The sequence below is a fragment of the Arachis ipaensis genome, chromosome B1 (genome assembly GCF_059453495.1).
Source record: "Arachis ipaensis isolate K30076 ecotype BB chromosome B1, ASM5945349v1, whole genome shotgun sequence".
NCBI lineage: Eukaryota > Viridiplantae > Streptophyta > Magnoliopsida > Fabales > Fabaceae > Arachis > Arachis ipaensis.
The window spans coordinates 95,475,932-95,548,020 of record NC_142436.1 but is presented as its reverse complement, the minus strand read 5'-3'; the positions used below and the strand labels follow the sequence as shown (position 1 = coordinate 95,548,020).

At 38.8% G+C, this 72,089-nt stretch overlaps 3 non-coding genes across 3 annotated transcripts; 1 reads left to right on the top strand and 2 right to left on the bottom strand.

Moving 5' to 3' along the window:
* Positions 1-19,456: 19,456 nt before the first annotated feature.
* LOC148577545 (small nucleolar RNA R71) lies at positions 19,457-19,560 on the bottom strand. The gene has a single exon (XR_015903120.1). It is a non-coding gene; the product is annotated as a small nucleolar RNA R71 (small nucleolar RNA).
* Positions 19,561-38,233: 18,673 nt separating this feature from the next.
* On the top strand, positions 38,234-38,337 carry LOC148577544 (small nucleolar RNA R71). The gene has a single exon (XR_015902846.1). It is a non-coding gene; the product is annotated as a small nucleolar RNA R71 (small nucleolar RNA).
* A 4,139-nt stretch (positions 38,338-42,476) lies between these two features.
* LOC148577543 (small nucleolar RNA R71) lies at positions 42,477-42,580 on the bottom strand. Its single transcript, XR_015904646.1, has one exon. It is a non-coding gene; the product is annotated as a small nucleolar RNA R71 (small nucleolar RNA).
* Between the last annotated feature and the right edge of the window lie 29,509 nt (positions 42,581-72,089).

Sequence of the window (72,089 nt, the reverse complement as noted above, 5' to 3'; positions counted from 1 at the left end):
GTGCCTAAATTAGCCTATTTTATTTCATTTACCTTCCATTCGATACCTTGATGTTGTTTGAGAGTGATTTCAGATGTATAAGGTAGGAATGGCTTGGTGAAAATGGAAGAGGAACAAGCGAAGAGGAAAATTCATGAAGAAATGAAGGTTGGAGCTTTTCAGCAGTGTGCGCACGCACAAGTATGCGTGCGTATGCACAAGGAAGATTTGCTCTTCCACCCTTCTCTTCTCTTGGTTTTCCCTTGATTTTCTACTTGTTTTATTTAGTTTTCATTGCATCTTTTTTTTATTTTAGTAATTTTATATTTGTTTTGGTTTAGTTACTTGTTAATTGAATAAATTGCAAGTGTTTGATTGATTGATTGGGTTGCTTCTTACTTTCTTAAATTTTGATTTCATTTTTTGATGAATATGTGCGCTGAGCATCGAGTCTTTGTTTGATTGCCTAATTGAATTGTGAGTTTGATTCATATGTTGTCGCGACCATATGTGTTAAACTTTATCCTTGTTTGGCATCTTGAATTGTGCACTTTTACTTAAGTAGATTGAGTTGAAATTACTTGTTCATCTTGAATTTCATATCAAAATCATCACATGTCCGGTACTTGTTTGTTGTTAATGCTTTGCATTTGTTTGAGTGACTTAACTTGATTCTGATCAAGCTTGTCACTTTTTGCAACAAGTACCTTTACCATGTGACTTTTTCATTATGTTTTATGATGAATAAGTAGTTTTCTCTTCATCGTGGAATTGGTTATTGTTGATTGTGCTATTTTACATCAATTTTGCGTTTTCACTTGCACAATTTCAATATCCAATATCTCTTATACTCAATTCACTTTAGTTGTGGTTACCTAGGGGTGCTTGTGCTTCAAGTTTTGCTTATTCTTTACTTGCAACCTAGGCCACTTGATTGAGGAACATGCTATTTCTTTTAATTGTGTGGTTTCTGTTTTTAACTGACCAATGTGTTGTGTTCTAAATTGTGCGCACTTAGAATACATACATTGTCTTCTATCATACCACACTCATATGACCTCTTCCTCAATTTATGTTTGTTTGTTTTCTACAGTGACCCGAAGTCTCGGTAGCCACCAGCTGAAGGTGGAGCCTCACAGTCCTTCACCCCCGGATTGAGTGCATGCATGGACGATTGTGCAACGTTTAAGTGTGGGGGAGGATCCGTAAGTTTGGGGCGTAAAATTCTCTTTCTCTGAACACTTTGCACTATTTCCTAGTTTTTAGTAGTTATGCTTTCTTGTAAATATTTGTTAGTATTTTATTAGAATTATATTTTGCTTAATTTGCTTGTATATATCATAGCTTGTTATAGTTTTATAGTAGTTATATGTCCATGTTGCCTAGTATAGAAAATAAGTTTGGTAAAATAACAAAGAATTTTCAAGAATTCTCTTCTAGGGCGTTCCATTGATTGGATTTGAAACTTGTTTTGAACTTGCTTGAAATATTATTAAGGAATATAGAAAAGAGCTTGAACAAAATACTTAGTGAGATTTGAGCTTTAATTGTGTGGTTGTATATTATCAACCACAAATTTTGTTCTTGTGTTAAACTCCTTTTATGATTTTGATCATAGATTTGCTTTAATCTTTATATCCTATACTTGTTGTTTTGAATGCATTTAGTATGATTGATGCCATTTTTTTAATTTAAACTCACTTAACCCATATGGCCAACCCTTAAATCTACCTTTGAAAACCACTTTGAGCCTTTAATTCCCCTTTGTTCTAATTTTAAGCACATCATTTGCCCTAAGTGAAAAAACCATTAATGTCAATGTATTATATCTTTGATTAGCTTGGGTTTGAGTGTGTGTGTTAATCAAGTGTAGGGGGGAGATTTATGGGAAACATTGGTAGTTAGTGCTTTGGGTATTCATTAAGAAAATTTTTGAAAAATGGACAAACACTCATCCATCTATTACTTGAAATATATGCATATCTCTTTGTTGATAAAAGAAAAATTTTGTGTACATACTATGTTCCAAAAACAAAGAAGGAAATAAAAATGAAAATAAAGGATGCATATGCGATTGAATTGGAAAGAAGGATGCATGAGTGAATGTGAGAAAAAGAGGATAAATGGGTAGTAGGTTGTTTTGTCATGTATATGGGATGATATAGGATTAGGTGGGATACTTGAGCTAATCAAAGATCCAATCTAATAGCCCACTCAACCATATTAATCCTACCCTTACCTAAGCCCCATTACAACCCACAAAAGTCATCATGATATTTGCATTCATTCATCAAATATTAGTTGATTGTTAGATGACTTTCAAATCTTTGAAAACATGACTAAAGGAGGATTGAGTGATTAATCCCTAAACACCGAGCGACTAGAGTGTATACACATCCGGTGAGGGATTCAATCGCTCAATTCTATGATTCCATCCCTCATATTGTGTCTTCTTGCAAGTTGTTGAAAGTAATTTCTGAATATTTCAAATCAAATCTTTGGACATTGATTATATTGCTATATTTTCTTGTCTTGGCCCTAAGTTCCTACTTTGGATTGATTGAGATTCTTTTTGTTTGTTTTGTACCAAACTCCATAGGACATCCTATTGTACATATAGATAGATAACATTTTGCATAGTTGCATGCATATAGTTAGTACATTGAATAAATTGTTTAAGTTCGGTGTTGTGATGAGCGGATATTTTATACGCTTTTTGGGGTTAATTTCATATAGTTTTTAGCATGTTTTAGTTAGTTTTTAGTTTATTTTCATTAGTTTCTAGGAAAAATTCATATTTCTGGACTTTACTATGAGTTTTTTGTTTTTTTGTAATTTCAGGTATTTTCTGGCTGAAATTGAGGGAGCTGAGCAAAAATCTGATTCAGGCTGAAAAAGGACTGCTGATGCTGTTGAATCAAGGAAGGGCTTGAGATCTAGACTTGTTTTCTAGTCTCTTTGATTCCCTGAGATCTTTAATTTTATTTTGTGATTGAGCTGAGCATCTGAGCGTTCCTTAATTCACTGCACTTCAAAATCTCAATTCTGTTTTAATTCCAGCATCCAATTTCCTTTATTCTTCCGGTAATTTAAATTTCCAGTTGCTTGATCTATTGCTTTCTTTAATTTTCAGCACCCACACCCCTTTAATTTCATGCAATTTACATTTCTTGCAATTTAAGATTCTTGCAATTTACATTTCTTGCTATTTAAGTTACTTGCCAATTTACATTCTGCAACTTTAAATTCATTGTCCTTTACTTCCTGTTGGTTACAATATCACACAATTCACATCAATGTTAGCTTGACTAAACTAATCACCCACTAAAGTTGCTTGATCCATCAATCCCTGTGGGATCGACCTCACTCACGTGAGTTTTATTACTTGATGCGACCCGGTATACTTGCCGGTTAGATTTGGGTGTTTTGGAAATTTATTTTTCCACAAATTTTCCCATCAAGTTTTTGGCGTCCCTTTAAATATGGGTTCGGCCTCCCTCCCTTCCCATCCACAATTGCACCTAGCTCTCCTTCTCTCCCTCTCCTTTCTTTTCTTTTTGCTTGAGGACAAGCGAACCTCTAAGTTTGGTGTGCCTATCCGTGATCACTAAGATCATGGCTCCTAAAGGAAAACAACCCACTCCAAGAGGCAAGAAAGAGAGCGTTCCAAAACTACTTTGGAATCAAGGGAAGTTCTTAACTAAAGAATATTCAGACCATTATTACAAAATAATGGGTCTAAGATCAGTGATCCCGGAAGTTAGATTCGATCTGAAAGAAGACGAATATCTGGAGATCCAGGAGCAAATCCGAATCAGGAACTGGGAGATCCTAGCTAATCCTGAAACAAAAGTGGGAAGGAATATGGTCCAGGAGTTCTATGCTAATATGTGGCAAACAGACAGGCAAAGACTATCTGGATCTGCTATCTATGACTATCGGACCTTGGTCAGAGGAAAGATTGTTCATACCCACCCTGACAAGATCAAGGAGATCTTAAAGCTACCTCAGCTGAAAGATGATCCAGACTCCTTCAATAGGAGAATAATGAGAATAGACAAGGGCCTGGATAAGATTCTAGAGGATATATATATCCCTGGAGCCAGGTGGACCACTAGCACGAAGGGTGTCCCAAATCAACTCAAAAGAGAAGATCTCAAACCAGTCGCCAAAGGATGGCTGGACTTCATTGGGCATTCTCTGCTGCCCACTAGCAACCATTCTGGAGTCACTATTAGAAGAGTAGTGATGATCCATTGCATCTTGATGGGAAAAGAAGTGGAAGTTCATCAACTGATTTCAACTGAATTCTACAAAATTGCAAACAAAAATTCCAAAGATGCCAGGTTGGCTTATCCAAGCTTGATTTCTATGCCTTGCAAGGACGCTAGAGTAAGGATGGGAATAACTGAGTATATCTCAGTTGAACGGCCAATCACCAAAGCATCAATGGAAAAACAACAAGCACAGGATGACACCATCAAGAAGAAAACACAGGAATTTCTCCCAGAAATCCCTCAATCTGAATACTGGGAGTATCTTGAAACATCTATTACCAAGATGCAAGAAGCTATGAAATAAATAAAGAAAGAACAGAAGGAACAAAGTAGCATTCTTTGCTATTTGCTTAAAGAACAGGAGGAGCAAGGGCGTGATTTAAGGGAATTGAAGCGCCAGAAATTATCTCTTGAAGGACCAAGCACCCCCGCAGATTAGAGGAACTTCCACTTCCCATAACAAAGGTTGTTAAATTCTAATTTTTTCTTTAACTCTGTGATATTTGTCATTATAGGAGTTTACCTTAGAAAGTAGATATAAGTAGTAGTAATTAGCATACCTATTTTGATCTTAATTTCAATTAAGTTATAATTTATTTTTCTCATCATCAGCAAACATGAATAAAATAGTAGATCTTTAGAATAAGAGGCAATAAATTTCGAGTTTTTAACAAGAAAAATTCTAATTATTTACATGTGGTGGCAATGCTTTCTGTCTTCTGAATGAATGCTTGAACAGTGCATATGTCTTTTGAATTTGATGTTTAAGACTGTTAAATATGTTGGCTCTTGAAAGAATGATGAACATGAGACATGTTATTGATAATCTGAAAAATCATAAAAATGATTCTTGAAGCAAGAAAAAGCAGCAAAGAACAAAGCTTGCAGAAAAAAAAATAGAGAAAGAAAAAAAGAAAGCAAGCAGAAAAAGCCAAAGCTCTTAAAACCAAAAGGCAAGAGTAAAAAGCCAATAGCCCATAAAACCAAAAGGCAAGGGTAATGAAAAGGATCCAAGGCTTTGAGCATCAGTGGATAGGAGGGCCTAGAGGAATAAAATCATGGCCTAAGCAGCTAAACCAAGCTGTCCCTAACCATGTGCTTGTGGCGTGAAGGTGTCAAGTGAAAACCTGAGACTGAGCGGTTAAAGTCAAGGTCCAAAGCAAAAAGAAGAGTGTGCTTAAGAACTCTGGACACCTCTAATTGGGGACTTTAGCAAAGCTGAGTCACAATCTAAAAAGGTTCACCCAATTATGTGTCTGTGGCATTTATGTATCCGGTGGTAATACTGGAAAACAAAGTGCTTAGGGCCACGGCCAAGACTCATAAAGTAGCTGTGTTCAAGAATCATCATACTGAAATAGGAGAATCAATAACACTATCTGAATTCTAAGTTCCTATAGATGCCAATCACTCTGAGCTTCAATGGATAAAGTGAGGTGCCAAAACTGTTCGGAAGCAAAAAGCTACTAGTCCCGCTCATCTAATTAGAATCTGAGCTTCACTCAAAAACTCTGAGACATTATTGCTTCTTGACTTATTAATATTCTATTTTATTTATCTAGTTGCTTGGGGACAAGCAACAGTTTAAGTTTGGTGTTGTGATGAGCGGATATTTTATACGCTTTTTGGGGTTAATTTCATATAGTTTTTAGCATGTTTTAGTTAGTTTTTAGTTTATTTTCATTAGTTTCTAGGAAAAATTCATATTTCTGGACTTTACTATGAGTTTGTGTATTTTTCTGTAATTTCAGGTATTTTCTGGCTGAAATTGAGGGAGCTGAGCAAAAATCTGATTCAGGCTGAAAAAGGACTGCTGATGCTGTTGGATTCTGACCTCTCTACACTCGGAATGGAATTTCTGGAGCTACAAGAGTCCAAATGGTGCGCTTCTAATTGCGCTGGAAATTAGACATCCAGGGCTTTCCAGCAATATATAATAGTTGATACTTTGCTCAAGGATAGACAATGTAAACCGGCGTTCAACGCCAGTTTCATGTTGCAGTCTGGCGTCCAGCGCCAGAAACAAGTTGCAAGTTGGAGTTCAATGCCAGAAAAGGATCCAAAGCTGGCGTTGAACGCCCAAAACAGCCCTATGCACGTGATTAGCTTAAGTCTCAGCCCCAGCACACACCGAGTGGGCCCCAGAAGTGGATTTCTGCATTATCCATCTTAGTTTACTCATTTTCTGTAAACCTAGTTCACTAGTCTAGTATTTAAACAACTTTTAGAGACTTATTTTGCATCTCTCATGACATTTTAGATCTGAAATTTGTACCTTTTGACGGCATGAGTCTCTAAACTCCATTGTTGGGGGTGAGGAGCTCTGCTGTGTCTTGATGAATTAATGCAAGTATTTCTGTTTTCCATTCAAACATGCGTGTTCCTATCTAAGATATCCATTCGCACTTCAATATGAATGTGATGAATGTGACAATCATCATCATTCCCCCACGAACGCGTGCCTGAAAACCACTTCCGTTCCACCGTAGAATGAATGAATATATCTTGGATCTCTTAATCAGAATCCTCGTGGTATAAGCTAGATTGATGGCAGCATTCAAGAGAATCCGGAAAGTCTAAACCTTGTCTGTGGTATTCCGAGTAGGATTCAGGGATTGAATGACTGTGACGAGCTTCAAACTTGAGAGTGCTGGGCATAGTGACAGACGCAAAAAGATAGTAAATCCTATTCCGGTAGGATTGAGAACCTGCAGATGATTAGCCGTGCGGTGACAGCGCATTTGGACCCTTTTCACTGGAAGGATGGATGGTAGCCATTGACAACGGTGATCCACCAACACACAGCTTGCCATAGGAGGACGTGCGTGCGTGAATCAGAAAACAGAGGAAAGCAAAATTTCAGAAGACAAAGCATCTCCAAAACTCCAACATATTCTCCATCATTGCATACAAGTATAATTTGTGTTCTGCCCTTTTATTCCTTGCAATCAAATTTGATAAGTGAATTATTTTATTATTTTCCTGACTAAGAGTTACAAGGTAACCATAGATTGCTTCAAGCCAACAATCTCCGTGGGATCGACCCTTACTCACGTAAGGTATTACTTGGACGACCTAGTGCACTTGCTGGTTATTGGTACGAGTTGTAAAAAGTGTGATTTACAATTCATGCACCACCCTCTCCTTTGATTGTGATTAGCATGAGGACATCCTAGTGTTTAAGTGTGGGGGAAATGATGAATCCATATTTGACGATAATATTTGGCTTGATTTGAGTGGATTTCATCACATAAACTTGCAGTTATTCCCTTAAATAGCATGCTTTTGAGTTTTCCTCCGGAATTGTGCTTAACTATGAAAACATGCTCTTTTGTGCCTAAATTAGCCTATTTTATTCCATTTACCTTCCATTCGATACCTTGATGTTGTTTACGAGTGATTTCAGATATAAAGGTAAGAATGGCTTGGTGAAGATGGAAGAGGAGCATGTAAAGAGGAAAGTTCATGAAGAAATAAAGGTTGGAGCTTTTCAGCAGTGTGTGCACACACAAGTATTCGTGCGTACGCACAAGGAAGATTTGCGTGCGACGCGTACGCGTGACCCACACGTACGCATGACGAGCGTCACGTGACCTCATTAATGCAAATTGCTGGGGGCAATTTTTGGGCCTCCAGGACCCAAATCCAACTCATTTCTAAGGCTATATCATGCTGAATTGAACCTTGGAGAAGGGGGGCTATTAGGGTTAGCTTTAATCATGTTTTAGTGTAGTTCTCTAGAGAGAGAAGCTCCCCCTCTCTCTAGAATTAGGGTTCTTTAGTTTAATTTCTTGTAATTTCTACTTTTAATTCTTGTTTTCATTTACTTTTCCTTGTCATTTATTGTTATTACATCTTTATTCTTCTTCATTTCTCTTGTTATTTCCTTTATTTTGTCATTTTTATGTTATGAACACTCTATGTTAATTTTACTTTCAATTAAAGCAATTTATGTTTTATGTTCATTTAATGCTTTCTTTAGTTGTTGTTATGATTTTCTTGCTTTTCATAGTTAGATTTTATTTTTAATGCATTTTAATATTATTTTATTTTCATGCACACCAAGTGTTTGATAAAATGCTTGGCTTAGCCTTTACATAGTTTTTCTTTACTCTTGGCTTGAAATTGGTGACTTTGGTGATCCTTGAGTCATTGATGTCCATTCTTGTTTGATATATTAGAGTAGTTAGTTGATTTGGTCTCCCTTGACTCTATGTGACCCATTAGTGTTGACATAGGACTTATAGATTGAAATCAACTATGCCTATTTGACTTATATTCGATGTAAGGTTGACTAATTAGGATTAACTCTTCATAATCATCATGTGTTTGTGGTCAATGACTAGGATAGGTAACCTTAGCCCTCAATTACTTGCCAAGAGGTTTCTTGCATTTGAAGTTTTATTGCTTTGACTTTAATTGCTTTGACTTTAATTCCTTGCATGATCATTTAATTGTTTTGATGTTGAATTTCTTGCATGTTTAGTTTTCACACTCTTAGTTGAGAAATTGGGTGTTTCGGTGGAATTGATTTGTGGATGTCCATTCAGCATTGTGTGAGGATTGTTAATTGGTTTGGTTTCCCTTTACTCTAAGTGACCCACTAGTGTTGACTTAGGAATTAGGGATTAGAATCTATTATGTCCTTTTGACTAATTCTCAAGTAGGATTGACTAATTGGGATTAATTCCACACAATTTCTATGTTTGTGGTCCACAACTAGGATAGGAAACTTAGATTAACCACTTCTTGCCGAGAACGCTTTTTAGCATTCAATTTCCATTTGCATTGCTTTTAATTGCTTTCCTTTTAATTCCTCGCATACTTATTTAATTTCTTGCCATTTACATTACTTGCATATCTTGCCATCCCATGCTCTCTCATAGCCAATAATGGTACACTTAATTGTAACTCCTAGGGAAGACGATTCGGGAGTTCAAAACTCTCGGTTATAATAATTGTTTTGTAATGTGACTATTCTTTTGATCTAAATTTGATTGGGTATTAGTTGTTAATCTAGACTATACTTGCAACGAATGAATTCTATTTTGAGAAAAATCTAAATCGACGATAAATTCTTATCCTCAATACTCTTGCCACAGACCTCACATCTCAATGCAAGCGGAACGAACCACCGCCCTTACACCTCCGCCGCTACCTCGACAGGCGGGATCCAACCACTGTCCCTATCAGGCGCATAACGTCTCATAAAATCAATATAAAATAATAGTACAGTGATTTTTCAAAAAACAGTTTCAATACATTACTGATTCCTCATTACACATTCGAGTCCTCAACTCATCTCAATGGTGCACGAAATTGTGATTATCAATGGTGCCAACAACTTGGTACACGCAATTGTAATCTCAACTCTTTATCACAGCTCCGCACAACTAACCAGCAAGTGCACTGGGTCGTCCATGTAATAAACCTTATGTGAGTAAGGGTCGATTCCATGGAGATTGTCGGCTTGAAGCAAGCTATGGTCATCTTGTAAATCTCAGTCAGGCGGATTCAAATGGTTATGGAGAATTAATAATTAAAATATGAATAAAATATAAAATAAGATAGAGATACTTATGTAATTCATTGGTGAGAATTTCAGATAAGCGTTTTAAGATGCTTTGTTCCCCCTGAACTTCTGCTTTCCTATTGTCTTCATCCAATCATTCATATTGTAATGACCCAATTTTCAGTACGCCTAGGACATACCAGAAACTGAGTGCTACCAATTTGTCATCCTAAAATAAGGTTTCTTCGGCCTACAGGAATAACAACTCACTGTAGGTGAACTTGGGCCTACAGGACCTCTAGGGCCAATAGAAAAGTAGCAGATGAATATACAAATATCTCTGGAGTTGCCTTAACGCAACAAATGACCTTTCAATAGGCCCTCTGCTTGTTCTCTATTCTCTTTATCATATTACTCTTTTCACTTTGTCTTTTTACTCTGCTCTGATTACTCTGTTCTCTGTATCTCTTTACTTTTTTCTGATTACTCTTTCCTCTGTATCTATATTACTCTTTTTCTCTTTATCTCTTTACTTTACTCTGGTTGCCCTGTTCTCTGTGTTTCTCTACTCTGCTCTGATTTCTCTGTTTAACGTATGTATTTAAAGCTTATGTAAATTTCGGTATGAATAGTTGGTCTGTCCCAAGTATTGGTTCATTAAGTCTATACTGAAACAGTTTAACTTTTCATATAATACCTAACCCTAGTCGCAACTCAAGGACTGACTATGTTGCCCTAGTTCATTCACTAATTTCTATCTGTTTTTCTGTCATTAAAACCTTACAGACTTTTTCTTTGATTTTTATCTCTTCTTTAACTTCTTATCTGTCCTTTATCTTTGCCTCACTAATATGTTATTACCACTCCCTAAGTGTTTTATGAAGGTAATTATGAGATTCTGCACTTAAAGTTGTCTTTCTAAAGCTTTTACAGAAAATTGCCTTTTCCGCATTATTTTATTATTTTTATTAAAATATTATTTTTAATTAAATATTATTATTTAATATTTTATTATTATTTATTATTTTATTATTAAATTTTCGAAAATTACCTTGCCCTTACCTTTTAACCTTTAAAATGAACTTTTTACCCCAGTAACTTTTAATATTTTTACTTTAACCACCCTAACTTTCAGAAATTACAAAATAACCCCTCAAAAACCAAAATATTTACCTCCTTGCCCTTTCTAAGATCTAAAAGGTTTTCTTCAATGTTCTTCACCACACTCAAAGTGTTCTTCATGTTCTTCGTATATTCTTCAGATTCTTTCTCTGTTTTTACCCGTTTTTCAGTCTTTTCAGCAACCGATTTTTACCAAAATTCATAATAAATTAGCAGCCACTAAAACCCCATCTTTTCTACATAATTTCAACACAAATTGAACCTCAATTCAAACCTAGGGTTTCGTTTTTCCAGCTGCCCCAAGAACATGAACTTTAAAGCTTGAATTTCATCAAATTTCATCAAAATTTCACCAAATTTTCAACAAGAATCACTCATATAAACAATCAATTTCAAGCACAACCAAACCATATCATAATTACAAAATTCAAACACAATCAATCAAGATTAAATTCGCCAAACCCTACCTGGTTTTGCTGCTCCTAATTCAGTTAGACTTTCAGGTGTTCCTTTAGCACTTTTTCCTCCTAAATCACATCAAGAACAACTTTAAATCCACAAACTCTCAACTGACCAAATCTCCCTCAGCACATTAGGAAGAGATATCTCACCATAGACTTGCTGGAAAGTCACGTTTCTTGGCCCTCAAGTCAAGTTAAGCATGATTCCTAAGGAAGAACATCAAGAAAACACATGTTTAAGCATGTTTCCTTGAAAACCGAATTGAAAGGGGAAAGGAACAGCCATCTCACCTTATTTTCAGCCTTGATAAGTTACATGGTTATGTAGAGAAATAAGAAAGGATCATTTTGGTGAAATCGGAGTTTTGATTTGAGTTTTAGTTCAGAAGAAATCAAGCTTTGAATATTAAGTGTTCATGAAAGTTTCTCTCTTTTTTTTCTTGTTATTTTCGGCCAAAGGGAGTAAATGACCAGCCTTGGAGTGTCTTGGGGGTGTAAGGTGAGTTGTGATTGGTTGGCTTGGAGGTGGGTTAAAATAATATTAAAATATCTCAGGTGTATAACTACTAAAACTAGATGTATCGGAACACTTGTAAAAACATCTCTAAAATTTATTTTCTGAGCTACTAGTATAAATAAAACTAGTAACATATTTATTATGAGAATAAAACATGTATAATGAGGCCTTAGCATTGCTAAAGTCATCAGAGAGTGCTGGTACTATTAAGAAAACAGACCACGTAGCCTTATAATACCATTGAAGCATCTTCTAATACTAATATAATGATAATATTATACTATTATCTCTCTCCTCTTATGAGTCGAGTCTGGTTCGTCAAACTGAGACTATTTACGAAAACTACAATCAGAACTCCTAACCGATACGGTTCAAAAACAAGGTTCTTCGCGATTGCGTTATTGAGCTTGCCTCAGAAGAGGTTCTAGCTTAAGGATGACACAATGAATATGATGATTGAGATACTTTATGATATATAAGAGGTGTTCCCCTTACTGATTTTCCAGAGAAATCTGTGCCTTCAGAAAAGATCTCGCGTACTCGAAAAACGGGGTTGTTATACATACTCCTTTCCATGGCAAGCTTTATGTTGGGTTTCACCGTTGTCAATGGCTACCTCCCGTCCTCTCAGTGAAAATAGTCCAAATGCGCTGTCACCGCATGGCTAATCATCTGTCGGTTCTCGATCATGTTGGAATAGGATCCATCGATCCTTTTGCGTCTGTCACTACGCTCAACACTCGCGAGTTTGAAGCTTGTCACAGACATCCCTTCCCAGATCCTACTCGGAATACCACAGACAAGGTTTAGACTTTCCGGATCTCAGGAATGGCCGCCAATGGTTCTAACCTATACCACGAAGGTTTTAATCTTAGATTAAAAACCCAAGAGAGTATACTCCAGCTGTCGTCCAATGACTACGTTGAACATCATGTAGATCGCTCTATGGTTGTCAGGCACGCGACCTTGGCTAAACGAGTAACGAAGATTGGGTGATTGTCACGGGTCACCCCTTCATTCTGACTTAACTAAATTAAGTACGAGAGTATATCTTGGAGAAGAAGTAGGCGTGAATTGAATAGAAAACAGTAGTAATTGCATTAATTCATGAAGAACAGCAGAGCTCCACACCTTAATCTATGGTGTGTAGATTTCTAATGAATGATAATCAAATTTTAGTAAACAATTTCTACTTAGTCTATTTAGTACTTAGTCTATTTATAAAGTAGAACATTCTCGTGCGGGTCGGAACTTACCCGACAAGGAATTTTGCTACCTTAGGACCGTTATAGTTACGGCCGCCATTCACCGGGCCTTCGGTCGCCAGCTCCCCTGTCATCAGGTCACCAACTTCCTTGACCTTCCGGCACTGGGCAGGCGTCAGCCCACATATGTTGAAAATACATAAGAACAAAAGGTCTAGGCATGGCCACGAGGCCAGCCTCAAATGTGAACATATAAGTTCCAGAGATTATATGATGAAAATACAATAGCAAAAGGTCCTATTTATAGAAAACTAGTAGCCTAGGGTTTACAGAAATAGGTAATTAATGCAGAAATCTTCTTCTGGGCCCACTTAGTGTGTGCTTGGGCTGAGCATTGAAGCTTTCACATGTAGAGACTTTTCTTGGAGTTAAACGCCAGCTTTTGTGCCAATTTGGGCGTTTAACTCCAGCTTTTATGCCAGTTCTGGCGTTTTGACACCAGAATTTTTATGCTAAATTGGAACGCAGGTTTAGGCCATCAAATCTCGGGAAAAGTATGGACTATTATATATTGCTGGAAAGCCCAGGATGTCTACTTTTTAACGCAATTGAGAGCGCGCCAATTGGGCTTCTGTAGCTCCAGAAAATCCAGTTCGAGTACAGGGAGGTCAGAATCCAACAGCATCTGTAGTCCTTTTTCAGCCTCTGAATCAGATTTTTACTCAAGTCCCTCAATTTCAGCCAGAAATTACCTGAAATCATAGAAAAACACACAAACTCAAAGTAAAGTCCAGAAATGTGATTTTTATTTAAAAACTAATAAAAATATAAAAAAAAACTAACTAAAACATACTAAAAATATACTAAAAATAATGCCAAAAAGCGTATATATTATCCGCTCATCACAACACCAAACTTAAATTGTTGCTTGTCCCCAAGCAACTAAAAATAAAGTAGGATAAAAAGAAGAGAATATACAATAAATTCCAAAAACATCTATGAAGATCAGTCTTAATTAGATGAGCGGGGCTATTAGCTTTTTGCTTCTGAACAGTTTTGGCATCTCACTTTATCCTTTGAAGTTCAGAATGATTGGCATCTATAGGAACTCAGAATTCAGATAGTGTTATTGATTCTCCAAGTTCAGTATGTTGATTCTTTAACACAGTTACTTTATGGGTCTTGGCCGTGACCCTAAGCATTTTGTTTTCCAGTATTACCCCCGGATACATAAATGCCACAGACACATAATTGGGTGAACCTTCACGCCACAAGCACATGGTTAGGGACAGCTTGGTTTAGCCGCTTAGGCTAGGATTTTATTCTTGTGGGCCCTCCTATCCACTGATGCTCAAAGCCTTGGATCCTTTTTATTTTACCCTTGCCTTTTGATTTAAAGGGTTACTGGCTTTTTCCGCTTGCTTTTTCTTTTTCTTTCTCTTTTTTTCTCTTTTCTCTCTCTCTCTCTCTCTCTCTCTCTTTTTGCCATATTTATTTTTTTCTGCAAGCTTTTCACTGCTTTTTCTTGCTTCAAGAATCAATTTTTATGATTTTTTAGATTATCAACAACATTTCTCCTTTTCCATCATTCTTTCAAGAGCTAATAATTTTATCATTCATAAACAACAAATTCAAAAAATATGCACTGTTCAAGCATTCATTCAGAAAACAAAAAGTATTGCTACCACATCAAAATAATTAAACTATTTTAAAATTCAAAATTTATGTACTTCTTTTTCTTTTTCAGAAAACATTTTTCATTTAGGAAATGTGATGGATTCATAGGACATTCATATCTTTAAGGTATAGACGCTAAGACACTAGTGATCATGTAGTAAAGACACAAACATAGATAGAACATACAACATAGGGAATGAAAAACAGAAAATAAAGAACAAGGAAATTAAAGAATGGGTCCACCTTAGGGATGGCGGCTTGTTCTTCCTCTTGAAGATCTTATGGAGTGTTTGAGCTTCTCAATGTCTCTTCCTTGCCTTTGTTGCTCTTCCTTCATGACTCTTTGGTCTTCTCTAATTTCATGGAGGAGGATGGAATGCTCTTGGTGCTCCACCCTTAGTTGTCCCATATTGGAACTTAATTCTCCTAGGGAGGTGTTGATTTGCTCCCAATAATTTTGTGGAGGAAAATGCATCCTTTGAGGCATCTCAGGGACTTCATGATGAGGAATTTCCTCATGCTCTTGTCCATGAGTGGGATCTCTTGTTTGCTCCATCCTTTTCTTAGTGATGGGCTTGTCCTCATCAATGAGAATGTCTTCCTCTATGTCAATTCCAGCTGTGTTACAGAGGTGACAAATGAGATGAGGGAAGGGTAACCTTGCCAAAGTGGAGGACTTGTTAGCCACCTTGTAGAGTTCTAGGGATATAACCTCATGAACTTCTACTTCCTCTCCAATCATGATGCTATGGATCATGATAGCCCGGTCTATAGTAACTTCACACCGGTTACTAGTGGGAATGATTGAGCGTTGGATGAACTCCAACCATCTCCTAGCCACAGGCTTGAGGTCATGCCTTCTTAGTTGAACTGGCTTCCCTCTTGAATCTCTCTTCCATTGAGCAACCTCTTCACAAATGTCTATGAGGACTTGGTCCAACCTTTGATCAAAGTTGACCCTTCTAGTGTAGGAGGGTGCATCTCCTTGCATCATGGGCAAGTTGAATGCCAACCTTACATTTTCCAGACTGAAATCTAAGCATTTCCCCTGGACCATTGTAAGCCAATTCTTTGGGTCCAGGTTCACACTTTGATCATGGTTCTTGGTGATCCATGCATTGGCATAGAACTCTTGAACCATTAAGATCCCGACTTGTTGAATGGGGTTGGTAAGAATTTCCCAACCTCTTCTTCGAATCTCATGTCAGATATCCGGATATTCACCCTTTTTGATTTTGAAAGGGACCTCAGGGATCACCTTCTTCTTGGCCACTACTTCATAGAAGTGGTCTTGATGCTCCCTTGAGATGAATCTCTCCATCTCCCATGACTCGGAGGTGGAAGCTTTTGCCTTCCATTTCCTCTTTCTAGAGGTTTCTCCGGCCTTTGGTGCCATAAATGGTTATGGAAAAACAAAAAGCAATGCTTTTACCACACTGATGCCAAGGCATCTTAGGCTAGTTTCACTAGTATTTTTCTGTTAGTTTTAGTGGTTTTATGCATTTTCTTGAGCTTAAAGTAACCAAGAATGGTTAAATGAATAACAAAGCAATGAACCATCCAAACAGTATGATTTTGATGCAAATTCCATGAGTTTTTAGTTATATTACTTGAATGCTATGAATGGAAGATTTCTCATGAAATTTTGCAAGACTTTGATGCAATTGTTTGGATGGTTTCAGGGAAGAAGAGGCTAGGCAAGGAAGCAACAAAGTCAATAAAGGAAGCTTGAATATCACATGTGGAGTTTAAGTTCCAGTTTAAGTCTAAACTGGAGCTTAAACGCCAGAATCATGAAGGCTAAGAAATGCTGAAACTGAAGTTTAACCTCCAGTTTAACCTTAAACTGGAGGTTAAACGCCAGAATGAAAGTCTCACCAAAGAAGCATTTCCACGTTTAACCTCCAGTTTAACCTTAAACTGGAGGTTAAACGCCAGAATGAGAATGCCACTCAGGAAGCATTTCCACGTTTAACCTCCAGTTTAACCTTAAACTGGAGGTTAAACGCCAGAAATGGGAAGTGCACCAGGGAGCCATTTCCACGTTTAAGCTCCAGTTTAACCTTAAACTGGAGCTTAAACGTGTTCGACCAAGTTTTCTCCTCCAGGGTTGCTTTCTCCATTCCCACGTTTAAGCTCCAGTTTAACCTTAAACTGGAGCTTAAACGTGTTCGACACCTCCAGGGCTACCTTTCTCAGCTTCCACGTTTAAGCTCCAGTTTAACCTTAAACTGGAGCTTAAACGTGTTCGACCTCCCAGATGGCTTTCTCTATTTCCACGTTTAAGCTCCAGTTTAACCTTAAACTGGAGCTTAAACGCGTTCGACCTCCAGGGCTGCCTTTCCTATCTCCACGTTTAAGCTTCAGTTTAACCTTAAACTGAAGCTTAAACGTGTTCGACTAAGTCACCCTCCAGGGCTGCCTTCTTCCATTTCCACGTTTAAGCTTCAGTTTAACCTTAAACTGAAGCTTAAACGTGCTTCCACAAATGGCATCACTGGAAGTGTCTGGCGTTTAAGCTACAGTTTAAGCTTAAACTGCAACTTAAACGCCACTCTTGGAAAAGGTTTCTGGGCCAAAAATATTGCGGTTTAAGTTAGTATTTGAGCACAAACATTAACTTAAACTTACTCTGGTATGAAACCCAATTGAATATCATGGTTTATGGGATTGGGCCTGAAGGATTGATGAGTCTGAAATATCAAATTATTGAGTCATGTGTCATTATTTGATTATCACTAAGTTGGCTCAATGAATGTTACAGAATTTGGATCAACAGCCTCATCAAGATTATGGATCATAAACCCAAGGCAAAAGGAAAGCAGGGAGAGGCCTCAAAGCCCAAGAAACACAAAAGAAGCTCAATATAGAAAGTGTATAAATAGTATAGAATTTAAGTTAGGAAGGACTTTTACCTTTTCATTTGGCTAGTTTTCATATCTTTGTAATTGAATTCAGAGCTATGACTCACTAAACCCCCTTTCATTGGGTTAGGGAGCTCTATTGTAATTCAATGAATCAATAATAGTTTATCTTCTTCTTCAATCTTTTCTCTTGAATTTTGTTAGAAAGCTTCTCGATCTAATTCCATTGGGTAGTTGTCTTGGGAAAGAAACTACCCATAATTGGAATCCTTCGGAACCTTGGGAAAGGAATGGAGGATTCATGCTAGAGAAGCTTTCTCACAGTGAATTGGATTGGGGTTTGGATGGATATTGTGACATGTAATCCTACCAAATTGTGGTTCATGAAACTGTGTGGTATAATCAGTGATCGAGCATCATCTCTTCTTATGAACATTTAAACCAAGGGATTGGGAATTTGTTTGTTTTTAGAGAGAATTGGTGAGCCAAGGGATTGGGATCCAATCATATAAGATTGCCAAGCAAAATTCAATGAACGCATTGCTTGAGGAAGAGATAAACATGTTTTGATTCGGAGATCTCAATATCTCCTATAACCCAATGAATTCCCCATTTCTGATTTCCACTTTCTCTTTACATTCTGCAATTACATTCATGCAATCACCCCCATTCCCTTTTAATTTCAGCAATCTAGCTTCTGCTCTTTAATTCATGCAATTTAAGATTCCGCCATTAAAATTTCTTGTCATTTACATTTCCCGCCAATTTTACATTCCGCAATTCTCATCTAAATCTTGATTCCGCTCAACTAGAACAAACTTCTAATCCGAATTGCTCACTCAACCAATCCTTGTGGGATTCGACCTCACTCTAGTGTGAGTTTTTACTTGACGATAACCGGTGCACTTGCCGGAAGGAATTTTGCCGATCGTGCAATTTCCTAAATCGTAGCATAACAAGTTTATGCGCATCAAGTTTATGGCGCCGTTGCCGGGGATTGGTTTTCGATTGACAATTCTCAAATTGGAAGTTAACTAGATTGAGCATTTTTTTTTGTTTTGATTAATTCAGTACAAGTTACTTGTTGAATTTTAATTTCTGTGCTCTGTTACATGCTTTCTTTCTTTATGCCTTTAAATTCAAGCAACTAACTCACTGACTCACTAACTGTTTGAATTAATTCCTCAACTGCTCTAACCATACTCTTCCATTAACCAAGAGTATTTCACTTGTTTGTTGCCTATGCTGTGTTCTTGTATGACAGGTAGGAGAGGAGAGACATCAACTCCTCCATATACCGAACCAGAGAGGACCCTTCATAGACTGAGAAGGGAAGCAAGAGGGAAGAGAGTACTGGGAGAAGAGGAATCTGAAGGAGAATCTGAGGACAATTTTGAGGAAGCTTTAGATCTCAACATGGATAGAGAAGTTCACAACCATGAGAGAGCTGATGGAAACAATGCCATTCCTGAGAGGAGGGTTCTTAGTTCATACATAAACCCAACCTCTGGGAATTGTGGTAGCAGCATCCAGAAACCACCCATTCAGGCCAACAATTTTGAGCTCAAACCACAGCTAATATCACTTGTGGAGAATCATTGTTCATTTGGTGGAAGTGCTAATGAAGACCCAAACCAACATCTCACAAAATTCCTGAGAATTTGCGACACTGTGAAGTCCAATAGAGTCCAGGAAGATGCCTATAAACTGCTTTTGTTCCCATTTTCACTTAGGGACAAGGCAGCTAAGTGGCTGGAATCATTCCCAAGGGGGAGCCTAACAACCTGGGACGAGGTGGAAAGCAAGTTTCTGGCACGTTTCTACCCCCCACAAAAGGTCAATAGGCTTCGATCTGAGGTTCAGACTTTTAGACAACAAGATGGTGAAACTCTCTACGAGGCATGGGAGAGATTCAAGGATTTGACAAGGAAATGCCCACCAGACATGTTCCATGACTGGGTGCAATTGCATATTTTCTATGATGGACTGTCTTATGAATCAAGGAAGGCTGTAGACCATTCATCAGGAGGTTCATTGAACAGGAAAAAGACTGTGGAAGAAGCCATTGAAGTGATTGAGACAGTGGCTGAGAATGAGTACTACTATGCATCAGAGAGACACAACACTAAGGGAGTCATGGAGCTGAACCATGTTGATACAATTCTAGCCCAAAACAAGGTGTTTGCCAAGCAACTAGCAGAGCTCACCAGGAAATTAGAAACAAAACAAGTGGCTGCAATACACACACAAGATCAAGAGGAAGAAAGTACTGAAGGAGGTGATTGGGAAGAGGCTAATTATGTAGGAAATCAACAAAGGCAACCATATGATCCACATTCCAACACTTACAACCCAGGCTGGAAAAATCACCCAAACTTTGGGTGGGGAAACCAGCAAAACCAACATAACAAGTCCACATACCAAAACTCCAACCAAAGATCATACCAAGCCACACAAAACACTTACTCTCAACCACCATATCATAGCCAAAATAATCAACCTGCTCAACCTAATCCGAACCAACAATTTCAAGATCAATTAAACAGGATAGAAGGAATGCTTGCAACCATGAGTCAAGACATAACCGAATTGAAAGCTTTTAAGGAAGAAGTAAATTCTAACCTGCAAAACCAAGGAGCTGCCATCCAGAAGCTAGAAAATCAAATTGCGTATTTGTCTAAGCAAACCCCTGGGACAAGCGTTTCTCATGCTGCCAAGGCTATTGCAAGGGAAGAATGTAAGGCCATAACCCTCAGAAGCGGAAAGAATCTAAAGGAGATCTCAAAGGAAACCACAGAGGATGAAGCAAAGGAAAATGTGAGAGATAAGGAACAAGGACAATCTTTTACATCGTCTGCAACAAAAGAAAAAGAAAAAGAGGTCCTGAAGCCTTATACACCTAAAGCACCATATCCTCAACGTTTGATGAAAAGTGAAAAGGATGGCCAATTCTCCAGGTTCTTGGAGATTTTCAAGAAGCTTTAAATCAACATTCCGTTTGCTGAGGCAATAGAGCAAATGCCACTCTATGCAAAATTCTTAAAGGAATTAATGACCAAGAAAAGAAGCTGGAGAAACGAGGAAACTGTGTTGTTAACTGAAGAATGCAGTGCCATCATCCAGCACAAATTGCCTCAGAAATTGAAGGATCCAGGCAGTTTCCAAATCCCCTGCATCATAGGAGAAGTCATGGTGGAGAAGGCCTTGTGTGACTTAGGGGCCAGTATCAATTTGATGTCTCTAACAATGATGAGAAGAATGAAAATTGAGGAAGCCAAACCAACAAGAATGGCCCTCCAATTGGCAGATCGAACTTTTAAATTCCCTCATGGGATAGTTGAGGATTTGTTGGTGAAGGTGGGAGATTTTATATTTCCTGCTGATTTTGTGGTGTTAGATATGGAGGAAGAAGCCAAAGCTTCAATAATCCTGGGAAGACCCTTCCTGGCTACTGCTGGAGCCATCATAGATGTATAAAAGGGTGAACTCACTCTTAGACTACATGATGAGAAATTGGTGTTTAACGTATTCAAAGTAATGAGCTATCCATCAGAATCACTAAGGGAATGCATGAGGGTGGATGTAGTGGACATTGCAGTACAAGAAACCTTTGAGGAAACAACAAAGGAAGTGGCAGAGGAGGAGTTCACCAAGGACATAGAAGTTAGTGACATCAAGGCTGCTGAAACAACCATGCCAAACATGCCAGAGATAGTGAAAGAAGAGAAGGAAGCACCAAAACCTGAGCTCAAAGCATTGCCCCCTAATCTCAAGTATGCATACTTGGGTAGTGATGAGAGTCATCCTGTTATCATTAGCTCTGCCCTGAGTCAAGAACAGGAAGAAGAATTGATCAAGGTGCTACAAACTCATCAAGATGCCATTGGATGGACCTTAGCTGATTTGAAGGGGATAAGTTCATCCATATGCATGCATAAAATCTTGTTAGAAGAGGATGCTAGACCCTCCATCCAAGCTCAGAGAAGATTGAATCCCGTCATGAAAGAAGTGGTACAAAAGGAGGTCATGAAGTTATGGCAGGCAGGGGTAATCTACCCCATTTCTGATAGCCCATGGGTTAGTCCCATCCATGTAGTTCCCAAGAAAGGTGGCATAACTGTGGTGCCAAATGAGAGGAACGAACTCATACCCACAAGAACTGTCACTGGGTGGAGGATGTGCATAGACTACAGGAAGCTCAATGAAGCCACCAGAAAAGATCATTTCCCACTCCCATTCATGGATCAGATGCTTGAAAGGCTTGCAAGACATGCTTACTATTGCTTTTTGGATGGATACTCAGGCTATAATCAGATAGTAGTTGATCCTAGAGATCAAGAGAAAACATCATTTGTTTGTCCATATGGAGTTTTTGCTTATAGACGCATGCCCTTTGGATTGTGCAATGCACCTGCCACTTTCCAAAGATGCATGCTGTCCATCTTTTCGGACATGATTGAAAAATTTATTGAGGTCTTCATGGATGATTTTTCTGTGTTTGGAGATTCTTTTCCCAGCTGCCTACACCACCTTGCCTTGGTGCTTAAGAGGTGCCAAGAGACTAACCTAGTATTAAACTGGGAAAAATGTCATTTCATGGTCACAGAAGGAATAGTCCTTGGCCACAAAATCTCTAATAGAGGCATGGAGGTGGATAGAGCTAAGGTGGAAATCATTGAAAAACTACCTCCACCAAGTAATGTCAAGGCAGTTAGGAGTTTTTTGGGACACGCTGGTTTTTACAGAAGGTTTATTAGAGACTTTTCTAAAATAGCCAAACCTTTGAGTAACTTGCTTGTCTCTGATACACCCTTTGTATTTGATAAAAATTGCATGCTAGCCTATGAACTTTTGAAGCAAAAACTTTCCTCTGCACCTATCATTGCCCCACCTGATTGGAACTTACCTTTTGAACTGATGTGTGATGCATCAGACCTTGCTATTGGGGCAGTGTTAGGACAAAGGAAAGACAATTTGGTACATGTGATTTATTATGCCAGTAAAGTCTTGAATGCTAACCAAAGGAATTACACAACCACTGAAAAAGAACTCTTGGCAATAGTCTTTGCATTTGACAAATTTAGATCCTATCTCATTGGATCTAAAGTCATTGTCTTCACTGATCATTCAGCTTTAAAATACTTACTTGCTAAATAAGAATCCAAACCAAGACTTATTAGATGGGTTCTTTTGTTGCAGGAATTTGACATTGAAATCAAAGACAAGAAGGGTGTAGAGAACAAGGTGGCAGACCATTTATCAAGGATACCATGTGAAGAAGGAAGCGCACAAAGCACACATATAAATGAGTGCTTTCCTGATGAACAACTCATGGTAATTCACAAAGCACCCTGGTTTGCAGACATAGCAAACTTCAAGGCCACTGGGAGTTTGCCGTTGGAATTTAACAAGCATCAAAGGAAGAAATTGGTAAATGATGCCAAATACTTCATCTGGGACGAACCATACTTGTTCAAAAAATGTTCCGATGGCATACTCAGAAGATGCATATCAGAGGAAGAAGGAAGGGAAGTCTTATGGGACTGCCATGGCTCCACTTATGGAGGACATTTTGCAGGAGAAAGAACAGCAGCTAAGGTGTTGCAGTGTGGTTTTTATTGGCCCACTATCTTCAAAGATGCAAAGGAACTAGTGAAGCACTGCCATGAATGCCAGAAAGCGGGGAACCTGCCAAGAAGAAATGAAATGCCACAACAATTCATTCTGGAACTTGAATTGTTTGATGTATGGGGGATAGATTTCATGGGACCCTTTCCCTCCTCATACTCAAATAATTACATTCTTGTGGCAGTAGACTATGTCTCCAAATGGGTTGAAGCAATAGCAACTCCAACCAATGATAATAAGGTAGTCATGAACTTCCTCAGAAAATACATTTTTTGCCGTTTTGGGGTTCCAAGAGCAATCATCAGTGATGGAGGAAGCCACTTCTGCAACAAACCATTAGAGGCATTGCTTCTAAAATATGGAGTCAAACACAAGGTAGCCACACCATACCATCCACAAACAAGTGGGCAAGCCGAAATATCTAACAGAGAACTCAAAAGGATCCTGGAAAAGACTGTGGGAACTTCAAGGAAGGACTGGTCGATTAAGCTAGATGATGCTCTTTGGCCATATAGGACAGCTTTCAAAACACCAATTGGAATGTCTCCTTACCAACTAGTATACGGAAAAGCTTGCCATTTGCCACTGGAGTTGGAGCACAAGGCATACTGGGCCTTGAAACTTTTGAACTTGGACAGCAAAGCTGCTGGAGAAAGAAGGATGTTGCAAATTCAAGAGTTGGAAGAGTTCAGAGCTGAAGCTTATGAGAATGCCAAAATTTACAAAGAAAGAGCAAAGAAGAAGCATGACAGCAACATAGCCCCAAGGAAATTTGAAGAAGGACAAAAAGTATTGCTCTACAATTCTAGGCTGAAGCTATTTCCAGGGAAGCTAAAATCAAGGTGGTCTGGACCATTCCTTGTCACCAAGGTCTCCAAATATGGACAAGTAGAAATCATGGAAGAAAAGTCACAATGAACCTTCATTGTGAACGGTCAAAGACTCAAACATTACTTGGGAGATGTGGAGGAGAAGGACAAGGTTAAATATCACCTCAACTGAGGAAGCTGACCGTCAAGCTAATGACATTAAAGAAGCGCTTGTTGGGAGGCAACCCAACCTGAGGTAATACCCTTTTGCTGTTTCTTTTATTTGTTTCAATAAAAAGGGTGAAGTAGTTTCTGTGCATTGCAAAGAATTAAGTTTGGTGTGTCACACCAAACAATGAATTCGTGAATCAATAATTCAAAGGGAAATGTGTGACTCTAAGTTTGGTGTTCCACCATAAAGATCAACTGAACACAACAACCTTTGAATTATATGAAAGGAACAACCATTCTAAGCAGTCACAGAAATGCTTAAAACCCTTAGCAGCAACTTCATTCCAAAGAGAACTCAAGGATTCAAAGAATAGAGAAGTAAGTAGGGAGACTAAGTTTGGTGTTCACACACCAACTTAAGACTCAGATACTTACCCACACATAGTTGAGCTAACCACTCAAGTGCTTGAGAAGCAAGCAACTTCATCACTCTTTGCAGGAAAGGAAACAAGGATCTTAAAACATGAAGCAACAATTAGGAGAAGAAGAAGAAATCAAAGTGTTTCCTGGCAACAAAGAGAAAACAAGGAATTTCACAAGGTGGTATTGTTCCTTGATAATTCTTTAAAAAGGGCAAACAAAAGCATGCTTGTTCTGGTTTAAACTGTAAATGTTGAATCTTTCTGGAATGTGAAGTTTTTAGTATATTTGTCTGTTTATTGCTTTGAATAAAGTGAATGCCTAGATGTTTGGATATAACTTCACTTTCTTAAACAAGTGCTTGCCATGCTTGTTCTGTTTCCAAAAATAAAAGAAAGGTTTGAACAAAAGTAACTTGGCTCAATTAGTGACAAATCAAGTAGAATTAAGTGGTGGTATGCATGCTTGATTGTTTAGTCAGATCACTGGAATTAGAGTGTAGAATTATCATTTTTTGTGTAGAAATTGAAAACTGTCTATGGATCTTGATGAATAAATGTCTTTGGCCATGAAAAAGAAAGAAAAAGAAGAAGAAAAAGCCACTGAAAAAGGGCAACCAAAAAGCAAGAAAATTGAGAAAATAAGCTAGGCACCAATGGTTTGAACTTCTGAGACAAATGCCTGTGGTGTTTATGTATTAAGGATATGCTTGGATGAATAGGTTCTGAGGAGTGTTTCAACACTTGGTAACTTAGGTTAACTAACCCGGGATTATCAACCAAAAGTCCATTATCAAGAGCAACCTAAATACAAAACATTTAGTCACACAAAGAGGTGCTGGGCACCAATGTCTCAAGAAGAAATGTGAACTAAAATGCCTGAAGTGGATATGTGTAGTGCACTAATAAGAAAAAGAAAATGCCAAAGGCTTGTGCAACACATGACACCAAGCAAACAAGGAGCAAAGGAGCTCTAAGAAAAAGAAAAGAAAAACAAAGAAGAGAAAAGTGCCAAGGACATAAGAATAACAAGAGGCCATAGCAGTGTTTGATGGATGCAATGAAAAAGTGATAATCTTACCTGATAAGAATGAAAAAGTGATGCTGCAACTTTCTGCATAAAACCCTTCTGATGAACTTCAAATGCTTACTAATATAGCCATTGGGATTGCTTTCTGTTCATGCTTTTTTCTCAAATAACTCAGGACTTGCTTAGGGACAAGCAAGTATTAAGTTTGGTGTTGTGATGCCAAGGCATCTTAGGCTAGTTTCACTAGTATTTTTCTGTTAGTTTTAGTGGTTTTATGCATTTTCTTGAGCTTAAAGTAACCAAGAATGGTTAAATGAATAACAAAGCAATGAACCATCCAAACAGTATGATTTTGATGCAAATTCCATGAGTTTTTAGTTATATTACTTGAATGCTATGAATGGAAGATTTCTCATGAAATTTTGCAAGACTTTGATGCAATTGTTTGGATGGTTTCAGGGAAGAAGAGTCTAGGCAAGGAAGCAACAAAGTCAATAAAGGAAGCTTGAATATCACATGTGGAGTTTAAGTTCCAGTTTAAGTCTAAACTGGAGCTTAAACGCCAGAATCATGAAGGCTAAGAAATGCTGAAACTGAAGTTTAACCTCCAGTTTAACCTTAAACTGGAGGTTAAACGCCAGAATGAAAGTCTCACCAAAGAAGCATTTCCACGTTTAACCTCCAGTTTAACCTTAAACTGGAGGTTAAATGCCAGAATGAGAATGCCACTCAGGAAGCATTTCCACGTTTAACCTCCAGTTTAACCTTAAACTGGAGGTTAAACGCCAGAAATGGGAAGTGCACCAGGGAGCCATTTCCACGTTTAAGCTCCAGTTTAACCTTAAACTGGAGCTTAAACGTGTTCGACCAAGTTTTCTCCTCCAGGGTTGCTTTCTCCATTCCCACGTTTAAGCTCCAGTTTAACCTTAAACTGGAGCTTAAACGTGTTCGACACCTCCAGGGCTACCTTTCTCAGCTTCCACGTTTAAGCTCCAGTTTAACCTTAAACTGGAGCTTAAACGTGTTCGACCTCCCAGATGGCTTTCTCTATTTCCACGTTTAAGCTCCAGTTTAACCTTAAACTAGAGCTTAAACGTGTTCGACCTCCAGGGCTGCCTTTCCTATCTCCACGTTTAAGCTTCAGTTTAACCTTAAACTGAAGCTTAAACGTGTTCGACTAAGTCACCCTCCAGGGCTGCCTTCTTCCATTTCCACGTTTAAGCTTCAGTTTAACCTTAAACTGAAGCTTAAACGTGCTTCCACAAATGGCATCACTGGAAGTGTCTGGCGTTTAAGCTACAGTTTAAGCTTAAACTGCAACTTAAACGCCACTCTTGGAAAAGGTTTCTGGGCCAAAAATATTGCGGTTTAAGTTAGTATTTGAGCACAAACATTAACTTAAACTTACTCTGGTATGAAACCCAATTGAATATCATGGTTTATAGGATTGGGCCTGAAGGATTGATGAGTCTGAAATTTCAAATTATTGAGTCATGTGTCATTATTTGATTATCACTAAGTTGGCTCAATGAATGTTACAGAATTTGGATCAACAGCCTCATCAAGATTATGGATCATAAACCCAAGGCAAAAGGAAAGCAGGGAGAGGCCTCAAAGCCCAAGAAACACAACAGAAGCTCAATATAGAAAGTGTATAAATAGGATAGAATTTAAGTTAGGAAGGACTTTTACCTTTTCATTTGGCTAGTTTTCATATCTTTATAATTGAATTCAGAGCTATGACTCACTAAACCCCCTTTCATTGGGTTAGGGAGCTCTATTGTAATTCAATGAATCAATAATAGTTTATCTTCTTCTTCAATCTTTTCTCTTGAATTTTGTTAGAAAGCTTCTCGATCTAATTCCATTGGGTAGTTGTCTTGGGAAAGAAACTACCCATAATTGGAATCCTTCGGAACCTTGGGAAAGGAATGGAGGATTCATGCTAGAGAAGCTTTCTCACAGTGAATTGGATTGGGGTTTGGATGGATATTGTGACATGTAATCCTACCAAATTGTGGTTCATGAAACTGTGTGGTATAATCAGTGATCGAGCATCATCTCTTCTTATGAACATTTAAACCAAGGGATTGGGAATTTGTTTGTTTTTAGAGAGAATTGGTGAGCCAAGGGATTGGGATCCAATCATATAAGATTGCCAAGCAAAATTCAATGAACGCATTGCTTGAGGAAGAGATAAACATGTTTTGATTCGGAGATCTCAATATCTCCTATAACCCAATGAATTGCCCATTTCTGATTTCCACTTTCTCTTTACATTCTGCAATTACATTCATGCAATCACCCCCATTCCCTTTTAATTTCAGCAATCTAGCTTCTGCTCTTTAATTCATGCAATTTAAGATTCCGCCATTTAAATTTCTTGTCATTTACGTTTCCCGCCAATTTTACATTCCGCAATTCTCATCTAAATCTTGATTCCGCTCAACTAGAACAAACTTCTAATCCGAATTGCTCACTCAACCAATCCTTGTGGGATTCGACCTCACTCTAGTGTGAGTTTTTACTTGACGATAACCGGTGCACTTGCCGGAAGGAATTTTGCCGATCGTGCAATTTCCTAAATCGTAGCATAACAAGTTTATGCGCGTCACACACCAAACTTAGAAGGTTTGCTCGTCTTCCAGCAAGAGAAGAAAGAAGAGAGTAGAAGAAGAAGAAATAGAAGAGATGGAGGGGGTTTAATGGTTCAGCGAAGGGGGAGAAGTAGTGTTTATAATGGGTGAAAATGAAGGAGTGAAGATGGGTTTATATAGGAGTGGATAGAGGGGTAGGGTTCGGCCATGTATGGGTGGGTTTGGGAGGGAAAGTGGTTTGAATTTGAATGGTGAGGTAGGTGGGGTTTTACGATGGATAGATGTGGATTAGTGAAGAGATTATGGAGAAGAAGGTAGGATTTAATAGGTGAGGGGATTTTGGGGAAAAGGTATTGAGGTGATTGGTGAAGGTTATTTTGAAAAGGGTGTTATGGAAAGGTATGAAGAAGAGAGAGAGATATGAGGTAGGTAGGGATCCTGTGGGGTCCACAGATCCTGAGGTGTCAAGGATTTCTCATCCCTGCACCATGTTGGCGTGTAAACGCCCCCTTGATTGCCAATCCTAGTGTTAAACGCCAGGTTACTGCCCATTTCTGGCGTTTAACGCCAGCTTTTCTCCCCTTTCTGGCGTTTAAACGCCAGCTCTGTGCCCTTTTCTGGCGTTAAATGCCAGTTCTGTGCCCTTTTCTGGCGTTATACACTAGCTCTGTGCCCCTTTCTGCCGTTAAACGCCCAGAATGGTGCCAGACTGGGTGTTTAATGCCCATTCTGCTACCCTTATTGGCGTTTAAATGCCAGTGAGCTTCTCCTCTAGGGTGTGCTGTTTTTAATACTATTTTTCATTCTGTTTTTGCTTTTTCAGTTGTTTTTGTGACTTCACATGATCATCAACCTACAGAAAACATAAAATAACAATAGAAAATAAATAGATATGATTAAATAAAATTGGGTTGCTTCCCAACAAGCACTTCTTTAATGTCAATAGCTTGACAGTGGGCTCTCGTAGAGCCTCACAGATACTCAGAGTATGATGATGGCCTCCCTACACCAAACTTAGAGTTTGAATGTGGGGGATCTTTTTGACTCTGCATTGAGAGAAGCTTTTCATGCTTCTTCTCCATGGTTATAGAGGGAGATCCTTGAGCTTTAAACACAAGGGAGTCCTCATTCATTTGAAGGACCAATTCTCCTCTGTCAACATCAATCACAGCTTTTGCTGTGGCTAGGAAGGGTCTGCCAAGGATGATGGATTCATCCATACACTTTTCAGTGTCTAGGATTATGAAATCAGCAGGGATGTAGTGGCCTTTAACTTTTACCAAGATATCCTCTACAAGTCCATAAGCCTATTTCCTTGAATTGTTGATGCACGGAAAACTTGTCTCATAACAAATTTCCTTCGGCAAGTGTACCGAATTAGTCGTCAAGTAAAAACCCACAATATTGTGAGGTCGAATCCCAGAAGGATTGATTGATCAAGCAACTTTAATTAGAGGAATGTTCTAGTTAAGCGAATCAGAAATTGAGTTGAGAATTGCAGAAAGTTAAATGCGGAAAAGTAAATGACAGAAAGTAAATTGCTGAATCTTAAATGGGAATGGGGGAATTGCTGAATCTTAAATGGGAATGGGGGAATTGCTCATAAATGTAAATGACAGAAATTAAAGTGAATGGGTAAGATCAGAAATGGGGAGTTCATTGGGCTTAGGAGATGTTGCATTCTCCGGATCAATCTCATTTACATCTCTTCCTCAATCAATGCACTCATTGATCTCCTTGGCAATCTTAAGTGATTGAATTACAATTTCTTGTAATTCAATCTCTCAAATCTTGATCAATAGCCAATTCCTTGGTCAATTGCTCATGAGAAGAGATGAAGTATGGTCACTGATTATACCATATGCATTTCCCAAATCAAGTATTGAGAGGATTATAGTCACATATCCATCCAAACCCAATTTGGTCCAGCATGAGAAAGCATTTCTAGCTTGATCTCTTCATTCCTCTTCCAAGGTTCAGAAGAGATCCAAGTATGAATAGTTTCTTTTCCAAGATAATTACCCAATTGGATGAAGATCGAAAGCTTTCAAGTAAAATCAAGAGAAAAGATAGAAGAAGAATAATGAAAATTAGTATTGATCCATCAAATTACAACAGAGCTCCCTAACCCAATGAAAGGGGTTTAGTTGTTCATAGCTCTGGAAAATGAAAACAAAGATGGAGAATACATGATGAAAACTAGAAGAGCAGAGAAAGTAAAATACAGGAAGTAGTTCTATGCTATTTTTCCAACTCCCAGCAACTCCCCAAAATAATTCAAAGCTACTCCTATATATACAACTCTTCTCATCTTCTAGTTGGCTCTTCAAGTCTTGGGCCTTTGGATCTTGAGTTTGAAGCAGTTCTCTTCTTCATTTGGGCTTGGCTTTACTTGCAGAGAGAAAGTGTGAAGTAGGCAGAGATTTTAGCTCAGGACATTAGGGTTGTTAACGTTTAGTGAAAATATGAGTTCGAGAACGTTAGTGACAATCAACTTTCTCACTAACGTTCCTAAGTAAAAGCCACGTTAACCTCAACGTTAGTGGCACAAACGTTGCCACCAACGTTGCCTCTAGGTCCTTCTCACACGTTATTGGGACTTAACTTTCCTAATAACGTTGAAAAGCCCCCATTGCTCCTACGTTAGAGCCCACGTTAACTTAGTTAACGTGGCTCTTTAATGTAGGCTTGCCATCCTTCGAGAACGTTAGTGACATTCAACATTGTCACTAACGTTCCAATGTGCCCCCATGTCTCACGTTAGAATCCACGTTAACTAGGTTAACGTGGCTTATAACGTGGCCATGCTTAGTCATCCCCAACGTTAGTGACAATGTTGAGTGTCACTAACGTTGGCTCATCATTCCTCATCCACGTTAGCTTCCACGTTAACTAAGTTAACGTGGGAGTTAACGTGGCTCATAGTGGCTTGTGTGGCTCCTTCCAACGTTAGTGACAATGTTGAGTGTCACTAACGTTGGCCATCACCTTCTTCTCTCACGTTAGCCTCCACGTTAGCTAAGTTAACGTGGAAGTTAACGTGGCTCCTTGGGGTTGTGTGGTTGCTTCCAACGTTAGTGACAATGTTGGGTGTCACTAACGTTGTCGACCACTCTTGCCTCTTCACGTTAGCTTCCACGTTAACCAAGTTGACGTGGGAGTTAACGTGGCATTGTGCACTTAGGCCAACGTTAGTGACAATGTTGAATGTCACTAACGTTTGCTTCCTTTCCCCCTTTTAACGTTAGAGGCCACGTTAACTAACGTGGACTCTAACGTGGCCACTTGTGAGCATTGGCCAACGTTAGTGATAATGTTAAGTGTCACTAACGTTGGCTCAATTTCCCTTCTTCACATTAGAGTTCACGTCAACTTAGTTAACGTGACTCTTAACGTGGGTAATGATGGCTTCGAGAGCGTCATTGGCAGTCACTTTTCTCATTAACTTTGCAAGTTACCTCCCATTCCTTGCTTCCTTTGGTCCTGAAATCAGGCAATAGAGTGCATCAAAGTTCTAGTCCAAGTCATGGGTAATGCAGAATACAATTTGTCACTAAACTCATGCAAAATCCTCATGAAATCATGTAAAATGCACAATGTATGCTTGAATCAAGGTGTAAGTGAATATCTACCCAAAACTAGCTTATTTCCTAAGAAAATGCATGAAACTATCCTAAAAACAGTAAAGAAAAGGTCAGTGAAACTAGCCAAAATGCCCTGGCATCACAACACCAAACTTAAAGCTTGCTTATCCCTAAGCAAGTACTGGAACAAGAGAATGATGAATGGGATACCAAGAGAAATGAGTTATTCTTGTGGAAGTCATGTCCCTGGTTTTATGGTGGTTTCATGCATAGCAACTTAGGTTCATTCCTGGCTTTCAGACCTTTATCATATCCTAGAATACTCACTATGATTGCATCCCATGAAACTTTTATTTATTGATCCTTTTGTTGTTATTTCAGGGCTTATTCGTGTTCTTAGGCTAAGTGTTCTGTAAGGGGGCAACTCTTTAAGATAAGCTTTCAGCCAACACTCCCGAACCAGTTGGTTCAAGGTGCTAGATGTTGAGACACCCCTAAGGACTTACTCCCTCAAGTCTCTCCCCCATACATACACACCACAGGCATATAGTTTATTCATTTTCTTTTCTTGAGGCCTTGGTGTCCAGCACCTCTTTGGGTTACTAAATGTTTTGTGGTGATGGTTACTCTTGATAGTGGACTTTCAGCTGATAATCCCGAGTTAGTTAACCCAAGTTACCAAGTGATAAGGCACCCCTAAGAGCTTATTCATCCAAGTAGATCCCTCACACAGGAACACCACAGACACATGCCTCAAGATTTAAAACCATTGGTGCCTAGCCTTATTGCTTAGTCTTTTTCTTTTATTCCTCAACTTTGATTGTTCTTTCCCTTTTTCTTATTAGGATCTTCTTATTTAGCTAGTCTCATGGGGTGTGTCTCAAGCATGGTATTCATGACAGATAGTTGTCTTCCCACCTTGTGGTTGAACCAACTTAGCTAACTTATGATCATACCACAAACTCATGAACTTACTCCATAGTATGAACTCCTCTCTGGTTTTTAAAAACAACTTATTCTCTTTTCATTTGATTTAAAGGGACAAACATACAATTAAGTAAGGAGATAGTGTAGTAACATAAAGACTAGCACACAGAGACCTTCTTCAACACCAAAAACTTAAAAGACAAAATTGAAAAAGGTTCCAACTATGAGTATCTATTAATCAAAAGTGCATTCGGACTTCTAATTTTCAACAATTCTTAGTATAATGGAATTAAGTGACAATACAACCTTCGGGTGATGATTTCTAGTTGCTCTCTTTCTTTGTCATCATCCTAGTCCTTGCTACATCACTTCCTTGGGTGAAGATGCACTATTTCCTCATAAGATTCCTATAAAGTTATTGGAAGTTGCTTGTTCCCAAAACACTTGAGATATAATTAGCTTGTATGCGTGCTTGTGGCTATTGAACTTACTTTGGTGTGCGAACACCAAACTTAGTTCCTTGTCCAGTACAAAACATTGCATATATGCAGAGAACCTCATATCTTGTTGTTAATATGACAATTATTACTAAAGTCTAACTACATCTAAGTGGATTCCCTTGATTGGTTGGAGCTAGCAATGTGTTTTGGGAGTGGGGTGTAATTCTAATGTCTTTGGTGGAACACCAAACTTAGAATCACACTTTCACTCTTGACTTGTTTAGGTGTGGAACACCAAACTTAGCTCCTCGCAATACAAGGGGAAACAACTTGTGATCCTTATTGAAATATAGATGAAAAGGAAACTACCTGAGGTTGGGTTGCCTCCCAACAGAGCGCTCTTTTATCGTCGCTAGCTCAACGGTTCCTCCTTTACTTGAGGTGGTAATTTACTCTGGGGTTTTCCCCCATGTTGCCCAGATAATGCTTGAGTCTTTGTCCATTCACTGTAAAAGTCCTTTCAGAGCCTTCATCCATGATTTCGATATGTCCATAAGGTGAAACTTTTTTGACAAGAAAGGGTCTGGACTACCTTGATTTGAGTTTTCCTGGGAATAGTCTCAATTTGGAATTGTAGAGGAGTACTCGTTGCCCCTTTTCGAAACTCCTAGGTGCAACATGCATGTCATGTCTTCTCTTTGCCTTCTCTTTATACATCTTGGTATTTTCATAGGCTTGTGACCTGAATTCCTCCATTTCTTGCAGCTGCAAGATCCTCTTTGCACCAGCAGCAATGCTGTCAAAATTTAGTATCTTGATAGCCCAGAGAGCCCTGTGTTCCAGCTCCAGTGGTAAGTGACAAGCTTTCCCATAAACCAGTTGATAAGGGGACATCCCAAGTGGTGTTTTGAATGATGTTCTGTATGCCCAAAGAGCATCATCCAGCTTCTTCGACCAATCCTTTCTTGATGCACCCACAGTCTTTTCCAGAATCCTCTTTAGCTCTCTGTTGGATATCTCAGTTTGTCCACTTGTTTGGGAATGATATGGTGTAGCTACCTTATGTTTTACCCTATATCGTAGGAGAAGAGCTTCTAGTGGTTTGTTACAAAAATGGCTCCCTCCATCACTGATGAGTGCTCGTGGGACTCCAAACCGGCTAAAGATATTCTTCCTGAGGAAGTTCATGACAACCTTGTTATCATTTGTTGGGGTTGCAATAGCCTCTACCCACTTGGAGACGTAATCTACTGCCACCAAAATGTAATTGTTTGCATATGACGTTGGGAATGGTCCCATGAAATCAATTCCCCACACATCAAACAGTTCCAGTTCCAAGATGAAATTCTGTGGCATCTCATTTCGTTTGGGTAAGTTTCCAGATCTTTGGAATTCATTGCAGCTCCTTACTAGTTCTTTTGCATCTTTGAAAAGGGTGGGCCAAAAGAATCCGCTTTGTAACACTTTTGCTGCAGTTCTGTCTCCTTCAAAGTGTCCTCCATAACATGAGCCATGGCAGTTCCACAGGACCTCTCGTCCTTCTTCTTCTGAAACACATCTTCTAAGGATCCCATCTAAACACTTCTTGAAGAGATATGGCTCATCCCAGACAAAGTATTTTGCATCATTCATGAGCTTCTTTTTTTGATGTTTATTTATCTCTGGAGATAATGCTCCAGATGCCTTGAAGTTGGCAATGTCTGCGAACCATGGTGCTTTGTGAATTGTCATCAACTGCTCATCCGGGAAGAGCTCGTTCACCCTTGTATCATGTGCTCCACCTTTATCATGAGGGATCTTGGATAGGTGATCTGCTACCTTATTTTCCACTCCCTTCTTGTCTCTAATTTCAACATTGAATTCATGCAACAATAAGATCCATCTTATTAGTCTTGGTTTTAATTCTTGCTTGGCAAACAAATATTTAAGTGCTGTGTGATCTGTAAAAACAATCACTTTAGCACTAATGAGGTATGATCTAAACTTGTCAAATGCAAAAACTATTGCTAGTAACTCCTTTTCAGTAGTGGTATAATTTCTTAGAGTATCATTAAGAACTTTGCTAGCATAGTATATCACATAGACTAAGTTGTCTTTCCTCTGTCCTAACACTGCCCCAACTGCAAAATCAGATGCATCACACATCAATTCAAATGGTAAATTCCAATCAGGTGGGGAAATAATAGGAGCACAGGACAACCTCATTTTCAAATTTTCAAAGGCTAACATGCATGTTTCATCAAAGATGAATGGTGTATCAGATATAAGGAGATTGCTTAAGAGCTTGGCTATCTTTGAAAAATCTTTAATAAATCTTATGTAAAAACCAGCATGCCCCAAAAAACTCCTAATTGCCCTGACATCACTGGGTGGAGGCAGTTTTTCAATGAGTTCTATTTTAGCTCTGTCAACCTCAATGCCTTGGTTAGAAATCTTGTGACCCAGGACTATTCCTCCTGTCACCATAAAGTGGCATTTCTCCCAGTTCAAGACCAAATTGGTCTCTTGGCATCTTTTCAATACCAAGGCGAGGTGATGTAGACAAATAGGGAAGGAATCTCCGAATATCGAGAAATTATCGATAAAAACTTCAATAAATTTTTCTATCATATCTGAAAAGATAGAAAGCATGCAGCGTTGGAAAGTTGCAGGTGCATTACATAACCCAAATGGCATGTGCCTGTAGGCAAACACTCCATATGGGCAAGTGAATGAGGTTTTCTCTTGATCTCTGGGATCAACCACTATTTGGTTGTATCCTGAATAACCGTCGAGAAAACAATAATATGCGTGCCCTGCAAGTCTTTCCAACATCTGATCCATGAATGGAAGGGGGAAATGATCTTTTCGTGTAGCCTCATTGAGCTTCCTGTAGTCTATGCACATCCGCCATCCTGTGACTGTCCTTGTAGGAATTAATTCGTTCTTCTCATTGGGAACCACGGTGATTCCTCCTTTTTTTGGGACAACATGCACGGGGCTAACCCACGGGCTATCTGAGATTGGGTAGATCACCCCTCCCTGCCATAACTTCATAACTTCTTTCTGTACTACTTCCTTCATGATAGGGTTCAACCTCCTTTGGGATTGAATGGATGGTTTGGCATCATCTTCCAGCAGTATCTTTGAGAGTGGGTGGTAGTGCTTTAAGTTCAACCTCCTTTCGTGTTCTCCTAAGTATGCATATTTGAGAGTGGGTGGTAGTGCTTTAAGTTCAAGTTTGGGTGCTTCTGACTTTTTGTTTTCTTCCTTTGGTGCACCTTGTATATGAATCTCTGCTGTTGCAACCTCTTCACTTGATTCAGATTCCTCATCTACCAATCTCTCAGGTTCTTCAAGTTCTTCTTCTTCAAAATTCTCTTGCACTTCCTCCTCAAGTATATCTAACCTCATGCATTCCCCCAATTGTTCTGGTGGGTAACTCATGGCCTTGAACACATTGAATGTCATCTCTTCATTGTGTAGTCTTAAGGTAAGATCACCTTTTTGGACATCAATGACAGCTCCAGCAGTTGCCAAGAACGGTCTTCCCAGGATGATGGAAGTCTTGGCTTCCTCCTGCATGTCCAGCACTACAAAGTCTGCTGGGAAGATAAAATCTCCCACTTTCACTAGCAAATCTTCTACGACGCCATGCGGGAACCTGAACGACCTGTCTGCCAGCTGTAGGGCCATTTTTGTTGGTTTAGCCTCCTCTATCTTCATCTTCCTCATCATAGCTACTGACATCAAATTGATGCTGGCTCCTAAGTCACAAAGGGCTTTCTCCACTGTGATTTCCCCTATAATGCAAGGGATCTGACAACTCCCAGGATCCTTCAATTTCTGGGGCAGTTTATGCTGAATGATAGCACTACACTCTTCTATTAGTATCATAGTCTCGTTGTTCTTCCAACTTCTTTTCTTAGTCATGAGCTCCTTTAAGAACTTGGCGTAGAGTGGCATTTATTCTATTGCTTCAGCAAAGGGTATGTTGATTTGCAGCTTCTTGAAGATTTCCAAAAATCTCGAAAACTGATTGTCGTCTCCCTTCTTCTTTAGTTGCAGAGGGTATGGGACTCTTGGGATGTCTGGTTTCAGCACTCCTTCCCCTTTTTATGAACTCAAAGTTGGAACTTGAGCTTTGTCCTGCTCTTCTTGTGGATTCTGGGGGGTTTCCTTCAGTTCCTTCCAACTCCGAAGGGTGATAGCCTGACACTCCTCCCTTTTGGTTGAGTTAGTTTTACTGCGAAGGTTGTGGCTGGGAATTTGTTTGAATAAATAGCCAATTTGTGTCTCAAGCTTCTTGATGACAGCATCCTGATTTTGCATATTTGACTGCACTTCCTCTCTGAATGCTTTACTGTCCTGGATATCCTTGCATATGCCTTCAAGTAGACTTTCAATCCTTGAGATTCTTTCATCAAATGATGATAGGTCAGGTTGAGGAGGGTTGTTCTGGCCTTGATATGAATGTGGAGAGGTGTTGTTATTGGGATGCTGATATGGTCTAGAGGTGAAGTGTTGGTGGGCTGCATTGTTTGGATTTGGGCGCCTTTGATCAAGGCTTTGGTCTTGTTGATTTCCCCACCCAAAGTTTGGGTGATTCCTCCATCTAGGGTTGTAGTTCTTGGAGTATGGATTATGGTTTTGCCTTGGTGAATTCCCAATGAAGTTGGCTTGCTCCTGGCTACCCTCTGCTTCTTCATTCACTCCTTCTTGGGTTGTTGATGAAGTGGAGATTGCTGCCACTTGGTTCCTTTCCATCTTCTTGGTGAGGTCAGCCAGCTGTTGGGTAATGAGCTTGTTTTGGGCCAACAGAGCATCTACATTGTTTAGCTCCATTATTCCTCTTGTGTTCCCTCTTTTGGAAGCATAGAAGTAGTCGTTCTTTGCTACTGTTTCAATGACATCTATAGCCTCCTCAATGGTTTTCTTATTGTTCAAAGATCCTCCGGATGAATGGCCTACGACCTTCTTTGACTCATAAGAGAGCCCTTCATAGAAAATGTGCAGCTACACCGATTCGTTGAACATGTTAGGTGGACACCTCCTTGTTAGGTCTTTAAACCTCTCCCATGCTTCATATAGAGTCTCACCATCTTGTTGCCTGAAAGTTTAGACCTCAGCTCTCAGCCTATTGATTCGTTGAGGAGGGTAAAATCTTGCTAAGAATTTGTTCACCACGTCTTCCCAGGTTGTCAAGCTTTCCCTTGGGAAAGATTCCAGCCACTTGGCTGCCTTATCCCTGAGTGAGAATGGAAATAAAAGCAGTCTATAGGTGTCAGGATGAACACCATTAGACTTCACTGTGTCACATATTCTCAGGAAGGTGGTTAAATGTTGATTTGGGTCCTCTTGGACACTTCCTCCGAATGAACATTTGTTCTACAAAAGGGTGATGAGCTGTGGCTTCAGTTCAAAATTGTTGGCATGGATGGTTGGCTTTTGAATGCTACTTCCACAGTTTCCCGGGTTTGGATTGATATAAGAGCCTAAAACTCTTCTATCCTCCCCAGTATGATTTGCTCGACCTCTTCCGCCATGGTTGTGAGCCTCTTCTTCATGATGGTTTTCCATGTTTTCTTCCATGTTTGGTTCAAAGTATTCCTCAAAGTGTTCCTCCTCTTCTTCAGCACCAACTACACGTTTGTCTCTTGCCTCCCTCCTTAGTCTAAGGAAGGTTCTCTCAGGTTCAGAATCAAAGGAAGTTGAAGCCCCGCTTCTTCTCCTTGTCATACAACCAACAAGTACAAGCAAAGAGAATAGGTGCAGAAAGTATATCTGTCAGAATTACTGTTAGTGTGAGTGATGCAATATATCAAACAGTTAGTGGGTTAGTGAGATGAAATTTAAATAACAGAAAAAAAAGTAGGGGGAAGGGAAGAAATTAACTAAAACAGGAAGTAAATAACTCAAACAGAAATTTAAATCAAACAAAAATAAAATGCTCAATCTAGTTATCCTCCAATCTAATCATTGTTGATGCACAATCAATCCCCGGCAACGGCGCCATAAACTTGATGCACGAAAAACTTGTCTCATAACAAATTTCCTTCGGCAAGTGTACCGAATTTGTCGTCAAGTAAAAACTCACAATAGAGTGAGGTCGAATCCCACAACGATTGATTGATCAAGAAACTTTAATTAGAGGAATGTTCTAGTTGAGCGAATCAGAAACTGAGTTGAGAATTGCAGAAAGTTAAATGCGGGAAAGTAAATGACAGAAAGTAAATTACTGAATCTTAAATGGGAATGGGGGAATTGCTCATAAATGTAAATGACAGAAATTAAAGAGAATGGGTAAGATCAGAAATGGGGAGTTCATTGGGCTTAGGAGATGTTGCATTCTCCGGATCAATGATGCCAAGGCATCTTAGGCTAGTTTCACTAGCATTTTTCTGTTAGTTTTAGTTGTTTTATGCATTTTCTTGAGCTTAAAGTTACCAAGAATGGTTAAATGAATAACAAAGCAATGAACCATCCAAACAGTATGATTTTGATGCAAATTCCATGAGTTTTTAGTTATATTACTTGAATGCTATGAATGGAAGATTTCTCATGAAATTTTGCAAGACTTTGATGCAGTTGTTTGGATGATTTCAGGGAAGAAGAGGCTAGGCAAGGAAGCAACGAAATCAATAAAGGAAGCTTGAATATCACATGTGGAGTTTAAGTTCCAGTTTAAGCTTAAACTGGAACTCAAACTACCAAGCCATATAATGCTGGGAACTATCAGTGGCGTTTAAGCTCCAGTTTAAGCTTAAACTGGAGCTTAAACGCCAAAATCATGAAAGCTGAGGAAAAGCTGAAAGTGGCGTTTAACCTCCAGTTTAACCTTAAACTGGAAGTTAAACGCCATAAATGAGAAATGCACCAGGGAGCCATTTCCACGTTTAAGCTCCAGTTTAAGCTTAAACTGGAGCTTAAACGTGTTCGACCATTCTCCTCCAGGGTTGCTTTCTTCATTTCCACGTTTAAGCTTCAGTTTAACCTTAAACTGAAGCTTAAACGTGTTCGACAATCCACACTCCAGACTTGCCTTCTTCCATTTCCACGTTTAAGCTTCAGTTTAACCTTAAACTGAAGCTTAAACGTGCTTGAATTATACCACCTCCAGGAGTGTCCAACGTTTAAGTTGCAGTTTAAGCTTAAACTGCAACTTAAACGCCACTAATTGAAAAGGTTTCTGGGCCAAAGATATTGCAGTTTAAGTTAGCATTTGAGCACAAACATTAACTTAAACGTACTCTGGTATGAAACCCAATTGAATATCATGGTTTATGGGATTGGGCCTGAAGAATTGATGAGTCTGGAATTTCAAATTGTTGAGTCATGTGTCATTACTTGATTATCACTAAGTTGGCTCAATGAATGTTACAGAATTGGATCAGCAGCCTCATCAGGATTATGGATCATAAACCCAAAGCAAAAGGAAATTAGGGAAAGGCCTCAAAGCCCAAGAAACACAACAGAAGCTCAATTTAGAAAGTGTATAAATAGGATAGAATTTAAGTTGGTTGAGACTCGGGGGGAATTTTGGGGGATCACTTTTTCTAGTTTTCATACTTTTTGTAATTGAATTCAGAGCTATGACTCACTAAACCCCCTTTCATTGGGTTAGGGAGCTCTATTGTAATTCAATGAATCAATAATAGTTTTTATCTTCTTCTTCAATCTTTTCTCTTGAATTTTGTTAGAAAGCTTCTCGATCTAATTCCATTGGTTAGTTGTCTTGGGAAAGAAACTATCCATAATTGGAATCCTTCGGAACCTTGGGAAAGGAATGGAGGATTCATGCTAGAGAAGCTTTCTCACAGTGAATTGGATTGGGGTTTGGATGGATATTGTGACATGTAATCCTACCAAATTGTGGTTCATGAAACTGTGTGGTATAATCAGTGATCGAGCATCACCTCTTCTTATGAACATTTAAACCAAGGGATTGGGAATTTGTTTGTTTTTAGAGAGAATTGGTGAGCCAAGGGATTGGGATCCAATCATATAAGATTGCCAAGCAAAATTCAATGAATGCATTGGTTGAGGAAGGGATAAAAAAAAATGTTTGATTCGGAGATCTCAATATCTCCTGAAACCCAATGAATTCCCCATTTCTGATCTATCACTTCTCTTTACATTCTGCAATTAAATTCGTGCAATCACCCCGATCCCTTTTTAATTTCAGCAATTTAGCTTCTCGCTCTTTAATTCATGCAATTTTACATTCCGCAATTCTCATCTAAATCTTGATTCCGCTCAACTAGAACACACTTCTAATCCGAATTGCTCACTCAACCAATCCTTGTGGGATTCGACCTCACTCTATTGTGAGTTTTTACTTGACGATAACCGGTGCACTTGCCGGAAGGAATTTTTGCCGATCGTGCAATTTCTTAAAATCGTAGCATCAAGTTTATGGCACCGTTGCCGGGGATTGGTTTTCGATTGACAATTCTCAAATTGGAAGTTAACTAGATTGAGCATTTTTCTTGCTTTGTTAATTCAGTTCAAGTTACTTGTTGAATTTTAATTTCTGCACTCTGTTACATGCTTTCTTTCTTTATGCCTTTAAATTCAAGCAACTAACTCACTGACTCACTAACTATTTGAATTAATTCCTCAACTGCTCTAACCATACTCTTCCATTAACCAAGAGTATTTCACTTGTTTGTTGCCTGTGCTGTGTTTTTGTATGACAGGTAGGAGAGGAGAGACATCAACTCCTCATTATACCGAACCAGAGAGGACCCTTCATAAACTTAGAAGGGAAGCAAGAGGGAATAGAGTACTGGGAGAAGAAGAATCTGAAGGAGAATCTGAGGACAATTTTGAGGAAGCTCTAGATCTCAACATGGATAGAGAAGTTCACAACCATGAGAGAGCTGATGGAAACAATGTCATTCCCGAGAGGAGGGTTCTTGGTTCATACATAAACCCAACCTCTGGGAATTGTGGTAGCAGCATTCAGAAACCACCCATTCAGGCCAACAATTTTGAACTCAAACCACAGCTAATATCACTTGTGGAGGATCATTGTTCATTTGGTGGGAGTGCTAATGAAGATCCAAACCAACATCTCACAAAATTCCTGAGAATTTGCGACACTGTGAAGTCCAATGGAGTCCAGGAAGATACCTATAAACTGCTCTTGTTCCCATTTTCACTTAGGGACAAGGCAGCTAAGTGGCTGGAATCATTCCCAAGGGGGAGCCTAACAACCTGGGATGAGGTGGAAAGCAAGTTTCTGGCACGTTTCTACCCCCCCACAAAAGGTTAATAGGCTTCGATCTGAGGTTCAGACTTTTAGACAACAAGATGGTGAAACTCTCTACGAGGCATGGGAGAGGTTCAAGGATTTGACAAGAAAATGCCCACCAGACATGTTCCATGACTGGGTGCAATTGCATATTTTCTATGATGGACTTTCTTATGAATCAAGGAAGGCTGTAGACCATTCATCAGGAGGTTCATTGAACAGGAAAAAGACTGTGGAAGAAGCCATTGAAGTGATTGAGACAGTGGCTGAGAATGAGTACTACTATGCTTCAGAGAGACACAACACTAAGGGAGTCATGGAGCTGAACCATGTTGATACAATTTTAGCCCAAAACAAGGTGTTTGCCAAGCAACTAGCAGAGCTCACCAGGAAATTAGAAACAAAGCAAGTGGCTGCAATATACACACAAGATCAAGAGGAAGTAAGCACTGAAGGAGGTGATTGGGAAGAGGCCAATTATGTAGGAAATCAACAAAGGCAACCATATGATCCACATTCCAACACTTACAACCCAGGCTGGAAAAACCACCCAAACTTTGGGTGGGGAAACCAGCAAAACCAACATAACAAGTCCACATACCAAAACTCCAACCAAAGATCATACCAAGCCACACAAAACACTTACTCCCAACCATCATATCATGGCCAAAATAATCAACCTACCCAACCTAATCCGAACCAACAATTTCAAGATCAATTAAACAAGATAGAAGGAATGCTGGCAAACATGGGTCAGGACATAAGTGAGTTGAAAAGCTTTAGGGATGATGTGAGATCTACCTTAAGGAACCATGGTGAAAAACTCAAGAGGATGGAGTCTCAAGTAGGAGAGCTATCTCAACAGGCCCCCAAGTCAACTGCAGTGTTCCCTAGTGACACAGAAAAGAATCCTAAAGGGGAACAAAAGGGAGTGAGATGGGAAGAATGCAAGGCCATCACCATATTGAAGGAAGTCTCAGAAGAAGAAGGAATCAGACCCTCAGAACAGGAGCCAGAAATCTTGAAGGAAGGTGTGGAAGAAGCTAAGCAGGAAAGTGAAACTGAGCAAGCCAAGGAACTGCAAAAAGGCATGCTGAAAACATACCAACCAAAAGCACCATTTCCTCAGAGGTTAGGAGGAGGTGAAAAAGGGAAAACCTATTCAAGGTTTTTAGAGACATTTAAGTCTCTCCATATCAATATTCCCTTTCTTGAGATTCTCCAGCAGATGCCTACACATATCAAGTATTTAAAGGAATTGCTGAGCAAGAAAAGAGTTTTGAAGGGAGGACAAACTGTAATAATGAACAAAGAATGCAGTGCCCTCATCAAGAAGGACATAGTCTCTAAGAAAACAGACCCAGGAACTTTTCATATCCCCTGCATCATAGGGGAAACAAAAATTGACAGAGGATTCTGTGATCTAGGAGCTAGCATAAATGTGATGCCTTTGACTCTTATGAAGAGGCTACAACTGAATGAGGTGAGATCCACTGATGTAATCATACAACTGGCTGACAAAACTCAGAAGCAAGCTGAAGGGGTAGTTGAGAATGTGCTGGTGAAAGTGGGAAATTATTTCTTCCCCACAGACTTTGTCATTTTGGACATGGAGGAAAGCTACCTACACCCTATCATTCTGGGAAGGCCATTTCTAGCCACTGCTAGAGCGCTCATAGATGTAGAACAAGGAGAGCTAATTTTGCGAATACATGATGAACAGCTCATTTTCAATGTTTTCAAACCTGCATCTGAGCCTGAACCAGAACCTGAAAAGCCTAAGGATGATAGTAGCCATCTGTGTTTGGAGGAAAGCAATCCAGCAGCTGAAACTCTGAAACAGTCCTTGGAAGGCAAACAAGAATTGCAAGAGTTAAAGCCACAAGAATCAATAGAAACAGATCAGAAGGATCCTCCTGGCATAAGGGTCAATGAAGAAATCCTCAAGAGAAAGGGAAGAATTGTAAAGAAATTGCCAAGAGGGTGGAGAAACAAGAAAATTCCCACTGAAGGTTTCTCTCCGGGAGATAAAGTGATATCAAGTCATTATCTGCCAATCCCACCTGGCCTCAAAACCATTCCTTCCCAGCTCCCTCAAGTGTTCACAATCAGGAAAGTTCTTTCTATGGAACATTTGGAAATCATGAAGGAATCAAATGGGGACGTTTTCATAGTGAGAGGAGAGGAAATCAAACACTACAATCCACCCTAACAAGGGGCAACCGTCAAGCTAGTGACGTTAAAGAAGCGCTTCATGGGAGGCAACCCATGTTTTAGTATCCTTACTCTTTATTGTTTTGCTTTGCATCTAATAAAGCATGGTTTCTTATGCATGAACTTGAATCCTCAGGACAACTGTTGAAAGAGTGCACTAAACATTGCATGTAAAATACAATTGGTCTCTAAGTTTGGTGTGCCTGAAGGCACCCCAAATTTTATTCAAATTGTATTCAATCTTTCATTCAAAGTGCACAACCAAACATTAAGTTTGGTGTTCCTCTTTGAACACAGTTAATGAAAAGCAAGAAGTTCCTTTGGATTTAGAAATTCATGACAAGTATACCATTTGCATGTTTTAATACTTTGATTTCAATTACTTTAGGTAGTAAAATTGTTTAGGATCAAAGAGCCAAAGTGACTATGATTTATTAGAATTATGCACATTCATTAAGGACAACCAACATGGATTTCATGTCATCAGGAGACATTACCAAACACTAAGTTTGGTGTCCAGTAATAAGTGTGCATAAATACAAGAGTCACGGCTATAAGCTCAGGAAGTCAATCATTGATTTACAATTCAAAAAGAAGGAGAAATGAAAAAGGCAGTGATCCTTGAAGAAAGAGTGGAAGAAACAATGAAAAAAGCTGGATTCTGGACAAAGCTCGTAAGAAAAGACAAAGGAAGTACAAGTGGTCAAAGAGAGACAAGAAGCAAGAAGAAACAGGACCCCAAGAGTCAAGAAGAACCAAGCAACAAATGAGAGGTGGTCTTGTTCCTTAATAATCAAATAATAGTTTGTGAAGTGTCTTTATGAGCTTTCTTTCATTTTACGTCATTTAAGTTTTATGTGAAATTTCTAGTATGTTTGTCTGTTTACTGCTTTGAATAAAGTGAATGCCTAGATGTTTGGATATAACTTCACCTTCTTAAACAAATGCTTGCCATGCTTGTTCTGTTTCCAAAAATAAAAGAAAAGTTTGAACAAAATTAGCTTGGCTCAATTAGTGACAAATCAAGTAGAATTAAGTGGTGGTATGCATGCTTGATTGTTTAGTCAGATCACTGGAAATTGAGTGTAGAATTATCATTTTTGTGTAGAAGTTTGAATACTGTCTATGGATCTTGATGAATAAATGTCTTTGGCCATGAAAAAGAAAGAAAAAGAAGAAGAAAAAGCCACTGAAAAAGGGCAACCAAAAAAAAAAAAAATTTTGAGAAAATAAGCTAGGCACCAATGGTTTGAACTTCTGAGACAAATGCATGTGGTGTTTATGTATTAAGGATATGCTTGGATGAATAGGTTCTGAGGAGTGTTTCAACACTTGGTAACTTGGGTTAACTAACCCGGGATTATCAACCAAAAGTCCATTATCAAGAACAACCTAAATACAAAACATTTAGTCACACAAAGAGGTGCTGGGCACCAATGTCTCAAGAAGAAATGTGAACTAAAATGCCTGTAGTGGATATGTGTAGTGCACTGATAAGAAAAAGAAAATGCCAAAGGCTTGTGCAACACATGACACTAAGCAAACAAGGAGCAAAGGAGCTCTAAGAAAAAAGAAAAGAAAAACAAAGAAGAGAAAAGTGCCAAGGACATAAGAATAACAAGAGGCCATAGTAGTGTTTGATGGATGCAATGAAAAAGTGATAATCTTACCTGATAAGAATGAAAAAGTGATGCTGCAACTTTCTGCATAAAACCCTTTTGATGAACTTCAAATGCTTGCTAATATAGCCAATGTAATTGCTTTCTGTTTCATACTTTCCTCTCAAATAACTCAGGACTTGCTTAGGGACAAGCAAGCATTAAGTTTGGTGTTGTGATGCCAAGGCATCTTAGGCTAGTTTCACTAGCATTTTTCTGTTAGTTTTAGTTGTTTTATGCATTTTCTTGAGCTTAAAGTAACCAAGAATGGTTAAATGAATAACAAAGCAATGAACCATCCAAACAGTATGATTTTGATGCAAATTCCATGAGTTTTTAGTTATATTACTTGAATGCTATGAATGGAAGATTTCTCATGAAATTTTGCAAGACTTTGATGCAGTTGTTTGGATGATTTCAGGGAAGAAGAGGCTAGGCAAGGAAGCAACGAAATCAATAAAGGAAGCTTGAATATCACATGTGGAGTTTAAGTTCCAGTTTAAGCTTAAACTGGAACTCAAACTACCAAGCCATATAATGCTGGGAACTATCAGTGGCGTTTAAGCTCCAGTTTAAGCTTAAACTGGAGCTTAAACGCCAAAATCATGAAAGCTGAGGAAAAGCTGAAAGTGGCGTTTAACCTCCAGTTTAACCTTAAACTGGAAGTTAAACGCCAGAAATGAGAAATGCACCAGGGAGCCATTTCCACGTTTAAGCTCCAGTTTAAGCTTAAACTGGAGCTTAAACGTGTTCGACCATTCTCCTCCAGGGTTGCTTTCTTCATTTCCACGTTTAAGCTTCAGTTTAACCTTAAACTGAAGCTTAAACGTGTTCGACAATCCACACTCCAGACTTGCCTTCTTCCATTTCCACGTTTAAGCTTCAGTTTAACCTTAAACTGAAGCTTAAACGTGCTTGAATTATACCACCTCCAGGAGTGTCCAACGTTTAAGTTGCAGTTTAAGCTTAAACTGCAACTTAAACGCCACTAATTGAAAAGGTTTCTGGGCCAAAGATATTGCAGTTTAAGTTAGCATTTGAGCACAAACATTAACTTAAACGTACTCTGGTATGAAACCCAATTGAATATCATGGTTTATGGGATTGGGCCTGAAGAATTGATGAGTCTGGAATTTCAAATTGTTGAGTCATGTGTCATTATTTGATTATCACTAAGTTGGCTCAATGAATGTTACAGAATTTGGATCAACAGCCTCATCAAGATTATGGATCATAAACCCAAGGCAAAAGGAAAGCAGGGAGAGGCCTCAAAGCCCAAGAAACACAAAAGAAGCTCAATATAGAAAGTGTATAAATAGTATAGAATTTAAGTTAGGAAGGACTTTTACCTTTTCATTTGGCTAGTTTTCATATCTTTGTAATTGAATTCAGAGCTATGACTCACTAAACCCCCTTTCATTGGGTTAGGGAGCTCTATTGTAATTCAATGAATCAATAATAGTTTATCTTCTTCTTCAATCTTTTCTCTTGAATTTTGTTAGAAAGCTTCTCGATCTAATTCCATTGGGTAGTTGTCTTGGGAAAGAAACTACCCATAATTGGAATCCTTCGGAACCTTGGGAAAGGAATGGAGGATTCATGCTAGAGAAGCTTTCTCACAGTGAGTTGGATTGAGGTTTGGATGGATATTGTGACATGTAATCCTACCAAATTGTGGTTCATGAAACTGTGTGGTATAATCAGTGATCGAGCATCATCTCTTCTTATGAACATTTAAACCAAGGGATTGGGAATTTGTTTGTTTTTAGAGAGAATTGGTGAGCCAAGGGATTGGGATCCAATCATATAAGATTGCCAAGCAAAATTCAATGAACGCATTGCTTGAGGAAGAGATAAACATGTTTTGATTCGGAGATCTCAATATCTCCTATAACCCAATGAATTGCCCATTTCTGATTTCCACTTTCTCTTTACATTCTGCAATTACATTCATGCAATCACCCCCATTCCCTTTTAATTTCAGCAATCTAGCTTCTGCTCTTTAATTCATGCAATTTAAGATTCCGCCATTTAAATTTCTTGTCATTTACGTTTCCCGCCAATTTTACATTCCGCAATTCTCATCTAAATCTTGATTCCGCTCAACTAGAACAAACTTCTAATCCGAATTGCTCACTCAACCAATCCTTGTGGGATTCGACCTCACTCTAGTGTGAGTTTTTACTTGACGATAACCGGTGCACTTGCCGGAAGGAATTTTGCCGATCGTGCAATTTCCTAAATCGTAGCATAACAAGTTTATGCGCGTCACACACCAAACTTAGAAGGTTTGCTCGTCTTCGAGCAAGAGAAGAAAGAAGAGAGTAGAAGAAGAAGAAAAAGAAGAGATGGAGTGGGTTTAATGGTTCAGCGAAGGGGGAGAAGTAGTGTTTATAATGGGTGAAAATGAAGGAGTGAAGATGGGTTTATATAGGAGTGGATAGAGGGGCAGGGTTCGGCCATGTATGGGTGGGTTTGGGAGGGAAAGTGGTTTGAATTTGAATGGTGAGGTAGGTGGGGTTTTACGATGGATAGATGTGGATTAGTGAAGAGATTATGGAGAAGAAGGTAGGATTTAATAGGTGAGGGGATTTTGGGGAAAAGGTATTGAGGTGATTGGTGAAGGTTATTTTGAAAAGGGTGTTATGGAAAGGTGTGAAGAAGAGAGAGAGATATGAGGTAGGTAGGGATCCTGTGGGGTCCACAGATCCTGAGGTGTCAAGGATTTCTCATCCCTGCACCATGTTGGCGTGTAAACGCCCCCTTGATTGCCAATCCTAGTGTTAAACGCCAGGTTACTTCCCATTTCTGATCTATCACTTCTCTTTACATTCTGCAATTAAATTCGTGCAATCACCCCGATCCCTTTTTAATTTCAGCAATTTAGCTTCTCGCTCTTTAATTCATGCAATTTTACATTCCGCAATTCTCATCTAAATCTTGATTCCGCTCAACTAGAACACACTTCTAATCCGAATTGCTCACTCAACCAATCCTTGTGGGATTCGACCTCACTCTATTGTGAGTTTTTACTTGACGATAACCGGTGCACTTGCCGGAAAGAATTTTTGCCGATCGTGCAATTTCTTAAAATCGTAGCATCAATCAATCTCATTTACATCTCTTCCTCAATCAATGCACTCATTGATCTCCTTGGCAATCTTAAGTGATTGAATTACAATTTCTTTTAACTCAATCTCTCAAATCTTGATCAATAGCCAATTCCTTGGTCAATTGCTCATGAGAAGAGATGAAGTATGGTCACTGATTATACCACATGCATTTCCCAAATCAAGTATTGAAAGGATTATAGTCACATATCCATCCAAACCCAATTTGATCCAGCATGAGAAAGCATTTCTAGCTTGATCTCTTCATTCCTCTTCCAAGGTTCAGAAGAGATCCAAGTATGAATAGTTTCTTTTCCAAGATAACTACCCAATTGGATGAAGATCAAAAGCTTTCAAGTAAAATCAAGAGAAAAGATAGAAGAAGAATAATGAAAATTAGTATTGATCCATCAAATTACAACAGAGCTCCCTAACCCAATGAAAGGGGTTTAGTTGTTCATAGCTCTGGAAAATGAAAACAAAGATGGAGAATACATGATGAAAACTAGAAGAGCAGAGAAAGTAAAATACAGGAAGTAGTTCTATGCTATTTTTCCAACTCCCAGCAACTCCCCAAAATAATTCAAAGCTACTCCTATATATAATACTCTTCTCATCTTCTAGTTGGCTCTTTAAGTCTTGGGCCTTTGGATCTTGAGTTTGAAGCAGTTCTCTTCTTCATTTGGGCTTGGCTTTACTTGCAGAGAGAAAGTGTGAAGTAGGCAGAGATTTTAGCTCAGGACGTTAGGGTTGTTAACATTTAGTGAAAATATGAGTTTGAGAACGTTAGTGACAATCAACTTTCTCACTAACGTTCCTAAGTAAAATCCACGTTAACCTCATCGTTAGTGGCACAAACGTTGCCACTAACGTTGCCTCTAGGTCCTTTGCACACGTTATTGGGACTTAACTTTCCTAATAACGTTGAAAAGCCCCCATTGCTCCTACGTTAGAGCCCACGTTAACTTAGTTAACGTGGCTCTTTAACGTGGGCTTGCCATCCTTCGAGAACGTTAGTGACATTCAACATTGTCACTAACGTTCCAATGTGCCCCCATGTCTCACGTTAGAATCCACGATAATTAGGTTAACATGGCTTATAACGTGGCCATGCTTAGCCATCCCTAACGTTAGTGACAATGTTGAGTGTCACTAACGTTGGCTCATCATTCCTCATCCACGTTAGCTTCTACGTTAACTAAGTTAACGTGGGAGTTAACGTGGCTCATTGTGGCTTGTGTGGCTCCTTCCAACGTTAGTGACAATGTTGAGTGTCACTAACGTTGGCCATCACCTTCTTCTCTCATGTTAGCCTCCATGTTAGCTAAGTTAACGTGGAAGTTAACGTGGCTCCTTGGGGTTGTGTGGTTGCTTCCAACGTTAGTGACAATGTTGGGTGTCACTAACGTTGTCGACCACTCTTGCCTCTTGGGTGGCATTGTGCACTTAGGCCAACGTTAGTGACAATGTTGAATGTCACTAACGTTTGCTTCCTTTCCCCCTTTTAACGTTAGAGGCCACGTTAACTAAGTTAACGTGGACTCTAACGTGGCCACTTGTGAGCATTGGCCAACGTTAGTGATAATGTTAAGTGTCACTAACGTTGGCTCAATTTCCCTTCTTCACATTAGAGTTCACGTTAACTTAGTTTACGTGACTCTTAACGTGGGTAATGATGGCTTTGAGAGCGTCATTGGCAGTCACTTTTCTCATTAACTTTGCAAGTTACCTCCCATTCCTTGCTTCCTTTGGTCCTGAAATCAAGCAATAGAGTGCATCAAAGTTCTAGTCCAAGTCATGGGTAATGCAGAATACAATTTGTCACTAAACTCATGCAAAATCCTCATGAAATCATATAAAATGCACAATGTATGCTTGAATCAAGGTGTAAGTGAATATCTACCCAAAAATAGCTTATTTCCTAAGAAAATGCATGAAACTATCCTAAAAACAGTAAAGAAAACGTCAGTAAAACTGGCCAAAATGCCCTGGCATCAATTGTCTGCCATCTCTAGTGAAATTCTTGCAGCTTGTTCCTCAAGGATCCCTAGCTTCTCCATTACAGAGAGTGGCATAAGGTTTATACTTGACCCTAGGTCACACAGAGCCTTCTCAAAGGTCATGGTGCCTATGGTACAAGGTATTGAGAACTTTTCAGGATCCTGTCTCTTCTGAGGTAATCTCTGCCTAGTCAAGTCATCCGGTTCTTTGGTGAGCAAGGGGGTTCTTCCTCCCAAGTCTCATTACCAAATAACTTGGCATTTAGCTTCATAATTGCTCCAAGGTACTTAGCAACTTGCTCTTCAGTAACATCTTCATCCTCTTCAGAGGAAGAATACTCATCAGAGCTCATGAATGGCAGAAGTAGATTCAATGGAATCTCTATGGTCTCTGTATGAGCCTCAGATTCCCATGGTTCCTCATTAGGGAACTTATTGGAGGCCACTGAACGTCCATTGAGGTCTTCCTCAGTGGAAATCACTGCCTCTTCCTTTAATTGATGGCCTTACACTCTCTTTTTGGATTCTCTTCTGTATTACTTGGGAGAGTACTAGGAGGGAGTTCAATAACTTTCTTACTCAGCTGACCCACTTGTGCCTCTAAATTTCTAATGGAGGACCTTGTTTCAGTCATGAAACTTTGAGTGGTTTTTATTAGATCAGATACTACAGTTGCTAAGTCAAAGTGGCTCTACTTAGAATTCTCTGTTTGTTGCTGAGAAGATGATGGAAAAGGTTTGCTATTGCTAAACCTATTTCTTCCACCATTACTATTGTTGAAGCCTTGTTGAGGCCTCTGTTGGTCCTTCCATGAGAGATTTGGATGATTTCTCCATGAAGGATTATAAGTGTTTCTATAGGATTCTCCCATGTAATTCACCTCTTCCATTGCTAGATTCTCAGGATCATAAGCTTCTTCTTCAGATGAAGCTTCTTTGGTACTGCCTATTGCTGGTTGCATTCTAGACAGACTCTGAGAAATCATATTGACTTGCTGAGTCAATATTTTGTTCTGAGCCAATATGGCATTCAGAGTGTCAATCTCAATAACTCCTTTCTTCTGAGTTGTCCCATTATTCACAGGATTTCTTTCAGAAGTGTACATGAATTGGTTATTTGCAACCATTTCAATGAGTTCCTGAGCTTCTGCAAACGTCTTCTTCAGATGAAGAGATCCTCCTGCAGAGTTGTCCAATGACATCTTGGACAGTTCAGACAGACCATTATAGAAGATACCTATGATGCTCCATTCTGAAAGCATGTCAGAATGACACCTTCTGATCAATTGTTTATATCTTTCTCAAGCTTCATAGAGGGATTCACCTTCCTTCTGTCTGAAGGTCTGGACTTCCACTCTAAGCTTACTCAATTTTTGAGGTTGAAAGAATTTTGCCAAGAAGGCATTGACCAGCTTTTCCCAAGAGTTCAGGCTTTCTTTAGGTTGTGAGTCCAACCATGTCCTAGCTTTGTCTCTTACAGCGAAGGGGAAAAGCATAAGCCTGTTGATGGGATATTTTAGCGAAAAAACGAATTTCTCCAAAACACCCAAAACTAACCGGCAAGTGCACCGGGTCGCATCAAGTAATAATAACTCACGGGAGTGAGGTCGATCCCACAGGGATTGAAGGATTGAGCAATTTTAGTTTAGTGGTTGATTTAGTCAAGCCAATCAAGATTTGGTTGAGTGATTTGTGATTTGCAGAATTTAAATTGCATGGAAAGTAAAGGGAATGGGTAATTGACATGAAATTAAAGAGAACAGGAATTTAACTGCTGAATCTTAAAGAACAAGAAATTAAATCGCAGAAACTTAGAACGCAAGAAATGTAAATTGCAGAATCTTAAAGTGCAAGAAATGTAAATAGCTTGAATTGTAAAGGGAATTGGGAGTTGGATTTGCAGAAATTAAACGAGGGAAAGTAAATTGCAACCAACAGAGAAGTAAAAGAACACTTGGATTTAACCGGATCTAAAAACAGAATTGTAAATAAGCATGAAAACAGTAAATAGGGAATGGGAAATGGGGAATCCGGATCTCAGGACCCAAGAGACTAGATAACCAAGTCTAGATCTCAATGCCTTCCTAGATCCAACAAGAACAATTGCAAAGGAATTGTAAATTGCAAAGAAAGTAGATGAAGAACAATTAACAGAAATTAAATTCAATAAGCAGTAGAAGAAACAGAGAGATCTTCGGATGAGATTGAAATAGAATTCCTTCAATTCTCCAACCCAAGATCCAAGACAATTGCAATTGAAATTGAAAGCAATAAAACTAAGAGGAAGAGAGTGGAATTCTCCTTCCCCGAAACTAAGAAATTAAAGATCACTCAATATCCAAAGCTCTCTGAAAACTATTATGAAAACTCAAAAGGAAAGCTCCCCTAAGAACTTGAATTCTATCCTATTTATACACTTTCTTCAAATGATCTTCAAGCCTTGAGTTGGGCCTTTGCTCTTGGTGGAGTTGGGTTGAGAGAGGCCTTGGTTGATTGCTCTTGGAGTTTGGAGAGGAACCAAAGTGAACCAATTGAACCGGGTTGGAGTTTTGCAAAAGTTTGAGTAAAAGTTTGAGGCAAACTTTTGGTCCAACTTTTCATATCAGCCCCCATGTTTTGCTGATACCCACGTTGGTGCAAAAGTTAGGGGTCTAACTTTTGCTCCAACGTTGGCCTTCCTTAGTGCACTTATGGCGCCAACGTTAGCCCAAAAGTTAGGGGCTAACGTTGGCGCAAACTTTTGCTCCCCCTTTGTGTTTTTCATGTGCCAACGTTAGCCCAAAAGTTAGAGGCTAACGTTGGCGCAAACTTTTGGTTGCCAGGGGGTGTTTTTCTCATGCCAACGTTAGCCACAAAGTTAGGGGCTAACGTTGGTGCAAACTTTTGGTGCCCAGGGAGTGTTTTTCTCATGCCAACGTTAGCCACAAAGTTAGGGGCTAACGTTGGCGCAAACTTTTGGTGCCCAGGGAGTGTTTTTCTCATGCCAACGTTAGCCACAAAGTTAGGGGCTAACGTTGGCGCAAACTTTTGGTGCCCAGGGAGTAACTTTCATGTGCCAACGTTAGCCCAAAAGTTAGGGGCTAACGTTGGGGCTAACTTTTCACCCAAAAGTTTGTGCAAAAGTTTGAGGCTAACTTTTGGTCCAGCTTTTTGCTTCCTGGTTCATTTTCACTTATTCCATTGTCCTCTCTTTACTCCTAGCCATTCCTTCTTGCTTCAACCTTTCTCCAAGCTTTCTTCACCTATCATTAATCAACCAAACACATCAAAGCTATGCTTAAAATCATGAGATATTCATTTTATCATAATATGTGACAATTATAGCCTAAAACCTCATGAAATAGCATGAATTCATACATGGTTGATTCAGTCAAAGGAAGCATGAAAATCTACCCAAATTGGCTTTCTTGTAGCTCAAGAAAGTGCACAATTCAAGTGAAAACAAAAGAAAAAGTCTAGTGAAACTAGGCTAAGATGACTTGTCATCACAACACCAAACTTAAAGCTTGCTTGTCCCCAAGCAAGAAAAAAAAATTTATTGAGAAGAAAGGATGAAATGGAAGAGGATGTTCATGCTAGCAGAGTATTATTGATAGTTCATGGGATTTTGTGTGGATATGTAAATACTCACTGCTTATTGACTCCTAGGCCTAGAAAGTCTCCTTCAAGCTTCAAGCAACATACTGCTATGACCTCTCATTATTCCTTTATCCTTGGCTATTACTTTGTTCATAAGCTTTAATTGAGTGTCATGTGTAGCAAGTTCATTTCCTTTTCTTTATACTTGACACATTATTCACTATAGACACTTGGCTCACATTCCTTCTTAGAACATTGATGCCCAGCACCTCTTTGGGCTGCTAAATGCCTTGTAGTTAGGTTGCTCTTGATAGTGGACTTTTAGCTGATGATCCCGGGTTAGTTAACCTAAGTCACCGAGTGTTGATGCACTCCAAAGAGCTTAATAATCCAAGCAGATCCTAATACAAAGACACCACAGGCATATATTCTAAGGTTCAAGCTATTGGTGTCCAGCTTTGTTTCTTTTTGTTTTTCTTTTGTTCTGCCACTTCTTTTTTCTTTCTTTTTGTTTTTCTTTCTAACCAAGGATTTTTATTCGATTGAGATTCATAGACAGTAGGCCACTCTATACTTAGAAGGAGATATCCTGGCTCTTTATTCACTAAAAGTGAGCTATTATACAATCACACACATACCACCACTTACTTTTATTCTACTTCTATCTAACAGAGACCATCTTACTTTACATTCAAACATTTCTTTTATTGAATTGAAAATGCAGGGGACAAAGCATGCTTTTTGTTAAGTGAAAGTAAACACACAAGCACACACATAGACTAGCTTACTTATTCTAAAAGAAATAAACAAAATGCAAAGACTATTCATTATGACAACTACTTAAAGATGCAAGGACCACTTAAAACAGACACAATGCATGCTTTCTTAGTGTTGAACAAGGATCAAGTCCACCTTTTATTTGTCATGCTTTTTCTTTCTTCTTTCATACACCTGGTTGCTGGTGTTCCCTGTGTCCATGTCTGTTGTCTGTTGATCCCGCCAGAACCCAGCTCTATTCATTGCTTCCTCTACTCTATCTTCAAGTCTCATAGCATTGCTTACCTCTACCTCACTTCTCTTTTTGAAAAATTCATCAAAAGTTGGGAAAACCGGATCCATGTTGTGCAAATGTTCTCCAATATAGTTTAGTTTGATTTGGCTATTGATGTTGTAATCGGCTTGTACTTCATACCTTGCATCTTAGAGTGTTGTGAACTCTTTGAGAGCCCTCAAATTTTCAGCTTGCATTTGTTCCAACTTTCCAAATGATTCATGAGATTGAAAAGCATGTTCTTCTTGCATCACAAGGAATCTTGACTCGAATTCACTTTGTTTGTTCATCATTCTTAGCTCCCGTTCTTCTTGTGCTTGTTGGTTTTTCATGTATAGTGAATGATATTCCTCTTGCCTTTCTTGAATTCTCATGTACTGTTGTGATAATCTTCCAATTGCTTCCTGCATTTGAGCCATGTCTAGATTGTTATGTAGAGGAGTGTGCTGCTATTCCTCCTCCTCTTGTGGCTCTTCTTCCTCTTGTAATTCTTCTCCCTCCATTGGTTCCTCTCTTTCCCTTCTTCCATGTGGTCTTCGGCCTTGATGTGCTTCAGGGGGCATCATCATTCTTTCAATGGTTATAGGCATGCCTTGGCTTAACCACATTGGATTCTCCTCTTCCATTGGAACTTTAGCCTTTGCACACAACCTCCAAATGGTACTCAGATAGTACAACCAAGATCCGGCCGAATTCTTCTCAGCCAGCTTTTGAATGTCTTTTGCAAGGATTTCATGAACTCTTATCTCTCCTCCCACAATGATGCAATGCAACATCACGGCTCTCTCCCTGTTAACTTCTGAGGTGTTCACTGTGCCCAGAATTGATCTTTTCATCAACTCATACCATCCTTTTGCTTCCGGGGTGAGGTTACATCTCTTCAGATACTTATATTTGTTCTTGTCATCTCCTTCCCACTCTGAGTTCTCCATATAAATATCTCTCGCAATCTCATCATAATCCTGATCTTCATTCAATCTTTGTTGGTATCCCGGTTCACTAAAGCGGACTGACTTTAGTCCCAAGACTTTCTTGATTGCATCCGAGCTAAAGTCTACTTCCACCCCCCGCACATAGCTCTTGTACGTTGGGGGCTCACGCATGTCAAGCCTTGAAACATTTGCATAGAACTCTCTTATGATATTGGCATTGATTCGGGTGGCTGGTGATGCAAGTTCCTCCCACCTCCTCTTTCGAATTTTGTCCTTCATTTCTTGGCATCCATCATCCGGCAACAAGAGTGGAATTTCAGGATAGATCTTTTTCTCGTTCATCCATTCAATTTGCATTTGATGGTACCGAGACTTGAATCTCCATTGGTCATATTCATGTGTGTCTTCCTCCACCATGGGGTCTTTCCCTTTTCTTCGTTTGGTTCTTGAGGAAGAGGCCATGATCACTTGGTTGGCTGAGTTTTTGTGAGGTTAGAGGGAGTGTGAAGAATGTTGGAGAATTTGATGTGTGTTTGGAGCAAGAAGAAATTGAGACCGAACTTGCTATGACAAAAAATGATGAAGGGAAGTTTAAATGGTTGGAGTTTAAAGCAAGAGAAATGTTGAACCGAGCTTGTTATGTTGAGGAGTGATGAAGGGAATGAAGTTTCCAAGGTTGGAGTGATTCGGTCATGTGCATGGCTTGAGGTGGTACGTTTGAGCAATGAAAGGCTAAGATGCAACTAGACACTATGGGATCAAAGGTGTGCATGTAAGGATGAATGAAGACAAAGCTTGCTTCTTCACTTGCCTTTGCCATGATCATTCTCAAGGAGTGGCAGATTTCTTTTTCGAAGCATGTGATGAGCTTTTGTCCTCATGCTATGCTTTCCTTTGTCTTGTCTCTTTCATTGAAGATTCTTTGACCACCTAGTCATCACAACATACATTAGTTTTGTCCAACTGTGGTAAGAGTATTCCTTTTATTAATATTATATGAATCATCAATTCTTATATCCAATTGAACCGTGACTCATCTTTGGAGGACACCAAACTTAATGTTTGATCATGTATGAAGAAATTGTGTCTCTTCCTCCAATTAGTGAAATCCCAATGTCACTCTTAGTTAAATGTTTATAAGAATTGTTTTCATCCTAATTTTCTTTTTCTCTTCTTTTTTTTTTTTTTCATGAAGGGTCAACTGTGTCCCTAAATCGGTGCATCAAAGTTTGATGAACACTAAATTTGTTTCTTGTCAAAGGGTACATCACAATTGATGCCTTCATTACCGAATAAGAATTTTTCATTTATAAGATTTTGGAAAACAACAATTGTATGATTATTGATGCATGAATTTCTAATTTTCATGAAGCCATGTGGACACCAAACTTTAGTGTTTGGCCATATGCTTTGTCAAGACACTCTAAGCTTGCAAAACGGAATTATTTGTAACGTTGGTTTAGTGTGCTTGAAGGCACACCAAACTTAGAATTCTCAGCATATGTTTCAAAACAGTGCATGCAGTCAATGGACATGTTCATGAAAAGAGAAAAGAATTCATGCTCAAATGATCATAACTTATTGAATTTAAAATGACATGAATCTTAAATCATGGGTTGCCTCCCATGGAGCGCTCTTTTATTGTCATTAGCTTGACATTGAGGCTTTCTTTTATGGTGGTTGGTGCTTGTAGAGCCTCAATTTGTCTCCCCTGACTGTGATCCTCTTCTTTGTTCCCTGGTGTTCAATTTCAGCATGCTCTAATGAGAGTATGTTGCTGACAGTGTAGTAGTCCTCAGTTTGTTGGTTTGCCCCCAGCTGTTGATATATCAGTTGCACTTTGTCACCTTTGGAAAGCCCCTCTGTTGGGATCTTCCTGTTCTTCCAACCCCTTTTTGTTTTGTTTCTCCGTTTCATCTTTCCTTTTGTTGATCTTTCTTTTCTGGCCGTAGGCTTCCCTTGGGGACCTCTCTTCTCAGTGGCTAATACTCCAATATCCTCTTGGGCCTCTTCATCAGTCTGCATAATCCTTAGCCTTGGGATGTTGCTGTGACTCTCTTTGTCAGTTTCTTCCTTCAACTGTGATTCTCCCTTGTCAATTTTCATATAATCTTTCTTCTCCTTGCTAAATTGTGCCTCTGGTAATACCTTCAGAGTGACACTCTTATCATGCATTCTAAGAGTTAATTCTCCTTCCTCTATGTCTATGATAGCTCTAGCAGTGGCCAAGAATGGCCTTCCCAGAATAATAGAATCACCATCATCCCCTTCTGAATCTAGAACCACAAAATCTGCAGGGTATATGAAGTTGTCCACCTTGACCAGCAGGTTTTCAATCATACCCCTGGGGTATACTGTTGACTTATCTACTAGCTCTAGAGATATTTGTACTGGTTTAACTTCCTTTATATGCAGCTTTTTTACCAAGGAGGATGGTATTAAGTTGATACTTGCTCCTAGATCGCACATTGCTTTAGTGATGGTTAATTCCCCAATGGTGCAAGGTAGCAAAAAGCTCCCTGGATCTTCAAGCTTAGGGGGAAACCCTTTTTGAATCAAAGCCCTGCATTCCTCAGTGAGCAGTATGGTTTCTTTCTCATCCCAACTTCTTTTCTTGTTGATAAGCTCCTTTAAAAACTTGGCATACAGAGGCATTTGCTCAAGTGCTTCAGCAAAAGGAATATTGATTTCCAGCTTTTTGAAGGTTTCAAGGAACTTGTGAAAATGCTGGTCCTTGGTTTCTTTGTTGAACCTCTGGGGATATGGCAGTGGAGGTACAAAGCTTTTCTCTACTTGTTGCTTTTGATTCTTGGTTGGCTTTTCAACTGCTTCATTCCCTTTTTTTGGAATTTTTGGTTGTTCCCCCTTTGCTTGAGTTTGCTTTGAGGCTTCCTTGCTTGCCATTGCATCATCATCATTGGCTTCCTCTGTGTGTGTTGGCTGTTCCTCTTCTATTAGTCTTTTGCTGCTCTCTACTTGCTTCTTAGTAGTGGCATTGTTGCTCATCAATATTCTCCCACTCCTTAATTGTATTGCCTTGCATTCTTCCTTAGGATTTGGGATTGTGTCACTCGGCAGTGAGCTTGAAGGTCTCTCAAGAGAAATCTGCTTGGAGATTTGCCCCATCTGTCTCTCTAGGCTTTTCAGGGATGCTTCCTGATTCTTGGTTACCATTTCCTGGTGTTTCAACATTTTGTCTATCACAGCCTCCAAGTTAGTGATTCTCTGGGCTTCAGGTGATACTTGAGGTGGGTTATGAGATGTGGGTGGTGGATGATAGGCATTTTGGTTGGTGGGTTGGTTATTGGATTGGTACTGGTTGGGGTTGGGGTAGTTGTTTTGAGGTTTTCTGTAGGGGTTTTGGTTGGTCTGCTGCTGGTTGTGGTTTTGGTTGCTTCTTGGGTTGTTTTGGTTTGAGTTCCTCTGCCATGGTTGTTGGTTTTGGGTATGATTATCTCCCCATCTGAGGTTTGGGTGGTTCTTCCAGGATGGATTGTATGTATCACCATACACTTCATTTGGTCCTTGGTTGTGCATATACTGTACTTGCTCTTGTTGTTGTTCTTCTTGAGTTTCTTCACTCTGTCCCCATGTGGTTGATGGTTGGCTAGTGTTAACTGCTGCAACTTGGAGACTATCAATCCTCTTGGCCATTTGCTCAAATTGTTGTTGAATTTGTTGCTGCATCATCTTGTTTTGAGCCAAGATTGAGTCCACTCCTTCTAGCTCCATTACTCCTCTTCTTTGTGATGGTTGGCGGTTTCTTTGATGAGCAAAGAAATATTGGTTGTTAGCCACCATATCAATGATATTTTGAGCTTCCTCTGCAGTTTTCATGAGTTGCAAGGAACCTCCAGCTGAGTGATCAAGTGATTCTTGAGCCTTTAGGGTGAGTCCTTCATAGAAGTTCTGTAGCTTGTCCCACTCAGTGAACATTTCTGGTGGACATTTCCTCAGCAGAGCCTTGTATCTCTCCCATGCTTCATACAGATTTTCAGCATCCGATTGTGTGAATGTTTGTACCTCGGTTTTCAGCCTGTTAACCCTTTGAGGTGGATAGAATTTGGCTAGAAATTTAGTCACCAAATCATCCCAGCTAGTGATGCTTCCTTGAGGAAAAGTTTCAAGCCATTGTGCGGCCTTGTCCCTTAATGAGAACGGGAACAGCAGAAGCTTGTAGGTCTCAGGATTCACGCCATTGGACTTGACAGTGTCACAAATCCTTAAGAAGGTAGACAGATGTTGATTTGGATCCTCCAATGGTCCTCCCCCAAACGAGCAGTTGTTTTGGACCAATGTAATGAGTTGTGGCTTTAATTCAAAGTTATTTGCATTGACATTAGGGGTGAGAATGCTGCTTCCACAATGTCTAGCATTTGCAAAGGTATAGGAGGCCAGAACTCTCCTCTGGGATGGATTGTTATTGTTGTTGTCTGCTCCACCTGGTGGATTGGTTGAATGTTCCTCCATATCTTGGAATTCTTCTTCTGATTCCTCTTCTCCAACAATATTTTTCCCTCTTTCCGCTCTTCTTAACCTTCTAAGAGTTCGTTCGTCTTGTTCATGAAAGATGGGTGTATTTCTTCTTGTACCTGACATACAAGCAGAACATAAGAAACACACAAACCAGTGACACTTCAATCTATTGCTAGAATGAAGTTTTAGTTAGCTTAAGCAAAAATTCAAACAGTTAGTGGGTTAATTGAAAATTAAAAGAACAGAAAATAAAAAGAAAAAAATGCTAGATCTAGATCACCACCTCACTTAACCATTGTCAATCTAATCAATCCCCGGCAACGGCGCCAAAAACTTGATGGGATATTTTAGCGGAAAAACGAATTTCTCCAAAACACCCAAAACTAACCGGCAAGTGCACCGGGTCGCATCAAGTAATAATAACTCACGGGAGTGAGGTCGATCCCACAAGGATTGAAGGATTGAGCAATTTTAGTTTAGTGGTTGATTTAGTCAAGCGAATCAAGATTTGGTTGAGTGATTTGTGATTTACAGAATTTAAATTGCATGGAAAGTAAAGGGAATGGGTAATTGACATGAAATTAAAGAGAACAGGAATTTAAATGCTGAATCTTAAAGAACAAGAAATTAAATGGCAGAAACTTAGAACGCAAGAAATGTAAATTGCAGAATCTTAATGTGCAAGAAATGTAAATAGCTTGAATTGTAAAGGGAATTGGGAGTTGGATTTGCAGAAATTAAACGAGGGAAAGTAAATTGCAACCAACAGAGAAGTAAAAGAACACTTGGATTTAACCGGATCTAAAAACAAAATTGTAAATAAGCATGAAAACAGTAAACAGGGAATGGGAAATGGCGAATCCGGATCTCAGGACCCAAGAGACTAGATAACCAAGTCTAGATCTCAATGCCTTCCTAGATCCAACAAGAACAATTGCAAAGGAATTGTAAATTGCAAAGAAAGTAGATGAAGAACAATTAACAGAAATTAAATTCAATAAGCAGTAGAAGAAACAGAGAGATCTTTGGATGAGATTGAAACAGAATTCCTTCAATTCTCCAACCCAAGATCCAAGACAATTGCAATTGAAATTGAAAGCAATAAAACTAAGAGGAAGAGAGTGGAATTCTCCTTCCCATAAACTAAGAAATTAAAGATCACTCAATATCCAAAGCTCTCCGAAAACTATTATGAAAACTCAAAAGGAAAGCTCCCCTAAGAACTTGAATTCTATCCTATTTATACACTTTCTTCAAATGATCTTCAAGCCTTGAGTTGGGCCTTTGCTCTTGGTGGAGTTGGGTTGAGAGAGGCCTTGGTTGATTGCTCTTGGAGTTTGGAGAGGAACCAAAGTGAACCAAGTGAACCGGGTTGGAGTTTTGCAAAAGTTTGAGTAAAAGTTTGAGTAAAAGTTTGAGGCAAACTTTTGGTCTAACTTTTCATATCAGCCCCCATGTTTTGCTGATACCCACGTTGGTGCAAAAGTTAGGGGTCTAACTTTTGCTCCAACATTGGCCTTCCTTAGTGCACTTATGGCGCCAACGTTAGCCCAAAAGTTAGGGGCTAACGTTGGCGCAAACTTTTGCTCCCCCCTTGTGTTTTTCATGTGCCAACGTTAGTCCAAAAGTTAGAGGCTAACGTTGGCGCAAACTTTTGGTGGCCAGGGGGTGTTTTTCTCATGCCAACGTTAGCCACAAAGTTAGGGGCTAACGTTGGCGCAAACTTTTGGAGCCCAGGGAGTGTTTTTCTCATGCCAACGTTAGCCACAAAGTTAGGGGCTAACGTTGGTGCAAACTTTTGGTGCCCAGGGAGTGTTTTTCTCATGCCAACGTTAGCCACAAAGTTAGGGGCTAACGTTGGCGCAAACTTTTGGTGCCCAGGGAGTAACTTTCATGTGCCAACGTTAGCTCAAAAGTTAGGGGCTAACGTTGGGGCTAACTTTTCACCCAAAAGTTTGTGCAAAAGTTTGAGGCTAACTTTTGGTCCAGCTTTTTGCTTCCTGGTTCATTTTCACTTATTCCATTGTCCTCTCTTTACTCCTAGCCATTCCTTCTTGCTTCAACCTTTCTCCAAGCTTTCTTCACCCATCATTAATCAACCAAACACATAAAAGCTATGCTTAAAATCATGAGATATTCATTTTATCATAATATGTGACAATTATAGCCTAAAACCTCATGAAATAGCATGAATTCATACATGGTTGATTCAATCAAAGGAAGCATGAAAATCTACCTAAATTAGCTTACTTGTAGCTCAAGAAAGTGCACAATTCAAGTGAAAACAAAAGAAAAAGACTAGTGAAACTAGGCTAAGATGACTTGTCATCACATGTAGACCTCGGGATCAACCCCATTGGTCTTGATAGTGTCACAAATTTGCAAGAATTCAGCTAAGAACTGATGAGGATCTTCTATTAGAAGTCCATGAAACTTGCAATTCTGTTGCATTAGAGAAACTAATTGAAGCTTAAGCTCAAAGTTGTTTGCTCCAATGGTAGGAATGGAAATGCTTCTCCCATAGAAGTTGGGAGTAGGTGCAGTAAAGTCACCAAGAACCTTCCTTGTATTGTTGGCATTGTTGTTGTTTTCGGCTACCATGTCTTCTTCTTGTTTGAAAATTTCTGTTAGGTCCTCTACAGAGAGTTCTGCTTTAGCTTCTCTTAGCTTTCTCTTCAAGGTCCTTTCAGGTTCAGGATCAGTTTCAACAAGAATGCCTTTGTCCTTGCTCCTACTCATATGAAAGAGAGGAGAAGAAAGTATGGAGTCCTCTATGTCACAGTATAGAGATTCCTTGAGGTGTCAGAGGAAGAGAAGAATGGAAGGAGGAGGTAGAGAAGAGAGAATTCGAACTTATAGAGAGAGAGTCTGAATTGCTGATAGTGGAGGATTGTTAGTCCTTAAATAGAAGGATGTGAGAAGAGGGGAAGAATTAAATTTAAAAAGATTTTGAAATAATTAAAAAAAATTGATTGATGATTTTCGAAAATTAAAATTGAGAAAGTAGTTAAGTGATTTAAAAAAAAAAAGATTTTGAAATTAGAAATCAAAAAGATATTATTGAAAATCAATTTTGAAAAAGATGTGATTGAGAAGATATGATTGAGAAAATATGGTTTTAAAAAGATATGATTGACAAACAATTAAAAAGATTTGATTTTTAAAATTAATGTCTTGGCTAACAAGAAATTTAAAAGATATGATTCTAAAATTCAAATATTGAACCTTTCTTAACAAGGAAGAAATTTTTTAATCAAATCAGTAATTGTTATCAAGGATTTTCGAAAATGCTAAAAAAATGGAAAGGAATTCATTTTAAAAAGATATGATTGAAAAGATATGATTTGAAAAAGATTTGATTTTGAAAAATTATGAAAATTTGAAAAAGATTTGAATTAAAAACAAAATTTCCCTCTTGTGCCATCCTGGCGTTAAACGCCCAGAATGGTATCCATTCTGGCGTTTAACGCCCAAAATTCTACCCTTTTGGGCGTTTAACGCCCAGCCAGGTACCCTGGCTGGCGTTTAAACGCTAGTTTTCCTTCCTCACTGGGCGTTTTGAACGCCGAGCTTTTTCTGTGTAACTCCTCTGCTGAATGTTCTGTATCTTCAAACAAACAATGCATACAAGACACCAAACTTAGAAATTTTCATATTAAAGACACTAACAAATTGAGAATGTTCATGAAAAACAACAAAACACACAAAATAAGAGAGTTTAAAGATCAGAACAAGGAAATCATCAAGAACAACTTGAAGATTAATGAAGAACAAAATTCATATATTCGAAAATTGCAAGAAAATTAAAAATATGCAGGACACCAAACTTAAAAATAGACACTAGACTCAAACAAGAAACACAAATTATTTTTTTATTTTTATAATTTTGTTTATTTTTTTGTAATTTTTTTCGAAAATTAATTGGAGAAAAAGAAAATAAGGAATTCAAAATTCTTAATGAGAATTCCAGGAATCATACAATGTTAGACTAAAACTCCGGTCCAGGAATTAGACATGGCTTACTAGCCAGCCAAGCTTTCAATGAAAGCTTCGGTCCAAAACACTAGACATGGCCAATGGCCAGCCAAGCTTTTGCAGTTCATTACATTCAATAGTAAAATTGATAGAAATCAACAAGCTCTTGTGATGATAAGTTGAAACCTCGGTCCAAAAGATTAGACATGGCTTTACAGCCAGCCAAACTTCAACAAATCATCATGAAATTCTAAAATTCATCCTTAAAAACTTTGAAGAACAGTATAGAGAATTTTTTTTTTCGAAAATAAAAAGTAAAAAGCTTAAACATAAAATAAAATTACCTAATCTAAGCAACAAGATGAACCGTCAGTTGTCCAAACTCGAACAATCCCCGGCAACGGCGCCATAAAATTGGTGCAGAAAATTGTGATTATCAATGGCGCCAACAACTTGGTACGCACAATTGTAATCTCAACTCTTTATCATAACTCCGGACAACTAACCAGCAAGTGCACTGGGTCGTCCAAGTAATAAACCTTACGTGAGTAAGGGTCGATCCCACGGAGATTGTTGGCTTGAAGCAAGCTATGGTCATCTTGTAAATCTCAGTCAGACGGATTCAAATGGTTATGGAGAATTGATAATTAAAATATGAATAAAATATAAAATAAGATAGAGATACTTATGTAATTCATTGGTGAGAATTTCAGATAAGCGTATGAAGATGCTTTGTTCCCCTTGAACTTCTGCTTTCCTATTGTCTTCATCCAATCATTCATACTCCTTTCCATGGCAAGCTTTATGTTGGGTTTCACCGTTGTAAATGGCTATCTCCCGTCTTCTCAGTGAAAATGGTCCAAATGCGCTGTCACTGCACAACCAATCATCTGTCGGTTCTCGATCATGTTGGAATAGGATCCATCGATCCTTTTGCGTCTGTTACTATGCCCAACACTCGCGAGTTTGAAGCTCGTCACAGACATCCCTTCCCAGATCCTACTCGGAATACCACAGACAAGGTTTAGACTTTCCGGATCTCAGGCATGGCCGCCAATAGTTCTAGCCTATACCACGAAGGTTCTAATCTTATATTAGAAACCCAAGAGAGTATACTCCAGCTATCGTCCAATGACTACGTTGAACATCATGTAGATTGCTTTGTGGTTGTCAGGCACGCGACCTTGGCTAAGCGAGTAATGAAGATTGGGTGATTGTCACGGGTCACCCCTTCATTCTGACTTAACTGAATTAAGTACGAGAGTATATCTTGGAGAAGAAGTAGGCGTGAATTGAATAGAAAATAGTAGTAATTGAATTAATTCATGAAGAACAGCAGAGCTCCACACCTTAATCTATGGTGTGTAGAAACTCCACCGTTGAAAATACATAAGAACAAAAGGTCTAGGCATGGCCGTGAGGCCAGCCTCAAACGTGAACATATAAGTTCCAGAGATTATATGATGAAAATACAATAGCAAAAGGTCCTATTTATAGAAAACTAGTAGCCTAGGGTTTACAGAAATAGGTAATTAATGCAGAAATCTTCTTCCAGGCCCACTTGGTGTGTGCTTGGGCTGAGCATTGAAGCTTTCACATATAGAGACTTTTCTTGGAGTTAAACGCCAGCTTTTGTGCCAGTTTGGGCGTTTAACTCCATCTTTTATGCCAGTTTTGGCGTTTTGACGCCAGAATTTTTATGCTGACTTAGAACGCAGGTTTGGGCCATCAAATCTCAGGCAAAGAATGAACTATTATATATTGCTGGAAAGCCCAAAATGTCTACTTTCCAACGCAGTTGAGAGCACGCCAATTGGGCATCTGTAGCTCTAGCAAATCCACTTTTAGTGCAGGGAGGTCAGAATCCAACAGCATCTGCAGTCCTTTTTCAGCCTCTGAATCAGATTTTTGCTCAGGTCCCTCAATTTCAGCCAGAAAATACCTGAAATCACAGAAAAATTCACAAAATCATAGTAAAGTCCAGAAATGTGATTTTTATTTAAAAACTAATAAAAATATAATAAAAACTAACTAAAACATACTAAAAACATACTAAAAAATAATGCCAAAAAGTGTATAAATTATCCGCTCATCACTCAACCACTGTCAATATACATTTTTATTCCAAACTCGATAGTTCCTCAATTCTCATCTCATACACCAACCATTCATCACATAACATCAAACCATCATCAGCACGCCAGAAACCTAGGCCTCCATTTTCTAAGTTTTTCGAATAATATCATCTAAAGCTATTAAATTCTTTCCTAATGTTCTAATTGTCCAAAACTAGGCCCAAGAGTCCAAAAATGGTGTTAGAGAAGCTTGCAACCTTGTTGGGAAGGTAGAATAGTTGAAAACAAAGTAAAATTTGAGAAACAGGGCGTGTGCGGCCGCACAAGGGTGTGCGCACGCACGCCCAGAAGAGTTTTCAAAAGTGTGCGTACACATAGAGATGTGCGTACGCACAGGTGTCAAAATTTTCAATGTCTGTTTGCTCGCACAACCTGTTCCAGTGCCTCCAACAGACTGGCCTTCCCAACGTGTGCGTGCTCATAGGGCTGTGCGTACGCACATGTTCTAATTTCTGATTGGTGTGTGCGCGCACCAGCTATGCTAGCACTGCAACCAGTAAGCACTTCCCTACGTGTGCATGCACAGAGGTCTGTGCATCAGCACAGAATAAGATTTTTGCAGGGTTGTGCGTGCGCACATATCAGAAATTATAAAATTCTGCAACTTTGCAAATTTTCAGATTTTCAACTCCAACTTTGAATGATCATAACTTCCTTTACAAAATCCCAAATTTTACAAACTTTATATCGATAAAAAGGGTTTTCAATGAACTTTAATCCTAAATAATTTTCAACCAATTTTGAAAACTATGGCAAAAGTTATAATCATGAAAATTTCACCAAGAATCCACTTTTACCAAATTTCACCATTCCTTGTAAAACACAACCAAAGCCATCCTAAGCCATTCCAAACTCTAATTCTCATAAAAAATAACCCTTTGCGTCATAATACACCAATTTTACCACATTTACCTTCACATTCTATCATCCTCATTCTCAACATCAATATATCACATTATAATAACTTTCCATTCACACTTTCCATCTACATTACCATTTTCATCAATCTCAACATCACATATATCATCACCATTCACACTTTAATTCACAAAATCAGTCATCATCATATCATCATCATTTATCATAATCAAACTCAACAATCATTAATTCATCATAAAACATCACTACCATCATTCAACAACTCAACAACCATTTAAATCCAAACCTACCCTATGGGTCACTAGCCTAAGTGTCCATGAATATTATATACTACATAGAGGAAACCGAAACCATACCTTGGCCGATTCCCTATATGCACCAAAACCCTAAAATGAGCACAAGCAAGCTCTCTACTCCAAACCAAGCTTTCAATTCCACTTCAAGAAGTACCGATATGTTCTAACGGCTCCCAAACTCACAATAATCAAGCTATATACATATAAATCACAACAAATCATCCTAGGGTTCAACATGAACATAATATCACAAGGGTTTAATATTTCTTACCTTTTCCAATAGTTTTGATAGCCAAAATCCAATGCTAAGCAAGGATTAGAGTGAACCTAAACATCCAAAATCACAAAAACTCACTTAACCAAAAGCCTTAAATACCTAAAATTTTGAGGAGAAGAACTGAAGGGATTTTGAGCTTTACTTACCAATTTCTTATATGAATCTTGTAGAGCTCTTCACAGGGAATGCATAGCCGCAAACGGTGCGACGATCGGAGCTCTGTAGTTCAAGATATGAGCTTGAGAAGATGATGTTGAATAGTGCCCAATCTCTTCTCCTCTCCCTCTTTCAATTTCTGATGTGTGTGTGTTTAATTTGTGTTGTGGCTGCATGGGTGCATTAAATGAACCCTTATATATGTTGTGCTTGGGCCCAACTTGGGCCCGGTCCAACCCGTTAGCATTTTTAGCCCGTTTGGTCCAACCTTTAAAATTAACACCCGGTTTTCAACTTCTAATATTTTTCTAAGGTTTTTGACGGTTTTCACTTTTTCTTGTGTGGTATCGGGCAGACTCGAATCGATTTAACCGGTTCAACTGCCGGTTCGCAGTTTTTAAGGCTTTTTGTAGAAAATGCATTTTCTTACACAGAAAGACCTAATGAGTCCAAAAATCACTATTAAATCCCCAAATTATCACTCTAACTTTGTACAACGTAATTTGGGCATTATTATCACTTAATTAACCGGTTGATTAATTGCAGTTCTTATAGAATCAATGAGCGAAAAACAAACTGAGAGCAATAAACACACTTGTGAGAGAGATTTGAACAGTTCTAGCTTCGACAAGAGTGCATTAGTATCATTGAATTCTACGGAGTCCTTAGTTTCTCATACACCTAACCATGAAATTCCTAGTGTTTTTATATCAACTTTCCTATGCTTTATAGATTCACTGGTCAATTATGGAGGCATTAATATGGAGGAAAAGAAAGATAGATAAATTGCACACATTGGACAAGATATTGAAAGTATGGTTGGAAAGATTGAACTTGCACACATGAGGGACATACCCACAATTCAGTGGATAGAGCAGAGCCATCAAACCATGGTATTTGAACCCAGAGATTAGGTTTGGATTCTTTGGAGGGAAAAGGAGCTTCTCATTCAAGATTCGAGGACGAATCTTTTTGAAAAGGGATAAAATGATACGTGATCAGGAAGGCATTTTTGTCGTCTTAGAGCTAAATGGCAAAATGGTAATCTTCTCATATTCAAGGACCTGAATACTAGAAGAATTGTGCCACGCCAGTCGTGGACATCAAGAAGACTAAGTGTTCGTTTCAAAAATAGTGGTGCTAAAAGGACCACAATTCATAAGGCCCATTGGGCTAAGGCAGGACAACAAAAAGCCCATTAAAACTTTTCAAATTCAATGGGAGGCATAATTTTTATTATTTCTTGAATTTTTAGTCATTTAATTTTAATTTGTTTTGCTGTTAGAGTTTGTTGGAAGATTTGATTTATTTCTAATTTTCTTAGTAGTATTTTTAGGAATTTCAAATTTAAATCAAATCTGATTTAATCTAATAAGTTCAAATCTAATTTACATTAGTTATCATATCTTTAGGATTTTAAAATTTAAATCAAATCTGATCTAATCCAATAAAATCAAATCTGATTTAAATTAGTTATCTTATCTTATCTTTTAGCTAGTTTGTTAGGGGTCTATTTAAACACCTTTGGTGAGACAATTTACACAACTTTGATGAATAAAATTTTCTTAGTGCTTTATGCACGTTTTTTTAGTGTGATTAAGTGTGGTGAGTGATTTACTTCGCTTGTTGCATGGAGAAAATTGAGTGATTCAATTTTCATCCCTCTTATCTATGTTGTCAAGGACAGGTTCTTTGAAGATCTAGTAGGGAGCCCCTTCCGGTGACCTAGGTTTCTAAGAACAGGTTTCTTAGAGGTCTAGTAGAAAAAAAACCATTTATCTATCTTTTTATGTTTCCGCTGTGTTCTTTTGGGTATGCCCTTTATTGAATAATCCTTATCTATTGTGATAAAATCTCTAAGTATTTTGGGTATGCCAGTTATCACCAAGTAAGATTTTCCCACACACAAAACCAGCGTCAAAGTCTTTGTATGTACACATTATCTACCAGACAATGGAGCAAGGAAGTCACTCATCCAACTATGGAGCTTTGTGAAATTGGAATGCTAAATATCTTTTTTTACACTAAAAATGATAGTAGCTTTAAAAGATTATAACTAATTCTACAAATGATTAGAATCATGTAGGACAAATTTGAGTTCAGCATGGACATGTCTAGAATTAGACTAAAAAATTGTGGATTAATTCATTAACTATAAGAAGTATGGTAAATTTTTTATATATGGTTGTTGAAATATGGTGTGTTGCAGAATTTTGAGCGTAGTAACTTGTGCGCTTTGCTGCAATTTTCATAGATTGAACTCTGAAAATAATTTTTTTAAAAGTTTGATGAATCTAGTTTGTTCAGATTTGTAGGAGTTGAGAATTGGAAGATATAAATGTTTGAAACTCATTGGTTAAAATAGGAAAAATCAATTTTTAGCATAATTTAAAGCAACTTCCAAAGCTTGTAACTCCTAAAACTGAATAGCTTTTAGGTTGCAAGCAAAGCACAGTTATTTTTAGATAAGGTAAGAGACTCCAATCCAAAATTTAGGTTAGTTGATGCCATGGTGAGAGTTATTCAAGTTGGAAGAAACTATATTTGTGATAAACCCCGTTTTTAGGGTTTATCATCTATAGAATCTAAGGGTTTTATCAATGATCTTCCACACTTATTCATATAAAACTGCGTGATTTTGTGTTCCTTTCTCAGTTTTGCCTCGTAGGTGAAAATATGCTTCTTTTACATCAAAATTGATATATTGTAATACTCCTCTATCACCATTAGATGCCTTGATCCGTTTGTTAAGTAATTTCAGAAGTTACAGGACAAAAATGACTAAGAGGAATGAAGGAAGCATGCATGAATGGAGGGAGCATGGAACAGATTAAAGATTTGCATTTTGGACATGCACGCGCACGCACACCCTGCGCGTACGCGTGGATGCGCACATCT